The sequence below is a fragment of the Benincasa hispida genome, chromosome 6 (genome assembly GCF_027475165.1).
Source record: "Benincasa hispida cultivar pf3 chromosome 6, pf3_genome.v1.1, whole genome shotgun sequence".
Lineage (NCBI taxonomy): Eukaryota > Viridiplantae > Streptophyta > Magnoliopsida > Cucurbitales > Cucurbitaceae > Benincasa > Benincasa hispida.
The window spans coordinates 51095720-51167808 of record NC_143483.1 but is presented as its reverse complement, the minus strand read 5'-3'; the positions used below and the strand labels follow the sequence as shown (position 1 = coordinate 51167808).

At 35.2% G+C, this 72089-nt stretch overlaps 2 protein-coding genes across 3 annotated transcripts; both read left to right on the top strand.

Moving 5' to 3' along the window:
• The first annotated feature begins 16423 nt into the window (after window positions 1-16423).
• Window positions 16424-43650, top strand: PDR2 (phosphate deficiency response 2). Of its 2 annotated transcripts, XM_039033902.2 has the most exons (22): window positions 16424-16564; window positions 16685-16983; window positions 24351-24443; window positions 25858-26060; window positions 31661-31733; window positions 31883-32055; window positions 32141-32312; window positions 32779-32883; window positions 32965-33075; window positions 33183-33269; window positions 33346-33528; window positions 35074-35124; window positions 35220-35345; window positions 35468-35547; window positions 37705-37813; window positions 39215-39343; window positions 40091-40156; window positions 40358-40429; window positions 41475-41626; window positions 41773-41884; window positions 41970-42086; window positions 42235-43650. In XM_039033902.2, the coding sequence occupies exons 2-22, from the start codon at window positions 16735-16737 to the stop codon at window positions 43348-43350; spliced, it is 3579 nt and encodes a 1192-aa protein (XP_038889830.1). In that variant the 5' UTR covers window positions 16424-16564; window positions 16685-16734; the 3' UTR covers window positions 43351-43650. The 2 variants fall into 2 exon arrangements, with proteins under 2 accessions (XP_038889830.1, XP_038889831.1); XM_039033903.2 differs by lacking the exon at window positions 16424-16564 and having other exon boundaries at window positions 16608-16983.
• A 2188-nt stretch (window positions 43651-45838) lies between these two features.
• LOC120079922 (Ribosomal L18p/L5e family protein) lies at window positions 45839-55233 on the top strand. The gene is made up of 3 exons (XM_039034378.2): window positions 45839-46159; window positions 46503-46682; window positions 54732-55233. The coding sequence occupies exons 2-3, from the start codon at window positions 46572-46574 to the stop codon at window positions 55182-55184; spliced, it is 564 nt and encodes a 187-aa protein (XP_038890306.1). The 5' UTR covers window positions 45839-46159; window positions 46503-46571; the 3' UTR covers window positions 55185-55233.
• Window positions 55234-72089: the final 16856 nt, after the last annotated feature.

Here is a 72089-nt window from a genome sequence, read left to right as displayed (position 1 = left end):
TCGTAAAACAAAAAAGGAAGAATTGATTAATCTCAAACATATTCTATTCATTTATGAGTCAGTTTCGGGGGGAAAAGATAAATTTTAATAAATCAACAATCCTTTTCTTGGAAAATGTTAACAAAGACAGAGCTACCTTCTTACATGACATCCTTGGAATTTCTTTTGTGAGTGATTTGGGTCATTATCTTGGCATTCCTTCAACCCTCTCTAGAAATAGAACTAATAACTTCAAATACATCCAAAAGAGAATTTGAAAAGTTGTTCAAGGTTGAAAAAGATCTTTTTTGTCTAAGGCTAGGAAAGAAAATTTGATAAAGAGTATTGGGCAGGCCTTACCTACCTATGCTATGAGTTTATTCAGGCTTCCAAAGGAATTTTGTTACAATATTACAAGATCATTCTCAAGATTTTGGTGGAGCTCTGATTCTAATAAAAAGAAGATCCACTGGATGAGTTGGAATAGAATGTGCCTTCTCAAAGCTCTTAATGGTCTTAATTACTAAGATTTGGAGGGTTTTAATCAAGCTCTAGTTGCCAAACAAGTTTGGAAGATCATGGAGAATCTGAATACTCTTGTTTTAGTGGTTTTAAAGAATCTTTGTGTCCCAAATACATCGATTTTAGAAGCTTATTCTTCTATGGACTTATCAACAATTTAGAAAAGTTTTTATTGGGGGAAAATCTGTTGATTGAGGGTCTACGCTATAGGATTGGTAATGGTTCTTCCATACATATTTTTAATGATCTATGGCTTCCTTGTCCCAACACTTTTAAACCCATTTGTTTTAACCCCCTTCTAACAAACTGTCAAGTCTCCGATTTTATTCAACCAGATGAAGCTTGGAATGCTAATCTTTTAAATGAATTTTTTAGTGAAGATAATGTGGCAATAAACTTCAATACTCCAAACAAGATCATATGACATTTTGAGAAAACTAAAATTTACTCGGTCAAAAATGGCTATAAAATCTCTATGAAAAAAATCATTGAAGAAGACTCGTCCAATGAAAATAAAATGGTTCAGATTTAGAACAGTTTATGGAAACTTAAAATCCCTACTAAAATCAAACATTTCTTATGGAGAGTCATTCATAACATTCTACCTACAAAGATGGAACTCAAAAGAAAAGGTTTAGAAATTATACCTCTATGTCCCTTGTGCAATGAGTAAGATGAATTTTTTTATCATATCCTTTTTAGTTGTCCCGGAGCAACTGCAATATGGATGATCTCTGATTGCCCGATTATTTTTGAAGACTTAAACCACAACTTTGTTGATAGATGGAATTAAATCTTGTTGATTTCTTCTCATGATGAATTAGCTCTTATTACTATCTTTTGTTGGGCAATCTGGTATGAGTGCAATAGTGTTGTTTATTGATGCTCCATTGCACATATTGAAAGTCGAGTACTGCGGATTCAAAATTATTTAGAAGAAATCTTACAAAGCACGGCTCCCTCCAATCTCAACTTATTTACATCTACACACATTTCTTCCAATACTAACCTGAAATGGTTGAAGCCTCCACTCAGTACAATCAAGGTAAATATGGATGCAACATAGGTACATAAATCTTCGTTGATGGGTATCGAAATTGTTTGTAGAGATTTCAATGGTTCTCTTAAAGTTGTTGCTAAGGAATTTATAAATTTTGTCTTTGAGCCTCTTACGTCTGAGATGAAAGCCATTCTAGAGGGGATTTGCCTTGCATAGGAACCGGGTTTTCAAACGAAAATTGTTGAGTCAGATTATTCATCAGTCATAGGTCTTCTGAATAGGCATATTGTTTCCTTCATCAAAGTCCTTTGTATTTCTAAAGAAATTTAGGCGTTAGCAAAGATTTCCAGGAGATTTCTTTCTTTCATGTAAATCGTAAATCAAATACCATTGCAAATGAATCTATTGTATGACCAAATATATATATATATATGGTGTATCAGGTGTGATGTATTTTCAAATTGGGCCTATTCTCTTGCACTAACTGATGCCCAAAAGACTTAATAAAATACGTTTCTTTTAAAAAAATAATAATAATAAATAAACTTTCATTATATATATATATATATAACTTACTAATTTGACCACTTTTGTGACTAATAAATTACTATTTAATATAGATATCATAATAACATAAATTCCAAATAATTTACATCACACCATTTGCAAAATATTATTAGAAAATTTAAGGAAAAACTTCATATACTCTAATTAGCGCATTTTAAATTACAAATATATAACAAATTTTATTCATCATAATATTCATAATGTATAAAACAAAAATAAAATTTATTTCCTAAAACATAATGTAACCTAATTATGCAAAATAAAAAAAAACATTAAAATTATTGTAAATTGAAATTAATAATAGTAAGAAAATAACACAGAAACTACAATTGATGAACATTAAAATTGACAAACATCAAAATCTTATCAGTATTGAAAATTGCATTAAAATTTATCAATATTTTCAAGTTAACGAACCTGCGGCGGCGAAAACAACTTAAGCCAATTGATTATTGAAACCTTCGCCGGCCATTAAGAAGTTTTATTAATTTAATTCAAAATTTCCAATTATGGGTGAAAACTCACCCGATTACAAGAATTTGGTGCGACCTATATGTTTTATGTTCTCTACTTTTCTACCACAAAAAATATATATAGAAAAAAATTTATTTTTTTACAAAATGAAATTGCTATGTGACAACATTTAGTTAGACCATACTTGAGATGCACCAAGATAGGTGTATTCAAGGAGCACCCAAATTTTTATTTTTATGAAAACACACAATTATTTGCAACAAACACATAAAAGATCGGAGAATCACAAATTCTCAATCTAAGCTCTGATAGCACATGTAAACTTTAGCTTCATGATTATACAAATATCATATAAAACAATAAATGTCATGATCTTATGATCTTAGATCTAGATGATTTACACAATAACATTACTTAGAATAACATACTTTGATCCATGATAATGGTCTTATTGTCTTTATTTAGAACTTAATTAGATTTGTCAATGAGGAGAAAAGAACTACATTACGATGTAGGGAGAGGACCAATCTTTGGGGTTGTATTTTTATTATGACACCTCCTATCAAGATGTCTATTTAGGAAATTATCTTGTACTTAATAAAATTATCTTTTTTTAACCAATTGACCTAATAAAATAATAGGTCTAAAAAATAAAATATCAAATATTACACATGAGTCTCGTTAATGATAATATTAAATCTAAAATAAATCTTAGAATTTTTTTTTGCACTTTTTAGAACTTTTGATTATAGTGTAAATATTTTTAAAAATTCTTTTATATTTAAAAAGATTTACATAGGCCACAATCTGGATATTAGGCGTATACAGGCAAAAATCGGTGACATGCTTAGCTTGTCTTTTCAACAAGTGTTGAAGGAAGAGGAGCCTTATTACTTATAGTGTTGGATGATATGCGGGAGGGACTTGATTTAGAAACTGTCGGAATTCTTTATGGGGAAGATCACGAAGGATATGTAAGATACTTGTCACTTCAAGACATCACAATGTATATCCCTAATAATTTTGAGGTGAAGTTTCTTAATGAAGAAGGATCGTGGTCTTTCTTCAAAAGCTTGGTAGGTGAATCACTTGAACCAATCTTGAAGTCTGCAGCATATGAGGTAGCAAAGGAATGTCTAGGGTTGCCAATTGCGCTTAGTACGATTGTGAAGGCATTGAGCGAAAAATCTTTGTCAATATTGAGATATTGGGAATGCGACCAAAATCTCACAATGGTTGGATGTATAAAGGAGATCAACTATCTCTATTGGTATGTGACCTTTTGGATGAAACCAAAAGAAAAGTCATAAAATTTTATGCCAAAGAAAATAATATCATATCATTGTGGAAATAGTAGAGGGTCGTTATCCCCATCGAGTGGTATTTGAGTCATGTCCCTAACTTGGTTATCCCAGTAAGAATTCTCAAGTGCTGAAAAAAGATGTGTAGTGGAACCTCGAAAGTAGTCATTGTGTGATCCATGGTTGAGCTCTAACAAAATCTCATATTGGTTAGAGGAGGGGAGGATCTTGGATATACAAAGGACAACTATCTCCATTGGTATGAGGCTTTTTGGTTTGAAACCAAAAGCAAAGCCACGAGGGTATCTCCCACATTGATTAGATAAGGGGAGGATCATGATTGGTATGACTCTTTTGGGTAAAACCAAAAGTATAGCCATGAGGATTTATGTCCAAAGTGGACAATATCATACATGCCTCAATTAGACTAAGCTATAAATGTGTAGAGAGTGAAGAAGCAAGGTTAATATCGGAGTAGTTTCTCGAAGATTATAACATTAACATGGAAAAATTGTTCATGTATGCTATTGGTCTGAGATTGCTACAGGGTATCCATTCTTTATAAGATGAATTCAATTGCATCCAGAGATGATAAGATGTGTATAATGAGTTATGGGTAAGGATCTACTGAATTGATAGAAGATGATGCATTCAGGAAATACAATGCAGTCTTAATAAATACTGAAAACTTTCACAATCTTCCTCAGAAGATGATGTTTCCAAAACTTGAGGTGTTGGTACTAGTTCAAGGTACTTTTTTGGAACCAAATATTCAGATGCCAGAAGATTTCTTAATGGAATTGGTGAAACTCAAAGTTTTGGAGTTGCACAATTTGCAGATTTCGCTGTCATCATACCACTCCTTGGCGAACCTTCGAGCTTTATGTCTACGGTTTTGTGAGTTGGGGAACATGGACATGATTAAGGAGCTGAAGAAACTTGAAATTCTTAGCTTTAGAGGATGTAAAATCAAACAAGTACCTCCAGCTATTGGCCAACTGACACAACATGAACATGGGAATCTTTTCATATTTGTCATCATAACAAGATTAAATTATTAAAAATACCCTGCCATTTGTTTAAAAAATATCCCTACTCTTTCAGAAGTTGCAATATTATCTTTGACCATTCATAAATGTTTCAAAATTGTCCTTAGAGTAGAAGAATTATTAGAATGTTGAACGAAAAATTGACATGTCTGAATGTCGTTCTTTTACACTTAAATGCAAACAAGTGTCCTAATCATTGTCATGTCATTCCATGCCACCACCATATCAATTTTCTGTTTAACATTCTAAAGGAATTCTACTCCAAAGATAATATGAGTAGTTAGACACTAGGGACAATTTTGGTTTGTTTGAATGTTGAACGAAAAGTCGACATGTCTAAATGTCATTTCATACCACCACCATGAGGGTATCTCTCACATTGGTGTCTAAATTGAGTATTTATGAAAGGTCAAAGGTAATATTGCAACTTTTAGAAAATATGAGTATTTAAACCCAAGAGACAATTTTCAGGGATATTTTGGCTATTTAGTCTCATAACAAGAACAATGGAAAATCAGAGTTGGCAGTGAAAAGCTAAGAAAATATGGACTGTGCTGTACTACTTTTGCAAGGAAAAGTACAAAGGTTGATGTCTTTCTAGAGTGCCATATCCCTCTCTATTTCTTGCAAAGTTCTACTATATAAGTGAGAAATCTTAGACTTGTATTCCCTTCAAATACAATAAGGATGCTTAAGAGTCTCGAGAAGTTGGAGATACAGGACTGAATTCGTTGAAGAGAGATTTGAAATTCAATGGTCAAATTCCAAGGAAGAAGGTGATATATTTGCCAGCCAGTTGAGATACTTGGATTTAAAAGATCTACTAAGATGGAAGAATGTTTGGAACAAAGATACACAAGAACGGGTTACCTTTCAAAACATAGCTGGTGTCTCTGTTGAAGGTTGTTCTGAACTGAAGTCTTTTCCAAGCGTCCTTTACTACCAATCTTCAACTATTAAAAAGCGTAGAGTTGGGAATTGGGGAGACAAATTTCCAATGGAAAGGTAACAATCGATTTTTTAACATTTACTATCAGGACGTTATTGCATGCATGCAATAGACTTTATTTTAGATAAAAAAAAAATTAACTCTTTACTCAAATAAAAATAAAATAATTTCATATGTCAAATAAAGTTGATAAAAACTTCACTAAAACAACTTAAAACATTTGTTCAGGTCCACTTGAAAACATAAAACAAAATTACAAAAAAAAAAAAATCATAAAAAGTTTTAAAAAATAAATAAATACAAATACCAGAACTCTAAATTCAAACATCAAGATTAGAAATTTTAAAACATAAAATCATGAAAACATGAGCGGAAGCTTCTGTCTAGTCCCAATGGCACAGTTACGGATTCTTCTTGTGTATGTCCTTACTTTTACCTGAATAACACAACTTAAGAAATGATGGGTATAAAACACTCCCCACTATTGGGGTCAAGCTTATGCATATATGTCTAATAAATACAATATTCTAGTGGAACATGAAAAACCTCAACTAACTATGGATGGTCATCTATTGAATAATTAAACCCACCCTACTATAGATAAGATGTACCCACAAACCTCTGATGAAATCTGGAAGGAGATCACTAACCTCTGGCGAATCCCGAAGGAGACACAACCTCTAGTGATTCCCGAAGGAAACACAAACCTCTGGTGAATCCTGAAGGAGACACAAATCTCTAGTGAATCCAAAAGAAAACACAAACTTCTGGTGAATTTCGGAGGAAACACAAACTTCTAGTGAATCCCGTAGGAGACACAACATCTGATGAGTACATGACTACAAGTATGGGGAAATTATCGTGATCATATTTAACATGCAACATAAATAAGAGTCCAACAACAAGGTCATATTAAACCAAATTGTTTAAATTGAAAAATGCTCCAAGAAAGAATTTCTTTATGAAAAATATTGTGAAAAATCAATTAGTTAAAACGAAAGTCTGACCAAATGGTGTATGTTATGCTTGTGCCAAAATTGGTCATAAATATCATACTTGTTATTTTCCAAAAATGAATGTTAGTAATTTTAGAACTAATTTAAAATGGGTTCCAAAATCTGTACTCATTAACAATAAAGGACCCAAAAATGGGTACCAAAATCTTTTGATTGAACTTTGTAGGTGTGGTTCAAAAAGCATTTGGTGCTTAGACTTCAAATGAAAAATTAATTCAAATTGGAACAACATAACTAGTATGACTTTGCTTGAATGTAAAAAAAGGAAATTTTGCATATTTGGGTAACTTTTATTTTTTGAATTATTTAGATAAGTATTTTTGTTAGTATTTTTTTATGGAAGTTATATCTCTGGAATGATTTTGAAAAGTTAGAATTTGAGGTTTTGTGAATTACATTGATTATTGGATTTAATGCCATGAGTAATCTTTGTATATCAATATATTTGACATTTGTCTTTATTGCTAATTATTTGGCTTTTTGCTTAATTAGATGTCGTGATCTATCTTTGTGTTTTCTTGAAAAGTATTGAGAAAAAAGATACTTTATGGCACGAGTTATGCATATTCTATGGCTTACATTGTTGAATGAGAATTACTTCGTTATGTTGTTTGTCCTATGTTGAAAAGGTATGTGATGTTGCAATGTTGTTTGGAAGGGTTGTTAAATTCCTTTTCGTAAGGGGAGTATTTGAAGTGATTTACTTTCTTGATCCTCGTTAGCATTTTGTTCAAAATTAGTATAAATATATTTGTTATGCTATACCATGCTTATATTTGATTGGCAATGCTCTCTTTGTGGCATAATAGGTGATAATGTTGATTTACTATCATTTGGTATCATTTGTTTTCAACAATCGATGTTTTTCAACAATTGGTGTTTATTTTATAATATTTGATATTGTGATATCTTAATTACTTGAATTTACTTGGATGATTCTATCTCATTGGTTTTTATTGGCATATTTCTTATTGGAAGGAGATGCTTGATTTTAGGGGGAGTTATACACTTTTATATATGAATTTCATGTTTGATGATATTGATTTCACATCCCTTTATTGTAGTGTGATCTTCTTATGCATATTGCTTATCCTTTTAGGGGGAGTAATTGTCTTTGAAATAAAAATTTTTATTTGACAATTTGTTTGATATTTCTACCATCAAGTTGAATTATATGTTAAATGTCTTTTTGTCCCTTATTAAGGAGGAGTATTTAATTGATTTCAAAAGGGGGAGAATTTTATGAAATTTGGTCTTAGAAAAAAATAGCTTGGGCTCGGTAATTTCTTATGATGCCTTTTGAATTTACAATGTTGCTTATTTTTAAAAGGTGTATTGATAGGAAAAAAATACAAAGTATGTGCTTGTGATTTTAGGAGAAACATTTATGTCTTTATATTATTTTTATTGTCCATTTTTATTGGTTCCAAAAGGTGGAGAGGTATTAAGAAAAATGAAAGCATGTTGTTATTGAATATATTCTTCGTGTTCAAGTGAATTGAAATTATACATATGTTAATTATGATTCTTGTTCATATTTTATATCACGCGCCTCTTTGGATTTCATTTTTCTTGAGTTGTTTGCCATCATAAAAAAAGAGAGATTGTCGGCTTTTTTGGTCCTTGATTTTAAATTAATTAATTAGTATTTTGGTGATAACAAACCCGCTCCTATTCACTAACAATTTAGTATTTTGAAGTAGGGATGGCAAAATTTCCCACAGGTTCGAGTCCCCAACCCGATCGAGGTGGGGAATTCCCGGTTTGACTGGGGACGGGGTCAAATCAAGGATTTAAGTCAGGTCTCGGTCTGGGACGGGGAGGGGATCCCCGCCTGTCTCCGACCCCGAACTCGATCCCCGTCCCCGTCTCGATTTTTTTAATTGTTAATATATATATATATATATATATATATATAATAATAATAATAATAATAATATATTACTGAAACATATTGTTTCCATTTGTTTTTTTTTTTAATTTTAAAAATCTAATATAATAAATTTAATTTTTATTAATTTATAATAAAAAAAACATGTGAGGTTTAATTTAAACAACTATATGTAACAATAATATTAATTTCCTAAATAAAATTTACCGTTTCAATATAAATATTAAATTTTATTAATTTTAAATAATAAAATAATAAAATAAAAAGAAAATATTTTTTCCTGCGGGGACCTGAATCCTTGAATGGTGATTCCCCGACCCCGACTCCCCAAAATGGGGAATGGGACGGGGGCGGGGATAGGGACAGGGAGTGCATCCCCACCCTACCCCGACCCCATTGTCATCCCTATTTTAAAATGTCAATTGCCTAGAGCTTTGAATAATGGTTCCAACGCAATTTGAATCACTCAAATCGGAGCTCAAACGAAGAAGATCCAAGCTCAAATAAAAAAATCTCGAGTTGATAACATGACAGAATTGTTCTTATCAAAGTACACTAATTGAAATGTGTCATTTGGAGTAATAGTGGACTTACACATGATATATTTTTTTTTATTAATGGATTGGTTTTTTTAAAAGAAAAATGAATTTAAAAAAAATAAATAAATTTAATATTATTTTATACTTGTGTCTAGCAACTAGTTTTGGATACAGGGTGAGCATTTGCCTTTTGTTGGATTTTAAAAGAAATGATTTTAAAATATATATATATATATATATATATATATATATATATTATTATATTATTATATTATTTTTTGTTTATGGCTAATGACTAGTTGAATTTAAAATCTCCACCATCGATTTTTCTTTTCCAAAATCCAATGGCCAAAATAAAAGATGGTTTCCAACATTTTTTTCCTCTCTATTTAAACCTATCTTCTTCCCCAAATTTCAATAATAATTTTATACTATTTTTTCAATCCTTCCTAACTCAAAGCCACCATTGTTATTATCTCTCAAAACTTCAATTCTCTTCTTTTTCATCTTCCTGTTTAGAGAGATATTTTATATTGTGAGGATTGATTCATTGAATGCTAAATTTGTAAATCCACTCTTTTAGAAAGATTGTCGAGTGTGCTATTTATTTTTTAAAATTATTGTAAGGATTGCTCTTACCCGAAAAAAAAGTCATTGTAACGGTTTGATCCTCAATCGTGGAAAGGATTGAGTTTATTCTTGCGCCCGGAAAGAGTTAAGTTCGTAGTGACATACTAAAGAAGAGCTTGGGAAGTGGATGTAATCTATGTCGAACCACTATAAAATTTTTAGTATTAAGTTCTCTATCATTCTCCTATTTTAATTTTGTAACTAATTTATTGTTATATTATATTGCATAGAATTAATTGCAATATTTGTTCCTTAAATTAATTGTTTAGTGTATATTTAAGTTGGTTGAATTGATCTTTACATATCTCATACAAATCTTTTTATTAAAATAAAATAAAATAAAGTATTTAAAGTGTTAATTTTACTTTCATAGTTTCTTTAGATTGAATTATTTTGCATGAAAATATTGTTTAAATTATTTGATAGCCAAAAGTATATTGATTTGTTTAATTAAGCCCACATTAGAGAAAAAGTTTTAATTAGTTTTATTAAACCTTATTCACTATTCTACGTTTGTCATACGATCTACGCAGCATGTGATCATTCTAAAAACAACTATATTTTTTTAAAAATAATTTGAAGAATGTTATATTTTTTTAAGAAAAACTTTAACAAAATGTAACGTAAAAAAAAATCCCCAAATCAATGGTTTTTGTGTTTCATTACGACCATAGACTTTAATTTCGTAAAATTAGACCATAAAATTAATTAAGTGGTGTAACTTTTACAATTGGTCTACTTTTCACTAATTCACTAATTAATTTTATCATAATACAATGTAGAAAATCAATTAATTTCAATAACATAAGATTGTGCACAAAAAACATGCTCGACAAATGCACAAATAAATCATATAATTACTTTACAAATATTTAGAAGTTTGACCAAATTTATAATTTCATGGTGGAGAGTATATGCATTATACCACTTAAGCCAAGTTCATGTTGGCATGTTTTTAATTCATAAAATGCATGAGTCTTTTTTTTAAATTTTAATTTAATTTTATTTTTTATCAATACTTTGTTAGAACAGATGTCACGATAGATTATTGCATCGTGGAGAAACCACTGTCCTGAATGCAATTATGACGTGACCTCGATGCTAATCGCTATGTCGGTTGTTCCCCAAGGTTAACGCAACCTCCAAATTCAAACGTGCACACATCGAAAAATGGATTAGAATCAATGAGAAGGTTGCTCAGAACAGAAAAAGATAGAAGAAAGAAATTCACAGTTGTTGTGTCTCCTCTCTCAGGTATGATCTGTGTTAAATAATAGAGGAGAGGAGGTCATAGATGGTCATATGAACGTTGGTACAACATTCGTAAATGGGCAAAACTGAACGATTATATGAACATTGTAAAACGAAAAGAAACGAATAGTCATTAAATGGTAACAAAAATGAATGGCCACGAGAAAAATATTAATAAAATGATTTTATTTAAAATAAATTTAATAGTAAGTAATAAAAAATTAGTTCTTTTTTCGCACAATGACCTAAGCCCACTCATGGGGTCGGACAGACGGCGACAGGCGCACGCATGTGATCAAAATGTTATATTTCCACCACCAACACACTTTAGATTCTCATCTAGAATGTCTTGGTACTTATACTCTTTAGGCAATTCTAAATCTATCCATGTGGGACAAAACTTCCCACTCCCATTAACTTTTCCTATAGGTCTAAGCCCAAAAGTCATTTCCAACAATCTCCACAAATTATTGTTACAGAAAAGTTAACAAGTAAAAACTGTTATGAGCAAATAAAGGAGATCAAACTCAAATATCAATATCTAACAATTTGAATTGATGCATAGTGAAGTAGAGCAACAACCTTGTTAGAGAGAGTAAGTTACCTCTCAAACTTTCAATAACACTGGTTGAGACCCCCACAACAAGTTTTACTCCTAATCCTTTTATTGATTATGCAATATATAGTGTGCTTATTATGGCCATACACATAAACCTTGGGTCACTGCAAAAGCTCTAGAAAGAGACCTTTAAACTCTTTCATAGAAGGCGATCACACTTTTGCTATCACGTTAGATGCTTCATCGAGTTTGTTAGAGATAAACCACTCAAACTGAGCTATGAAGACTTAATCATCTAGTCCGTGTCAGGACCATCTTTATCAAGTCTGTCAAAGAAAAACCACTCAAATACTGAGCTATGAAGATATCACACCCCCTCCCAAACTATCTGCTAGCTTAGTTAGGGAGATGGCGAGAAGCCAATATACATCGTCCTCCACTAATGATACTTGTTGACCCTGCTGAATCATTGAACCTGATAAACATACTAACCTTAGATATAAAATACTTTACATATAACACAACACAACGGAACCCCTGAAAACCTCTAGACACATATGAAATGCTGTAGAGATATGGTTCATTTGACAGGGTTTCACATATATGAGGAATGCCTTTTCTCAAATTGAGATACGATTTATTTACGGAAATGGGCTTGCAAGGTTTGACAGCTATATGGAATGAGAATGGGACCCAAAGGAAGACATCTCTGACCCACGTATGGAGCTTGATCTGGAAGCTTTTAGCAGAAAACAAACTTTGGTAGTTATCAGGCACCGAGAGCTCGATCTCTACCTGAAAAGTGGGAAAACATTTTGAAAGAGTGAGCTATAAATCCCAGTGAGTGACTAAATTTAAATCCGCAAATCAGAACACGTGATAAACCTTTAAATGTATGAATATGTTCAATCAAAGCGTTAAACATAAACGTGTAACGCTAAAAGCTTTCTCAAATATTCCGCAAGTACGTCATTAAAATCTAGCAAGGCATATCAAGTATATAACACATTTTAACTAACATGACAAATCAACATTGAGTACAACCAACGTTTACTAACTCTACGATGTAATGGGGCCCGCCCACCACTCACGACAGCATCGTTGTCAAGGAGTACACTCAACGTCAACAACGGAATATAACCTATATGCACACGGTACCATATAGCCTCAGGCTCAATATCTCAGTCATGTAGTCAATAAAAGTCTCAGAAAACCACATGAAAATACCTAAACATGCCTGCTTATCTTTATCTTTCGTAAAACTCAAGCTTACTCAGCTTGCTCGTGAAAAACTGAAAATCTTTTAACAGTACTCGCTAATACATACTTTACTTTAAATGATATCGTTTCAACTACTTTTCAGGAATTCAATAATCACGTGCTCGTATATAAACCTTATTAGAAAATTTAAGCTCAAAACTTATGCCTGAAACCATTCATAGAAATCATATATCATTCATAAGTTCATATTCAAGCATGTAAACCATTTAAGCATAAATTACAATTTAGAAATCATTTTCGAAATTCGTTTTGTCACTCACAGTCTTGGCTAGTTCCTTGGTCTGTAGACTCAGTCTATTTACTCTTAGCCTGTCAAACAAACTAAAACCGAGCATCAGAACTATAAATCATCTTGTCTTTTCATGCTCATGAATTCTAAATTCTAGAAATAAAATCATACTTCACACTTTTTTTTCCAGATTTTCTAGATTTAATACCCTAAATTCCAATACTCATAACTTCCTCAATACTTAACCAAAATTAATGTACTATATATCAAACTCTTTATTTTGGAACCCTCTACAACTTACCTGAAGGAATAAAAACGATATTCCCAACGAATTTGTCCAAAAATCCCCCAAATGTAGCAAATACAGATTCGTACTTCTTTGCTACCCTCTACCTTTCTCCTGAAATTAAACCTACTTGTATTCGTTTTTGGCTCATAAATTCTTCATGTAAGTTATAGAAAATTTAATAAGCTTTCCAACCATATCTAATTGAGCTTCTAATTCAACCTGTACACCCCAAAATATTTGAAAAACTAGAGAAAATCTTAGATCCTTCTGATTTGCACGAATTTTTTGTGCTTTGTATTCCTTTTCAAAAACCATTAACTTATCATCAGATTTAGCTCAAGCTTCCTTCATAAAATTTGTTAGAAAATGGATTAACTTTCAAGAAAGTCAGATCTCATCTCTTAGTCTTCTTGTGTAGCTCAAATCGACTTAAAAACCAGAGATAGGCAGGTTGAACCCAGATTCTTCCATGATTGCAGAAGATTTCATCATCATCCATCAAGTCCACATCAGGACCACCCAAAAAAAGGGTTTTGGATCAAGGTTTTAGTATTATCCATCAAGTTGATCCTAGAACCACCCACATAACGGACTATGGACCATCAAGTCTATCGTAACAAACCACCCAAATAAAGGGCTATGGACCATCGAGTCTATCACAATAGACCACTCAAACAAAGGGTTATAGAATCCTATAAGGGTTTAAGCTCCATGTTTACTAATGATTCTAAAATATTTTTTTTGTTAGGCCTTTGGGCAAAGGATCACCAAATTTTTCTCAAACCTCACAAATTCCAAGGAAATAATTCCTCTCTTTAGCAATTGTTTCACAACGTCATGTCTAAGACATATATGTCTCCTTTTGCCATTATATACACTATTCTTGGCAATACCTATGGTAGCATATGAATCACAGTGTACAGAGACTGGTATTGATGCTTCCCCCAATGGTACACTCCCAAATAGGTTTCTAAGCCATTCAACCTCATGTCCTGCTAATTCTAGAGCAATAAATTCAGATTCCACAGTGGATCTAACTATACAAGTATGTTTTGCAGACTTCTATGATATTGCCCCTCCTCCGAGTAAGAGTACATATTCACTTGTAAAACTAACCTCATCATTATCAGATACCTAGTTTGCATCATAATAACCTTATAATACAACAGGAAATTTGTTAAAATGTAAACAATATTTCATAGTGCCCTTAAAATATCTTAATAGATGACGAAGAGCACTCAAATGATCCTAATCAGGATTATGTATATATCTACTCAATCTACCCATAACATATGCAATATCAGGTCTAGTATAGTTCATTAAAAACATAACACTACCTACGATTTTTGCATATTCAGATTGAGATGCTCCATCTTCTTTATTTTTCTGAAGACTTATACTAGTACCATATGAAGTTCTTGCAGAAGGATCATCAAAATAGTCAGATTTCTTTAGTAATTTTTTAATGTAGCGTGATTGACACAAAGAAAAACCATTTTCAGTTTTTCTTATCTTAACACCAAATATTACGTCATCTTCCCCTAAATCTTTCATTTCGAAATATGACGATAATAACAATTTGGTATTACGTATCGTCTCTATGTTTGTTCCAAAGATGAGCATATCATCTACATACAAACATATAATCACACACTCAGCTCCAAATAACTTTGAATAAACATACGTATCTGAGGAGTTTATCTTAAATCCATTGTTTATCAAAGTATAAGTTGAATCTTTCATACCGTTGGTTGGGAGCTTGTTTAAGACCATAAAGAGATTTTTTTTTTTTCAGTTTACATACTTTATTTTCCTAACCGACAACTGTAAAGCCTTCAAGTTGTACCATATAGATTTCTTCTTCTAGATCACCATTGAGGAATGCTATTTTTACATTCATCTGGTGAATTAGAAGTTCGTGGATAACAACTAGTGCAATCAAGACTCTAATAGTAGCTATTTTTGTTATAGGGGAATATGTGTCAAAGAATTAATACCTTATTGATGTCACAATAGGTTATTGCGTCGTGGAGAAACCACTACCCTAAAAGCAATTACAACGTGACCTTGGCACTAATCGCTATGCTGGTTGCTCCCTAAGGTTAACGCAGCCTCTAAATTCAAAAATGCACTCGCCGAAAAAATGGACTAGAATTGATGAGAAAGTTGCTTAGAACAAAAAACAGTAGAAGAAAGTACAAGAAAGTACAAGAAAGAAATTCACAGTTGTCGTGTTTCCTCTCTCAAGTCTGATATGTGTTAAATAGCAGAGGAGAGAAGGACATGATCGATTAGAAGACTCGAACGGTCATGTGAATGTTGGTACAATGTTCAGAAACAGACAAAACAAAACGATCATATGAACATTGTAAAACGGACAGAAACAAATGGTCAACAAAAATATTAATAAAATGATTTTATTTAAAAAAAATAATTAAATAAATAAGTAATAAAAATTAATTCTTTCTACACAAGCATGATTTCCCAAACCTAAACCCACCAACACACTTTAAATTCTTATCTAAAATGCCTTGGTATTTATACCCTCTAGGCAATTGTAAATCTATCCATGTGGGTCAAAACTTCCTGCTCTCCTTAACTTTTCCTATGGACCTAAGCCTAAAAAGTCATTTCCAACATACTTAAAGTACTAATTTATTAGACTTGTAAGACTAATCTAAGTTTGAAGTGTAATTTGATCCACTTGAAAAGTTAGAGTTACAATTGATTTATATTTATACACTTAAACTCTCCCTCTTACGTTTGGTATTTAACTCAAGGATCTTAACAAAGATAAAAAGCGAACCAAAAAAAAAAGAAAAAAAAGAAGAAGAAAAAAGAAAAAGTAAAGGAAAAAGGAAAAAGAAAAAAAAAAAGAAAGAAGGAAAGAAAAGGAAGCAAGGCCCGTTTTAATGAAAACGGGTGGGTTAAAAACGGGTTCCGTAAAGAAAATCCAAAACCATCTCTTCATCTCTCTCAAACAAAAACCCAGCCGTTCTGCTGATTCAATCGCTTCCCCGCCGGCGCCGATCTCTCTGGTATATGCCGATTCATTACTTTTTCGTCTCAATTCAAATCACCTCAATTCGTCCCTTCACTTTCTTCCTTATTTCATGCTCACAACCTGATCGATTTACACTCATTTCTTGATTACCCAGATGGTCCACGTTTGCGAATCTTCGAATTGAGTGCAGCAGCGTTGGAAAAAATGTTGAGGTTCCATGTGGGCGGGAAGGTGGTCGAGAGAGTTGATTTGTTGAGGAAGAAACACTGGGCATGGCGGTTCGATCTGTGGCCATTCGCCATTCTTTATGCCACCTGGCTTGCCGTTGTTGTTCCCAGTATAGACTTTGGGGATGCTTTCATTGTTTTAGGTGGACTTGCGGCTTTTCATGTTCTGGTCTTGCTTTTCACTGCTTGGTCTGTTGATTTCAAATGTTTTGTCCAGTACAGTCAGGTTCTATTCTTATCCCTCGTTAGTTTCGTACTTGCGTTTGATGATACTTATGCATTGCTATTACATTTGAGAGGTAATCTTGTCATATGGTTACCTGCAGTATGTCTAACTGTATATGTGTAGCATAGCTGTAAAATATCACTCTTTATACATTTCTGCTGGTTTTGAGGGTGCATATTCAAAAGTTTGACCCTCAGTAGTGTGCAAAATACCCATTTTCTCGATTGAAATCTTGAATTAGCATATTTATCCATAGACCCCAATTGATTACAGTTTCTGCATTAGTGCGCAGAATCTTTACATTTTCCTTTGCCTATGTCTGGTTACCAATTGAGAGATATCACCCTTGATTGGCTGGTCTCCGTGAAGGGTTGAAACACTGGAAGAGAGAGTCTGAATCTTATTGCTTAATCAACAAAGAAAATCTTTTGAGCTTGATCCTTACTAATTATCAAGCAGATAACACACACCTTGGATCTAAAGCCATGTTTTCATGTAGTTAATAATATAGCCTATCATTCTATATGGTAAAGTGAGGGCTTTGAGAGGTCTGAAGCAAGGGGATCCTATTTCCCCTTTTCTCTTTCTCCTTCTTGTGGATGTCTTAAGTAGGTTGGTGAGTAAATGTGTCGAAGGTGGTATCGTTGAGCCCTTTGAAGTGGGCAAGGATAGGGTGGTCTTTCCCATCTTTAGATTGTGGATGATACCCTCTTCTTTTGCGTTGGAAGTGATAGCTCGTTTTTCATGTTAAATCATGTTCTCGCCTTTTTTAGGAGATGTCGGGTCTGAAGATTATCAAGGGCAAGTGTTGTGTCTTGGGTATCAATTGTGAGGAGGACAAGATTAAAAGGTGGGTGGAGTGGATTGGGTGCGAGGTGAGGAGCCGTCCCTCTTCTTACCAGGGCCTTCCTCTTGGGAATAATTTGAAGAATGTCTCCTTATGGGATCTCATGATGGATAAAATTCGCAGTAAGCTGGCTTCTTGGGGAAAATGGTTTCTTTTTTAAAGCGGGTCGTCTTACTTTGATTAAGTCTGTCTTGAGTGGTATTCCAATTTATTATTTTTCTCTCTTTAGAGCCCCGGGTGAGGTGTGCTTGCATTTGGAAAGATTGATGCATGACTTCCTTTGGGAAGCGATTGATGAAGGTAAAGGAAAAGACTCGCACCTTATTAGATGGGAGGTTATTGAAAAACTGGTTTCTTTGGGCGGATTAGAAATTGGGAATCTTAGGGATCGTAACAAAGCCCTTTTAGCCAAGTGGTTGTGTTGCTTTTCCGTTGAGCCCAATTCTCTTTGGCGTTGGATTATTGCTAGTAAGCATGGTTCTCATACTTATGAGTGGTTGGATAAAGAGATTAAAGACACCTACCAGAATCTTTGAAAAGATATCTCGAAAGAACTCCCTATCTTTACTCGTTGAGTTCAGTGTATGGTGGGCGAAGGGAGAGAGATGTACTTTTGGGAAGATCACTGGGTGGGTGAGAGACCTCTCTGTGGGTTATTTATTTGGTTATATCATCCGTCTTCTTTTAAAAACCATTTTGTGACAAATTTTCTTGTTTGGAATGGGAGCTCTTGTACATTTTCCTTTGAGTTCCATCGGACTCTTTCCAATAGAGAAACGATGGACGTGGTAACTCTCCTTTCTCTTCTTAAGAGTCATCCCTTTGGTCGTGGGAGGAGAGATGCGAGAGTTTGGAGCCTTAATCTTTTGAAGAGTTTTCGTGTAAGTCCTTTTTTCAGTGTTTGATTAACTCTTTTCCTCTTGGTGAATCTGTCTTTTCATCGTTGTGGAGGATTAAGGTTCCTAAAAAGGTGAGGTTATTTACTTTACAGGTTCTTCATGGTCGTCTTAGTACATTGGATAGGCTTGTGAGGAAGACGCCGCTGGTGGTTAGGCCTTTTTGCTGTATTCTTTGTCCAAAGGTAGAGGTAGGCGTGGACCATATTCTTTGGCATTGTGATTTTGCGAGCTATGTTTGGGATTCTTTTTTCCAAATGTCTGGCATGTTGAGTGCTCGACACAGAAGTGTTAGAGATATGATCGAGGAGTTCCTCCTATCCGCCGTTTAGGGAGAGAGGCCGGTTTCTTTGGTGTGCTTGTGTTTGTGCTATTATTTGGGTCTTGTGGGGTGAGAGGAACAATAGGGTGTATAGAGGGGTTGAAAGGGATGCTAGTGAAATTTGGTCTCTTGTTCAGTTTCATGTTTCTCATTGGGCTTCGATTTCTAAGGCCTTTTGTAACTATCATTTAGACTTGATTTTTGTATATGATGTAGGGCTACTTCAGGAATTTACATGGTTGTATCTTATTTGTTTGTTTTAATCATTTTTCATTTTAACATTTTAGCTTAGGTGTGACGACCCTTCTCCGTTGGGTTTATTTAAAGGAGGATAAGATTAGTTAGTTGTTAGGTAGTTTAGGTGTGAAACCACCCTTTCCCTTTGGGTCTATTTAAAGAGAAGTTGTTATCATTTCATTCATTATTCAGATCGATAAAATTCCTTCTTCAAGAAGCCTCTAAGAAACTCTGTTCTCTCTTGCAAACAATTGCATCAATTGGTATCAGAGCACCATCGATTTAGGGCCTGATGGTGACCAAGAACACCAAGAATCCCGAACCCCTTACTGCTGATGCGGAAGCATCTTCATCTTCTCCACAATCCCTCAACTGGCGTTTGACCAATGTGGAAGCTGCACTTGAAGAACTTGGCTTTTGGCTGCTAGATGTACAATCCAAGATGGTTGGTCTAATGGCGGTGATGGCTGGAATTCAGCAAGCTGTAGAATTCCTCACTCAAGAAAAGGGCAAGAACACTACTGCCATTGTCCAAGAACAAAATTTTAGACCTTTGCGTATTCAAGAAAAGGACAATCCGCTTCATCCCGCTGCTGCCACTGTCCAAGAACAACATTCCAACTCTCAACATATTCAAGAACAAGTTAATCCATTGTATCGTGAATCTGAACGTGAATTCTTACCTCATGCTTGACAAGAAAGAGTCATCCTGAGAGGACCAAGATTTCAAGAAAGCAGCCTCAATTCGATCAAAGAAACCAAGATTGGGGTAGAGTTCTTCTAGGACCTCCATTTGGGATTGGTCAGAAGGGACAATTGGGAAGGAATGGGCAGGACCCTGTTCAAAACCAAAATTTTTTTCAGCAAAGACACCTGCCCGACAATAATATAGGTTTGGATTATGACTCTTCTGATGAGGAAAATCTTGGAAATCCAATGCACGATTATTACCAAAGAAACCCTCAATTCCAAGACCACCTTCCATACTAAGAAAATTTCCAAGATAAGCCATGCCATAGGCGAAATGATCAAGAAAATTTTCAAGATTGGCACCATCCTCAACGAAATTATGTTAGACAACCTTGGAGACAAGATGCTGAATACAAGATGAAAATTGACCTTCCATGTTACAATGGGTGCATGAACATCGAAGTTTTTCTTGATTGGGTAAAAAATGTTGAATGCTTCTTTGATTACATGGGAACTCCCAAAGATCGGAAAGTTAAGCTTGTGTCTTTCAAACTTAAGAGTGGCGCTTCCGCTTGGTGGGACCAAGTCCAACACAACCGAAAGATGTTTGGAAAACGTCCAACTGAGAGCTGGCCGAAGATGTTGAAACTCATGAAGAAGTGATTCTTGTCAGCCAATTATGAAAGACTTCTCTACAACCAATTCCAATGTTGCAAGCAAGGTACACGAAATGTTGAAGAATAGATAGAAGAATTCCATTGGCTTAGTGCTTGCAACAACCTAGTCAAAAGTGAGGACCAATAGATTGCTCGCTATATAGATGGGCTGCGGTATGATATCAAAGAAAAGCTACATCTTCAACCATTGGCTAGTGTAGCATAGACTATTTCTTATGCCACAACAATTAAAAAAGAAGAAACTCTCAGGCAAAAGCGTGGCCTGGAAAGAAACCTACTTGGGATAAGTTCTCATCATCACAACCAAGGAAGGCTCAACAAGATGCAATCAAGGCTTCGAACCAAAATGTCTCGGTTAAAGGAAAATAACCTTTAACGACTAGGGCAGAAACTGAACAAAAAGGGAGTAATCCTAGAGGGGCTGATTCCCACTGTCGAACAACAAGCTTCAAACTGGGAGATTTGGTCATGATCTACCTCAATAAAGGAAGACATCCTAGAGGGTCTGCAAATAAACTTTCACAAAAGAAATTTGAACCTTTCACCATCCTTGAACGCGTTGGAGAAAATGCTTGACCTTCCCCATACATGAATATCAGTTCAACATCCAATGTGGCAGATTTATCATTATATCAGGCTCCAGAAGACTTCAAACTCTCAACTTAACTTGAGGATGAGTTTCTTTTTAAGGGGGGAAGAACTGATGTAGGGCTATTTGGGAATGTTCATGGCTGTATCTTATTTGTTTGTTTTAATCTTTTTTCATTTTAACATTTTATCTTAGGCGTGACAAACCCTTCTCCTTTGGGTCTATTTGAAGGAGGATGGGATTAGTTAGTTGTTAGGTAGTTTAGGTGTGAAACCACCATTTTCCTTTGGGTCTATTTAAAGGGAACTTGTTATCATTTCATTCATTATTCACATCAATAAAATTCCTTCTTCAAGAACCCTCCAAGAAACTCTCTTCTTTCTTGCAAACAATTGCATCAATATACTTGGGGTCCCTTCTTGATTTTGTATACTTGATTGATGTAACTAGTTAGTTAGAATCAGTTTGTTGGCCTTTCTTTAAGTTTGGTTTAGAACTCTACAGTTCTTTAAGTTCTTTTGAGTTTAGTTACCGTGTGGTAACTTTTGTTTGTTTAGGATGTTATGATGGTTTAGTATTTAAGCTAATACCATCTAACTCTTTAATGAAACATTGAAGTATTATACAGAATTTGAAAACTCTCCCAACTCAATACACCAAGTTTGATATCAGAGCCCTGAGCTTTTGGGGACTCCATGGCTGGTAATAATGCAGCTAATATCAGTAGGGGGAGGGATGCTGAGACCCAGAACCCACCAGAAGTTCTATCTCCAAAGACGACAATCGATCGTTTATTGTCAGTCAAAGGAAATTTGAGAGTAATGCGAGCAAGTATTGAAGATTTGCAAATAATGATGAGGAATGTGTCACAATGACAGGAGCAACTTATTGTCACAACTGGAGCAGGAAAATAATGAACAATGTAAGAAATAAGGATTTTTGTAATGGTATTCAACAAAATCAGGAAAGAAGGAATTATAGATGATGCTTCCCATCTATGGAAAGAATTCAAGCTATTGCCAAAACATAAAAATTGTGAAAGATTTTTTTGATTATATGGACACCAAAACATAAAAAAGTCAAATTAGTAACCTTTAAATTGAGGTCTGCGGCTTCGACATGGCGGTAACAGTTGCAAGGAAATTGAAGATTACTTGGAAAAAGACCTATTAAGAGTTGGCAAAGGATGCTTCAGATGATGAAGGCTCGTTTCCTACCCACAAACTACAGTCAAATAATGTACTAACAATATAAAAATGCAAACAGGGGAATCACAATATTGCAGATGTTACCTAAAAGAACTACTTGGTGTATCAAGCTGGGAGAGTTTTTGAATTCTGAATAAATACCTCAATGCTTCATTAAATAGCTGATGGTTTGAGCTTAAATACCAAACCATTATAACATCCTTATCCTAAACAAACAAAAGAGCTAAACTAGTAATGAAGAAAAAAAAGATGGAAAAAATAGTAAAAAATGACCTGGATAAGAGTTGAACACAGGCGCTCAAGTAAACTACAAACTCTAATAACCAATCTGCCAAGTTGGTGTTTTGTATGTTTATGTGAACTCAAATAATATTTACCTAAACAAAAAAATGATTTTTTTTTAAAACAAAAATATCGTCAAAATATCAGCGATATTGTCAAACTATCGATAATATCGGTAATATCGCCGATTTATGGTTAAAATGATGTTACCTTCAATTTTTCTATTGTATTTTAGAAAAATATCGACTTTACTTCGCCGATATTTCGTGATTTTTTCATCCTTGCAAATATGGCACTTAAGTGGCTTGGCTCTCCCACTTCAATGGTTGGCTTTTGTAGTATGGTTTTCTTGGCAATGGTATCATAGCTAGGTTGTCGACGTTCTAGAGAGAAGCATTGGTGGAGGGTTTTGATTGCGTGTTTTCAAGTAAGTACCGTCGGTTTAACCGTCGAGATGTTGGCTTTTTGAGGATAGGGTATTGTTAAGAACCAAGGTAGTATGGGCTACTTTTGTCCCACATCGACGAGGATGGGATGACCAATATGGTATTTGAGTGGCTTGCCTCTCCCACCTTAATAGTTGACTTTTGGGGTGTGGTTCTCTCTCCTTTGAATTCCATTTGTGTTGTGACGAAGGCCACTTTCGCTCCTCTACCATATTCATAGATTCATTCTTTGGAAGTTAGGAATGTGACTCGATAGCGCAGGCACAAGACCTCTTTTTCGCTAGTGCTGACGTAGTGCGCACATAGGGGAGATGGTGGTTTGGTCAGGTGAGGGTGTCGGCTAGGTCTAAGCAGCCTAGATTGTGTAGGGAGCTCCAGAGTCTAGTGTGTAACTTAAACGAAGGAGAGGTTCGAAGATGCTCGACCGAGTTTACGAGGGAGAGGGACGAGACTTTCTATTGTTTGCACTTGCTTTTCACTCGAAAGACAATGATCTCTCTCTTCTATAAATATAAAGCGAAGCAAAGTCGCATGGCTCTTCGGTGAAGAAAGCTCAATAAACACAGATGAACACGATGCAGGGCATAGCATAACCGAGACCACTAATCATTTCATGACGCTTGGGTCCTTTGGATGCGTGCAGTGAGAGCTACCCACTGATTAAAGTGGAAGAAGTGGAACCTTAGAATTTTTGAGGTTTAAGGTGAATAATGAGGAATGGGGACTCTTTTGTCTATAGTATACATCATTTGGCTCCTTGGGGTGAAGTTAAAACGACAGAGTTCTTTGTAATCATATTTATAGTCTTAATATGATTCAAGTCTTTTTATGTTAGTATGCTTTAGGAGGAGGTTTAGTCATTCCCTTTTGTGGTATTAATATAATTGTTGATCATTTCTCATCAAAAGGAGAGAATAGGAAAAACTATTACCTCCATGGTTGACGTGCTTTCTACTGCATTCACTAATTCACATAGAAATTTTATATTTTTAAAGCTTAAAACGATCTCCTTTCTCATACTTTTTTTTTTGATAATTTGGATTCGTTAAAAATTTAATCATACTTCTAATATTGTAGTCGTGATAATGGCTTAAAATTTAATTACAATGAAATCTTTGCTAGATGAGTCTGTAAATATCTCATGTCTTCGTATGGTGCTCTTTTGACATGCAGGTTAATGATATTCACCGTGCTGATACATGCAAGATAGTTCCAGCAAAATTTTCGGGCTCAAAAGAAATTGTTTCGCTTCATTTTCGTAGGCTTGTAAGTGATTTAACATTTAAGTTCGCCTTCTAAGATGATTTAAATTTTAAATTAAGCATTTTAAATATTTACTGCTAACAAAGTGTGGTGTATAATGCATATAACTGTGGATTTGGTTACATGGATGCATTTTACAGTTTGCATTATATATTAGAGTTCAATGATTGCTTTTCTAAAGTGTTGATAAGGAAAGCTGCAGGGATTTCTGTAATCTCTTTGAGCAAACTTTTTATATGGTGATACTACCAAAATTGAGCAAACTTATTATTTATTTTTCTTTAAAGTTTTATTTTATTTTTATTAAACGTCAGGATAGTTTGTTACAAATGTCTATAACCAAGCATTTATATGTGTGGACCACTGTTGGTGTTAGATGAATGATTATAATTAACGTCATAAAAACAAGCTAATGTATGGTACATCTTGATAATAACCTTCTACTAAACTAGCTAAATAACTAGAACAAATACGAATACAAATTATTTTTCGATCTAATGAGCAAGCGTTATCAGATTGTTTATTATGGTGACTATTTTTCTCTTCATTAGTACAAATGTAGTTTCTGGCTGTTGCAAATTTTTTCCATTATTATATTCTTCTGTGTAGTTTAGTTTGGCTGAAGGTGGAATAAGTTATACTTCCACATGAGTACAGAAATTTAATAATAAATTTTAGATAGAATAGGTTTTAGTCCAGGATACTTGTCCCATGGGTAATTCTTGCAGTTTGTTAAGTTACCATTTAGAAGGAAGTTTTACAAGCTGTGCAAACTTTTAAGTTGTTAACCTGTTTGGTTTTTGTTTTTATTTTTCGCGTATTGTTTCAAATTGGTTAAGGGTCAGGTGTGAGGTGTGAGTTTTCTATACTCATTTTGTTTGTAAGGATCTCAAGTATTGTTCTGAAACTTTAGAATTATGTCCCATTAATAGTTCTCGGAGATGATGAGGGTGTTGGGGGAGTTAACCTAGTTGAGATGATCTGGAGCACCTGCTAATCCTAATGTTCTACCTTGAAGTATCAGTGTATTTTGAGCATTAGTCCCATTTCATTTTCTTAATAAATAAAGAGATTTGTTTCCTTTTTTAAAAAAAAATTCTTGCAATTTGTTAGCTTCTTTTTCTTTTTGGTTCCTTTATTTGGAATTTCCTTATTTATTTATTTTTTATTTTCATTTTATATTTGAATTATTTATTGGTTTGTGCATGGTATTCTTGCACAAGGGCCTTCTCGATATCGTTCTTATTCCAATTTTATTAGATTGTGTATTCTTTCACTGAGAAATGAAAATTGGATTTTCATAGAAAGTGAACAATTATTTCTTTTGGCATACAGTTTTCCATGCATTCTGATTCTGACATTGTTTTTTCAGCAGTCTAGTGTCTGTTCTGTTCACTAAATTCTCTCTGCTTTGCAGCTAGCGGGTTCTGCGTCTGGCGTTGATCTTGAGGAGATCTACTTTGATTTCAGAAAACAACGATTTATTTATTCAAAGGAGAAGGAGACGTTCTGCAAGCTTCCTTACCCAACAAAAGAAACTTTTGGTTATTATCTAAAGAATACTGGCTATGGCTCCGAGCCTAAAGTTGTAGCTGCTGTTGAAAAATGGGGGCGCAATATGTGAGTTTTCTTTTGCGGTTCACTTTTATTATTATTACTCTGTGCATGTGTTTGAACGTGGATGTTTTACAATTGACTGCTGCATGCTTGAATGGCGTGATATGGGATAACAAAGATAATGTTTCCACAATACATTATTACATTTAATGTGCACCATTCCACTCATTTGATTGAGTGACTTAGTTCCCCAGATAATGTTTGCTGGATATCTATTATTTAAAAGGATTATGTTGCACAGAGATAATCCTGAGTTACTCAATTGACAGTTGGATTTCATTGGACTTTTAACGTCAGGGAGGATGGAGAGATCATGATTCTTACATCCTTCGGGGCATTTTCCATGGAAACCATCTGTTAACCGCTTTTTGCTAAACACTTTTTGATGTAGTAGGATTAGGGTAAATTAGGGGGTTATGGTCAAATCCTTAATTGATTAGGATTGGGATTAGCTTCCTTGGTTTATTAGGATTAGGATTAGTTTCTTTGATTAATTAGGATTAGGATTAGTTTGCTTTCCAATTCTAATATAATAGAGAGATTGTCCTCTTGTATTGGCAACTTTTGATTCATAATAAAGAGTTCTTTGGATTCTTGGAGAGAATTTTTCTTTTATCTCTATAGGCTACATCAATTTGGTATCAGAGTGACCGCCTGGGCCAACGTTCACTGCGGTCAGTGGAAGACAAAAAACTCTTGGTGACGCTGATCACAAGAGGGAGCTTTGTGAGTTGTGCTTGTTGCCGAACAGCACACATCTAATTAGGGGAAACCCTTAAAATTCCAAGAAAGAAAGAAGAAACCAAAGATTTTTCAAGAATTTGCAAGAATGGACTATTACCAATCAAAGATGTCCAAGAAAAAATAAAGCAGTTTGTATAGGCAAGAAAATCAATTTTACTTCCAAGAATAGTGCTGAATTTCTGACTCAAGTGATTCCGAAGATGAATTCCAACTTACTAATTTTTCCAACGCCTAATTTTCTCAAAGAACCTATCATTATCCACATTGGAAATTTGATTCTAGTGTTTCTAGTGACTCCGATGATGTTTCTAAGGCAGTTTGGGACGAAATAAGAAGGCAGAAATATCGACAAAGGGTCCAACCATCCAATCAAATCTGTCTTTCAAGAAACCAACCGACAAGACTTCAAGAACCACAAGCAATTCATGATCTTCAAGCAAGAAACCAACATTTTAATCAGCAATACCAGCCAAGAATTGGTGCTCTTGGAAATCAATTGGCAAGACTTCAAGAACCTCAAGGAATTCAATATCCTCTAGCAAGAAACCAACATTTTAATCAACACATCAGAACTAATGAAAACCAGCACCTTGGACAATATTTTGGAGGTCAATTACTGGGAGATATGATGGAAGATTCGAAATCTTCGGATGAAGGCTTTGTTGAGCATCGTGAAAACTTGAGTATGGCTCGAAGAAGAAAATATATGATGAAAGAACACCTGTGAATCATCTCACCACAAATTTGGAGATCGAAATATTTTCAAGAAAACAGAAATATTCAAATAAAAACATCTATCAGGAGAACTTTCGACAGGAAATGGATGGAATTTGGGTTCTTTTGGGAAAATTCAAGAAAGACAGAATTATAATCTTCAAGATTTTTCAAGAAACCATCAAGAATTACATTTAATCACGTAAGAAGATCAAGAATACAAACAAACAAACTATGAAACTTTGCAAGAAACGAACATAACAGAGAACCAGTGCAAAGATGTAGAAGGGTCAGACAAAATAAAAAGTGAAAAAACATCAGTTGAGGAAGACAAGTCGAATAAAGAAAGTAGAACGTGTGAGGAAGAGTTTGCATTGGAAGAAGAAAAAATCGATAAAATCCAGGAAGACTACACGAAAGATACACTTTAGGATCCCAAACCCAAGTTTCATAAACCTGTAAAAGGTGTTCTTAGGTTGGAAATTGAGAAGCACCATATTTGCCATGTTGATGATGAAAACATGTCCAAGAGTGGTAGTGTGATCAGTGTCTCTATTGATATGATGGATAGTTTGGTTGATTCCACATTTAAAAAGCTCCCTAGGAATGGTTTTGATAGCCATCATCTTAATGGCAGCTTGAAGATAAAATTTTCTATCCGGAAAGATATTTCTGGAAATGGATCGATTTCACATGAAAATGGTGATACAAACACAGATGATTTCCAATTTGGAACCCTCTCCTTTTTAATGAAATCTACGATCCAGTCCATACCCAAATTTATTGAAATACCTAAAACCCATCTCCAATTGGCTTTTCTTCATTACTTATGGAATATGCTCATGTTTCACCGGCAATAGATTTTCCTTCACTGACATGGGATGAAATTTGGTTGTTATTGGCATTGGATGATTAGAAAAAAATTGGTTTGAATGACTTACTTTTTTATTTCTATCTTCGTTTTCGTTTTAAAACTCGAGGACGAGATTTTTTTTTGTTTTTTGTTTTTTTGGGAGGGATAGAATGATGTAGTAGGATTAGGGTAAATAGGGTATTATGGTCAAATCCTTAATTGATTAGGATTGGGATTAGTTTCCATGAATGATTAGAATCAAGATTAGTTCATTGGTTTATTAGGATTAAGATTAATTTCTTTGATTAATTAGGATTAGGATTAGGATTAGGATTAGTTTGCTTTCTAATTCTATACAAGTAGAGAGATTGTCTTCTTTTATTGGCAACTTTTGATTCATAATAAAGACTTTTTTGGATTCTTGGAGAGAATTTGATGTAATAGGATAGGGATATTTGGTAAAATCAAGTTAATCTTGGTTAATCCTTGATTAATTACTTCTTAATTTCCAATTTAGTTTTAATCTCTTTTGGTTATCCTTTTGGGACTCTTATAATTCTCTATAAATAGAGAGAGCCTCCTTGTATTAGGTCATATTCACATTAATAAAAAAACTCTTGATTTGATTCTTGACGATTTCTCTCCTTTTAGTACTAGGCTACATCAAATTGGTATCAGAGCATCTAATCTGGGCCAAGCTAACTGTCGTCGATGGAAGCTTGGGAAACTCTTGGCTACAAAAATCGCAAGAGGGAGCTTCGTGAATTGTGTTTGTTGTCAAACAACACACACCTAACTAGGGAGAATCCTTTAAATTCAAAAAAATTGAGAAGAAGCTTGAAGAATCATCCAAGAATGGAATTTTATAGAAGATCTAATGCATTTTGGTATATAAATTACTATTCGTGCTATGAAGAACGACCAAGAAGGTTGAAAACATGTTCGAGAAAATTCAAGAATCGGTCCTACAACAATTTTGATGAAGAAACCTATTCAAGAACACCCAATTTGTACATCAATCCTGAAATATTGGAGGAAATGAAGAAGGGAGCCAAGAAAATCCAATGTTTGTTGGGAGAGATAACTCAAAACGTGGAGTAACTTTTTGAACATTTGCAAGAACTTAAAAAAGTATTAATGCAAGAAAATCAAGAATCCATCCAACGAGGTTGTGAAATCGGGCAAGAAACGAATGGAAAAGAAATCCATTGCAAAGATGAAGACCAACTGCACAAAAAGAAAATTGAAGAAATTGTCAACAACAAGGTTAAAAAAATCAATGAGATTAACTCTAAGATTGCACAACATGAACCAGACGAGGAGGAATAATCGATTAATGAAAATGATGATGGGGACGTGGAAAGCAAAGCCACGATAGAAGTAGAAGAAAACAATACCCATGGGTGTTTTACTTCGAAAAGGTTCGAAACCCTAATTGCAGGTGACCACGAAACGTGGAAGATGATATGTTCGAAATTGAAAAAAATTGGGTTTCCGAGTGGAATAGACGGCAACATACAAGAGGTGGAATTGAAAGTTGACGAAGGTGACTCATATGAGGAAGATTGACCTATCATTTGCACGATACAGTTCAAAAGATTTGACCCATTACTCTGTTGACCTGACCTGCATGTGTCGCCAAAGCATACCAAAAGAATTACATAAAGAATTTGCATCTTCCATTTTCTGCCCATCCCTAAAGATAAATAATTTTCAAATTTTCGATGAGGTTTTCACATTGTCAAAGGATTTATTTTCACCAATGAGGATCATATCACCGGAAGATTATTGTTGGAGTTCTTACAAAGGATTTACAACATAAAGGAAAATATACCACCTATTAATTTGTTTTTGCTGGGAAAAGATAAATATTCCACCTATTAATCGGGCTCAAGAAATTTGGATGTTATTGATATCGGTTGTGCAAAGGTGTTTTCTTTTGAATGGCTTACTTTTTTTTTTTTTTTTTTTTTTTTTTTTTTTTTTTTTACTTTCATTTCCGTTTTAAAACTTGAGGACGAGTTTCTTTTGGGAGGGATAGAATAAGATGTAATAGGATGGGGATATTTTGGTAAAATCAAGTTAATCTTGGTTAGTCATTGATTAATTACATTTTAATTACCAATTTAGTTTTAATCTCTTTTAGTTATCCTTTTGGAATTCTTGTAATTCTCTATAAATAGAGTGAGTCTCCTTGTATTAGGTCATATTCTCATTAATAAAAAGACTCTTGATTCGATTCTTGGAGATTTCTCTCCTTTTAGTACTAGGCTACATCAGAATTCTTCTTTAATCTCTTTAGCCATATCACTTTTGGATTAAAAATACCCTAAGAAGGCCATTTGTTGGACCGATACTGAAAAAGAAGTTTCAGAGAAGAGGATTGCATTCGAATTATTGAAAGGGCTTTTGGTAATTTTATGAGACCAGGACACTCTTACTTATCAAAATTTCGTTTTTGGGTATCTGGTATCTTATACGTTCATTAAGGGAGTCTGTCATTATTCCCAGCTTCAAATTGATATTATACTATGTGCCTCTTTTTTATTTTTTATTTTTGATAAGAAACAATGTAGTAAGAACAAAAGAGAAGGAAAAAATTTTGGAGGCTGGTGTTGAGGAAATTTTCTTCCAAAAGAACTGCAAAAGAAAGAGCCTTATAGAAGGATTAATAATCATAAGTTATTAATGAATTTATTGTGATTTGAGCACCAACCATGAAGTAGTATGCTATAGACTACGACAAAATGCTCCTAAACTACTCTTTGTACTTATATCCTGAAATACAAAATTTTAAGAATAATAATAATCCACAAAAATGCAATATAAACTAACTGCATCCGACTTCTAATTGAAGTTTGGTTTGCTATGGGATGTGAAGAATCGGATTGGTGGAACCTGATCCTTGTTACAGAATTGGTATGTTTAAAGATCCGTCAGGTTCAGGATTGATCCTAGAATATTAGGTTACTAATTGATGGAATACTAGGCTCGGTGTTTGCACCGATAACTTGGTATATCCACTATAGAACCATTTTATGAAATTTAAATAAAATAAGGTAAAAACGTTAATTTCTTAAATGCGTTATTTTCTTGGTGTACTTTTCTTTAGTTCTCCATCCACCATCAAAATCAAAATCTAAGACAGTGCCATATGTGAAAAAAGATAATATAAAATATATATATATATGATCTTTTAATTTGAATTAACCTCGACTTTTTAGTTCTTATCAATGATTGAAGTAGTTTGTTTAATGCTCCTTTTCTTTTTTAAATGTTTTTGGCTTTACAGATTCGAGTATCCACAACCTACGTTTCAGAAATTAATGAAGGAGCAGTGTATGGAACCATTTTTTGTGTTTCAGGTTGACTCTATTTTATCCAAGGGATTTTGTGTTTACTTTATAGTTTCACTCCCTTCTTTTCCCCTCTCCCCTAACCCCCTCCATTTGATATATTTTGAGAGGCATTTGTAGTTTCTCACACGGTTGTAACTTTGCTGCCTTCCCCCCAGGTTTTTTGTGTGGGACTATGGTGTTTGGATGAGTATTGGTATTACAGCCTGTTTACTCTGTTTATGCTGTTCATGTTTGAGTCAACAATGGCAAAAAGTCGGTTAAAGACCTTAAGTGAGTTAAGACGTGTCAGAGTGGATACTCAGACCCTAATGGTGCATCGTTGTGGAAAGTATGTCATTTCTACTACTTGGGCTACTTTTCCTTTTCTTTGGCCACTCTGGTTCTTGACATGTAAGTGTGATGGTGTAACGTAGGTGGGTGAAGCTACCTGGAACTGAGCTTTTGCCTGGAGATGTTGTCTCCATAGGGCGTGATTCTGGTCAGAGTGGTGATGATAAATCTGTACCTGCTGATATGCTTATCTTGGCTGGAAGTGCTATTGTTAATGAAGCCATTCTTACTGGGGAGTCTACACCACAATGGAAGGTGCTTCACCTTATTTATTACCAAATAGCAAAAGAAAAAAAAAAGAAAAAAGAAAAAGAAAAAGAAGAGAAAAGAAGAACTACATACTTATAGCCTCCAAAATGTACCAAATAGCAAACTTTCTACCACAAACATAACTGCATAGCCCCTTGAAGCTGAAACAATGTAATGTATGATTACAAGTTACGACCTAAAATTACAATAAGAATTAACTTCAAGTACTGAATAATTGTGAAAATTTCCAACCCAAAATTACAAGAAAGCATTTCAGCAAGGTGTTCTTTCTTAATACCTAACCTATGGTATTTATACAATAGTTTCTAACTTTTCTTTGAATACTATTGATGTGAAATGAGTTATTTAAATAAGTTCCTGCAGTTGGGGTACTTTATAAGTGTTGAGAATGATATTGAAAAATTTTATATCCATGTTCCATGACCACATTAACTAGAACTTATCTTCCCAGGTTTCAATAACTGGGAGAGGAATCGAGGAGAAGTTATCAGCTAAGAGAGACAAAAGTCATGTGTTATTTGGTGGGACCAAAATACTCCAGCATACTCCGGATAAGGTAGATTTGTTGAAAGGAATCTGGTGGCTATAGTTTGGATCTTGTGAATATTCTCATTTTTTATTATTTGGGTGGAGACAGACCTTTCCTCTTAGAACCCCTGATGGTGGCTGCCTAGCAGTTGTTTTGCGAACTGGATTTGAAACAAGTCAAGGGAAACTAATGCGCACAATTTTGTTTTCTACAGAGAGGGTAACTAATTTGACATTTTTTGGTTTGCAACCATAATGAAATTTATACTATGCTTCTCGTCCAAGATCTGATAATATGTATCTATATATCTTTTGCTCCAATTGTAGGTTACAGCTAACAGTTGGGAAAGTGGCCTATTTATTATGTTCTTAGTTGTATTTGCAGTTATAGCTGCTGGTTATGTACTTGTAAAGGTAAGGTGACATACTTTTCTGTGCTCTGAGTTGTAGATCTCAATGATATAGGGTGAAGATAGTTTCTTTGATGCAGGGGTTGGAAGATCCCACGAGAAGCAAGTACAAGCTTTTCCTTAGTTGCTCACTTATAATCACTTCTGTTATTCCTCCTGAACTACCAATGGAACTGTCGATAGCAGTTAATACATCATTAATTGCTCTAGCACGCCGTGGAATATTTTGTACAGAGCCTTTCCGAATACCATTTGCTGGGAAGGTAGTTTACCTATGCCTGTCTGGTGAATTTTCACCGCTTCTTTTGCAATCGAGTACACTTAAAACTCCTTTCTTCATTATAAAATGGGAGATTGTTAATTGATTTTCAAATCATATGTATGATATTTCTATTCATTGTTTTGTAATCCACCTTGGATGCATTAACTTGCAAGACAACTTTCTTTCAGTTTTCATGGCATCACAAAATTATAAAGCTTTAGTTGGGAGATATCCTAATTTGATAAGAAACCAAAACTTTCATTAATGAAAGAAGAATTACAAAATTGGGTGGTAAATATCATAAATACAAAAGAGAGTGGAAGCCATACACCAAGAAGAGTCATTGAAGTGCATGCATGATGTCCAAAATTTTGTATGGTTGCTACTCATGTTTCTTGTTTCCTTCATATTTCTTGTAAAACAATATTTACTACACATCCCCAAAGAAGTTGGTCAATGGCGTTGGCATGGATTAGTGGTGGGACCAGCTGATATTAAATTGTTGGAAGAGAGGAGAGACTGTAGACTGTTGGAGGAGGAGCTATGGTGACCACTTCTTTCCACAAAACCACAATCTAGGTTGACAAAGAAAGTGGTGTGGTAAAAAAAAAGTTTGAGTTGGTTACTTCAATTAGAAACTTTAAACTGTACAAGATCATGAAAGTATTCAAAAGAATTAAACTTATATGTGAGTTGCCTTACCAACAAATTTTAGTAAAGTTAGATATTTATTTCATGAGATTGTTGAGGTCAAGCTTGTGCTGGTGTGACACTCATGGATATAAATGCTTTGTAAAATTGATTAAGAAGCTCTTATTTGCGAGGAAGGATATGTTGGAGCCACAATGGTAGGTAACTCATAGCTGAGTTGCAAACATTCTCTCTCTGCTATCTATTAGGAATATTAGTTGAGAAATGTTAGGAGAGCGTCTATCCGTTAGGACTATTAGTTAGGAAATGTTAGGAGACTTATTAAGATATTAACTGCACATGTTTGTCATTAGACATCAGTTAAGAGAGTTGGTTAGGGAAGAGTTATCATAAATGGGGAGTGGGTAAGAGAGATGAAAGAAGACAGAAATTTGGAGTTTAATTTTGGGGAAGTTGTGGTCTCTTGAAGCACTTGGATATTGTAATATTTTCTTTCTTTATATTGTAATACGATTTCAATGTTACTATTTTCTTCCATTTTCAAGATGGGGGTCCTATCAAGGACTTGGAGTTTGATGCAGTTTAAGGCGTCACTTTGGTGTTTAGCACTAATTGGACGGTTATATGTCTTAGACTTGTTTGTGTTTTTTTAATTGTATTCCAACAATTTGGGATGCTTGTAATTTTCATTGTTTTTTAAATATTATTTTTGTTGTTCTCTTATATCTGTTGAGTTTGGTTTTGCTTTGTGTTGATGTATTGCCTTTTTAGAGCTGTCATACATAAATCTGTGTTGTGTAAACTCGTTCTTATCCTGTTTTTGTTGGAACGGCATGTTAGTACCTCTCTCTTTGTGTGTTTGTAATCAAATTTTGTATTGTTTCTTCTTCTGCAGGTTGATATTTGTTGTTTCGATAAAACTGGAACATTGACATCAGATGACATGGTTTGCTCATATTGAACTCAAAATATGAAAATAGTTATCCATTATGCAATATTATTCAAGATGTTCATTCTTCTTCACTTTCTGGGCATCTGTAGGAGTTTCGAGGAGTAGTTGGGTTGAGTGATAAGGAGGATTTGGAAACTGACATGACTAGTGTGTATTTGCGCACAGTTGAAATTCTGGCTTCTTGCCATGCATTGGTTTTTGTGGACAACAAGTTGGTAAGCTAGCTTCATTCTTGAATCCTTGATATATCTATCTATGAGAAGAAAAAGTCTGCGAATATGCTCCTTACAAAATATTGTACACTGGAACACTATATTTGGTCTTCACTTGTCTGTAGGTGGGGGATCCTCTTGAAAAGGCTGCTCTCAAGGGAGTTGATTGGATTTACAAATCTGATGAGAAAGCCATTCCCAGAAAGTAATGCTCCCCCCTTTCTTTTAAGGACCTGCAAAAATATGAATTTATGTATGTGGGTATACTTATACATCAGTACATGTAAATTGTAATGTAGAAAGATACCTTAAATTGTGTCAACCTAGTTGAGATAGTTAGGTGCACCTGCTGATCCTAGAATTCTATAGTTAGTTGTATCTTTACTCTTTTGTTTCTTGTACTTTGAACATCAGACTCTTTTCATTATATCAATGAAAAATTATGTTTCTGTTTCAGAAAAAAGAAAGATACCTTACATTGATTGAAGTTTTAGTTTAAATATGATCTCCTACGTACTATGATTAAAGTTATAATTAAAAAATTTTATGTTTACAACTGTGATTAAAGTTACAATTAAAAAGTTTTATGTTTACATGTCCTCAGCATGTAACTAGTTGTGCCTTGGGCCATGGTCAATCGGTCAAGAGATAAAATACAAATTTAAATTGGTTTGAGGTTATAAATTGAATTTTGGGATCACCTACCTCAAATATTAATACCCAAGCTTACTAATACTAAAGGAGGTCGCTCGTCCAGTCCATTTTGACTGGTATCTCAACTTATTTTTTTCTCTTTGTTTAGGTCCCTATATATATATATATATATTATAGGAACTTTGTTTAGGTCCCTATGACCATTAATAAGTCTTAGGAGAAGCTCATGAGAAGCTTCTTAGGGAGGAAGGGGTGGATGGGGCCATGGGGGGAAGAATTTTCTCTTAATGAGGTGGGAGATGGTGTCCAAGCGGTTGGACCATGGGGGTTTGGCTTAGGTAACCTTAGGGCATGATACTTGGCTCTATTGGCTAAATGGTTCTAGCATTTTCCTTGTGATGCGAAACATGGCTTTCTTGGCTAACCTTAGTAACCTTAGGGCAGGATACTTGGCTCTATTGACTAAATGGTTTAAACATAGCATTTATTTTAAGGCTATGTTTTATCAGTTGTGGGTTTTGCTGTCAAAGTATCTCCTGCCAGCTTTTTGGTTCGGAAGCTTGCGTGGTGTTATCTTTCTAAATTTTCCTTGTGACACCAATTCCATTTGACGTAAGGTAATTTGTGAGCACGTATGGGGCCACATTCTTTTGAGTGGATTTCGGATGGGGTTTAGAAAGGCACTTCCAGAAACCTGTGAAGGATATTTTGGGCAGTTTCTCTATTTCTCTCTTTTTGTTTAGTGTTTAGTGGGGAATGAGATTAATACTTATTTTTGGGAGGATATGTGGATGGGGGATAGACCTATTTGCTCTTTGTTTCCTTGATTATGTTATCATACATCCAAGAGGGACCATATATATTATAATGGCTTCCATTCTCTTCTTTCTAGAAGAGTGTCCTCTTTTTCTCTGGCTTTTTGCCCTCATTGTTCGATAGGTAAACAAAGAATATTGTGACCTCTTATCTTTCATTGGAGAGCTTGTGGTTAGCCTTGGGAGTGGGAATCATCGTCCTTTGGGTCCCAATATTGTCAGTGGGTTTTCTTGCAGTTGCTTATTCTCTTGCCTTGTGAAGCCTCTCCTCTGCCTAGCTTCTGAATCTTTTCGTTGCTACAGAAGGTCAAAATTTCGAAGAAGGTTTAATTCTTTGTATAGTAGGTCCTTCATGGAAGAGTTAATACCAGGGATTGTGTTTTGAGAAAGTTGTTGGGTTTGTTAGGATAGGACCACAGTGTTGTCTTCTCTGCAAGAGGCTGGTTGAGGATCTTGACCACATTTTCAGGAGTTGTGACTTCACTGTTTTTGGTACAAAGTGGCTTCTTTCTGGTTTTCATTTTCCACCTAGCTTGACCTAAAGGGTGTAGCTTTATATGCCCGTGCAAGAGCCTCTTAGGAAGATAAAATGTTTCTTTGTACTTCGTGCAATCTTTATTCACGTGCGTCTATTTTTCAGAACAGTCATCTATACACATTGAGTTTACGTTCAATGTTACTTGAGCAATTTACGTTATCCTCTTCATTCTTCAATATATATTTTGGGTTATAAATTTTTTTTTTTGCTTCTGCTTTAAGTTTTGTCATCAGCTAATGCTCTTTTCATTTCTCACTGGGTGAAACATTCAGTTATTATAGTCATTATTTAACTCTTCATTGGCTATGCATTTTTCTTTATTTTCATTATATAATTTACTTTTAATTAATTGCAGGGGTAGTGGCCACGCTGTCCAGATTGTTCAGAGGCACCACTTTGCTTCACATTTGAAGAGAATGGCAGTTGTTGTGCGCCTTCAAGAGGAATTTTTTGCATTTGTGAAGGTCTAATGGTTTTTTCTGCATGACCAGTATACGTCATAGACATGTTTATTTCTAGTTAGTATTTACCTTGTTTCATGATTATTATTATTATTATTTCTCTTTTTCCTTTTTGGGATGAAGAACCATACATTCATAGAGAATATGAAAGGATACACAATGGGTAACTAAAAGGGAAAAAAAAAAAAGAACGAAAAAACCAGCTAAAACATTGAAAGCAACAATCTTTTAAAAGAGAGGCTAGATTTATGTGTTTATTTTAGGTTCAATCCATGGTGACCACCCACCTAGGATTTAATATCCTATGAGTTTTCTTTGTACCAAAATGTTGTAGGGTTAAGCGGGTTATCCAGTGAGATTAGTTGAAATGCGTGTAAGCTAGTTTGGAAACTCAGTTACATAAAAAAATTCTATGTATTTATTGTATTTATTTATTTTTCTTTAAAGAAACCAACATTCACAAAATTGAATGAAAGTATAAATAAAGGGCTTTGAAAAAGAATTGCTCAAGCAAAAGGACAACAGAAGACAAAACAAAACAAAAGGCACATCAATATAACTAGACTAGCAAGTTAGCAACCTTCACTTCCTGCGTTTGCATCATCCATTCCGACTTCTTAAGGAACACATGGCTTGAAAGAGGAACAATAGAACCTGTTGGGCACAGAGAGAAACCCCACTTATCCATATTCTTCAATTTTTTATACTTCAACACTTGAAGGACTTCCTCCCTTTTGATACATTTGTATTAATGAAATTATGGATTTCAAAAAAAAGATAAAATAAAAGGCAAAATTACAAGAAAACTGCTATAGCTTATAAGAATGCATTATTTAAAAAATTAACTACTAAACTCTTAGAATGCCCATAGAGAGGAAGGGAAATGCTCACTCCCTAAACCTCCTTTCCACACTTCTTAAACCCGTTAAAACTCTCCTATTTTTATCGAGCCATAAAATTTAAAAAGTCCAATGAGAGGCTAGAATGAACGTGTGTGCCGTAGTAATTTATTTATCTTGAAATTGGGTTTGGTGGAATATCATACAAATTCTTTGTTTCATAGTTTTATAAACTTTCATGAAATATGAACACTATTTTTAGGGTGTTTATAAAAAAAACTCTATTTTGGAGTGTTGGAGTTCTACACGTATCTTGCAAGATATGCTCATATTTTCATCAATAACGTAATTTGGTGAACACAATGGCGAAAATAAAGTCATTGATACTATTGTTATTTAATTTCAGACCTGCTAGGACATGGTAGGAAGATATGTAGCATACATTTGGGTTGCATATAAGTATTTAGATTCTGGAGCCAGAGTTACATGTCTAGTTTGTGTATTTACGATACAAATAATTATTTGAACCTCTCCAGTCTAAATAAACTTGGTCTCTTCATTTCAGGGTGCCCCGGAAACCATCCAGGAGAGGCTCACTGATATACCTTCATTTTATGTTGAGACGTATAAAAAATATACACGACAAGGTTCCCGTGTCCTTGCTCTTGGTTACAAATCACTTCCGGACATGACAGTGAGATATTCTATCCCAACCCCCCACCACATCTGTGTATAAACATAAAAGGACCGTGCATTATATTGTAATGGCTTGTTTTCACTGTTATCAATGTTGTCAGTCTAATAGCCCCTGTTTTTGTCACAGTTGACAATTTCATTTTTTTTTGTTATGGTTATTTTTCCAACTGGGATTTCCATAATCATCATTGTCATGGACGTTATCACCATCTTTGTCTCAAAACATGGACACTATATTTAGCACTGCTGTTTTCCCACACGGGGATATGCACCGGAGACATGCTGGACGTGTGATTTGAAATCTCTGATCTTAATTACTTTTAAAATCTCGAACACGTTAAGGCCATATGAACATGAAGGGGAACACATTGGGTGGATGACACATGTATGGGAGAAAATGATCAAAACTATTTTTCAAAAGATATATTAGAATAGGTAACTTAGGTGCAATGAAAAGAAGGGTAAAAATCTATTGGAACTGAACAATAAATAAACCAATTAATAAAAAATGAAGAAAACAATGATATTTCTTTTATAAATGACCTAATTTCTTAGAACATGGTATGCCTCCTTGTCTGTACTATCTCATGTTTGTGTCCATGTTCCTTAGATCATTGTCATTGTTTTCTTCATTGTTGTCAATGTCATATTAAGTAATATTTGAAATGAAATGTACATAAATCCATAAATTCATTATGAATACTTCATTTACCTGGCTGGTTTCTATTTCTTTCCAATATTGAAGGTTAGTGAAGCTCGAGGCCTGGATAGGGACTTGGTGGAGAGTGACCTGACATTTGCTGGTTTTGCGGTAATCAGGGACTTGCTCTCTCTCTTGTTTCAGTTTTAGTTTCTGATTATATTTTCTCTTGTCAATCATTCTGAAACCAAGTGTTCAATGATTCTCCCAATTTTTACCCTTACGATATATTCAGCTTGAAATTAAAGCTACTTTTCTGTTCCTTTTTTGTCCCTATTTTCATTTGTTTAATGTTTATCAATTACATTCCAGGTGTTCAATTGTCCAATTAGAGCAGATTCAGCTACAATATTATCTGAGCTTAAAGGATCATCCCATGACTTGGTACAGTTTATCCAGCCTAATTATTTCCACTTAATTGCGACTTATAGAATATACTTATTGGTTTACTATATCAACGAGATTTAAGACCGTTGTTAATTTCGTAAGAAAGTAATCTTCTTTCCATTTTGCATTTTGTGTGTCTATGATGGTAAGCTATAATATGAATTAATCAGTACCAGGGGATTATGAAGTGAATTTGTTCTGTGTGAAACTGAGTTATATTCTTTAGTTTCTCTACTCAGAAGTGAAATATCTGACTATGGTACTCTTTGGAATTCAGAATTGAATTGTGGATCTTTGAAATAAGATTTTCTGGATTAAGCATCTAACTGGATGAACAAGACATTCTGGGCATCCGAAAACTATAAACTTTTGAAAATGTACTCGATTAGTTCTTAATTCTTATATAGTTTTATTCTTGATAGAATCAGAATGTCAACCCACGGTAATTTATGACAATTATTCCAAGTACGATTGTTGTAATTTATCTGATGGTACATAGATTCAACTCCAATTTGCAAGTCAACGTCCATTGAATTTTTAACATCCATCTGGATTCTAACCATGACCGTAAGGAGTTCTCTTTGATCCCTGAAATTGTCCTTTGATCTCCTGTCCTATGTTTGTCACGTATGACGTAACTGTAAACTCGGTCGATTTATCAAGACATTCTTGTAGGTCTTGTTATGTCTTATAGGCAATCTAATTGGTAATTTTTTTCCCACATTTGCTACTACCTCTCATTTTGTGGGTGTCGGTCACTACGCCTTTATGTAATTATGATAATCTTGTTCTTTTGTACTGAAGTCATTTGTTAGTAGGGGTAGACTCCCATGTTCTGGGACTTGTTTCTTTTTTGTATTTCCTTGTATTCCTTCATTTTTTTTCATTCTTTTTTCCTTTCATATGTCCACTTTTCTTAATTGAAAATAAATGATGTTAAATGTTCCCATCTTCAATCTCTTTCAGTGCCGCTCATATTTTATTCTCATTTATTTGAAGCAAGTGGAAGAGTGAAATACATTTTTTTTTTTGGTTGTATTAGGTAATGATTACTGGTGACCAAGCTTTAACAGCGTGCCACGTAGCTAGTCAAGTTCATATTACCTCAAAGCAAATTTTAATTCTCAATTCAATGAAGGGAACTGAGGAACATGAATGGCTTTCCCCAGATGAGTCGCAGACAGTTCCCTACAGGTGAATTTTATTAGCATTTAAAATCCTTATTTTGATTCTACTTTTTTCCCCTTGCCTCTCAACCGCACCGATTTACATTTTTTGTCCTTACATATGTTAATGTTTACATTTACTTGATTTCTTTGTCCTCATATGTATTTCCTCAGAGAGAAAGAGGTGGGAACTTTATCAGAGACGTATGATCTTTGTATTGGAGGTGACTGCATCGCAATGCTACAACGCACCTCCACTGTGCTGGATGTTATTCCATATGTTAAGGTTCTCGATCTTTCTCTCTTGTAAGAATATTGTTTCTCGCAGTGATGCCAACTTGATGCCCCATACATGTGAACTGTTTTATTAGGTTTTTGCAAGAGTTGCTCCTGAGCAGAAAGAACTGATTTTGACCACTTTCAAAACAGTTGGAAGAATGACGTTAATGTGTGGGGATGGAACAAACGATGTTGGAGCTTTGAAGCAGGTCTTGACTTAAGATGTCTATTGACTTATATTTTAATGCATTAACAAATGTTATGTGGAGCAAGAGAGATTTTATGCTCGAACATTTAGTTTGGATGTTTGAGATGAATGTCTTCCCTTTATAACAATCTTATATCCTTGTGTTTCAGGCCCATGTAGGAATTGCTCTCCTAAACGCAGTCCCTCCTCCTCAAAGTGGTACCTCTTCTTCAGAAGCATCTAAAGATGAGGCTGTACGGTCTGCAAAGTCAAAGAAATCTAAGCCTTCATCCGAAACATCAGGAAAAGCACTTTTAAGCGGGGAAGGTTCTTCAAAAAGCAAAGGTGGTGCAAAAATGGATTCTGCTGCTGAGCAAGCTAGTAATCGTCCACGGACACCTGCAGAGATGCAAAGACAGAAGCTAAAGAAACTTATGGATGAGTTAAACGAAGAGGGCGATGGGCGCTCTGCTCCTATTGTCAAGCTTGGAGATGCATCCATGGCATCACCATTCACCGCAAAGCATGCTTCTGTTGCCCCTACTACTGACATTATTCGCCAAGGTCGAAGTACTCTAGTGACAACTCTACAGATGTTTAAAATACTTGGTCTCAATTGCCTCGCTACTGCCTACGTACTGAGCGTTATGTATTTGGATGGTGTAAAGCTTGGCGATATTCAAGCCACTATCAGTGGAGTTTTCACAGCAGCCTTTTTTCTCTTCATCTCACATGCACGGCCCCTTCCGACACTCTCAGCAGAACGCCCCCATCCACATGTCTTTTGCTCTTATGTTCTCCTTTCTTTGTTGGGCCAATTTGCAATCCACTTATGTTTCTTGATTTCTTCAGTGAAAGAAGCTGAAAAGCATATGCCTGATGAATGTATAGAGCCTGACTCAGATTTTCATCCCAACTTGGTTAACACGGTTTCATACATGGTAAGCATGATGCTTCAGGTGGCAACCTTTGCTGTAAACTACATGGGTCATCCCTTCAACCAGAGTGTATCCGAAAACAAGCCGTTCTTATACGCTCTCTTGGCTGCGGTCGTTTTTTTCACTGTTATTACCTCTGATTTGTTTAGAGATCTCAATGACTGGCTGAAACTGGTTCCGTTGCCTGTGGGACTGAGGGACAAGCTTCTGGCTTGGGCACTTCTTATGTTCTTGTGCTGTTACTCTTGGGAAAGACTGTTGAGATTTATGTTCCCGGGTAAAATCCCGGCATGGCGGAAGCGACAACGACTAGTGGCTGCTAATCTGGAGAAGAAGAAACAGGTCTGAGTGGAATTTTTGGTGGCAAGTGTGGAGGAATCAACAGTTGATAAGCAATGGGTTCGAGCCCATGTATTGTAGCAATAGAAGAAACTGATGATTTATATTTGCCACTGAGGCTTACTTAGTGGTGGAATTTTGTCAAAATTACTTATAAAATTTAGGATTAGACATGCTATTTATGGGTAATCTTAGACTGACAACTATTGATTGGGCTCAGTTTTTCAAATTCAAAAGATGTAAATGACACATTTAGTCATCGTTGCTTTATCCTAATTTAATGAAATGCTGTTCCACAGTTCGGTACTACATGTATTTATTTATTTTATTATTTTGAGTAGAACTAAGGATGAGGATTTGAAGCACTCCCTCTACGGTGCTTTTTCTATCAATTAGATCCTTTTCCATGGAATAAAGTATCCAAGCATACCTATTTCTTCATATTTCTATTTTCGTGAAATTTCTTTCTTCTTTTAAGCGGAATAAGATTTTAAGTTATGCTATATTAAGCGGAATTGTTTAAGAAGAAAGAAAAGACGTTACTTCGCCATCAATTGACCTCAAAGAGAGTAAGGGATTTCCTTTGTTTGAATCCATAGAACTTTTGTTCTTCCATTTTTTTTTATTTAATTCTTCATTCTTTTACCCAAAAGACCTACTGGTCGGCGGTTGCTGCCTACGACTCAGTGTGTGTGGTGCTCGCTGATTGGAAACAAAAACATCCGGATGTTGATCTTGTCTAATGGTTGGAGATTCCACGATAACAAGAAATCGAAATGAATTGTTTGATGTTTGTTCGTTCTCCCCTCTTCAATTCCCAATGAATAATTTGAAAAAGCAAGAGCAGCAAGTCCAAGTAAATAAAATACGAAAACAAATATGCAATTTTTTTAAGATTAAACAAAAGGATTTGTAAATAAAAGTGCTAATGCTAGGAAGGAGTAATCGTTTAGTTAAGCTCATTTGGGTAAAGTATCATATTTTGTTATGTGCATCTTTTTTTCTCTCTCTCTTTTTAATCTAAATATATTTATCACATTTAAATATATAACTGGTCATATTATATCGGTTAGTTGTGTAATCTAGTGTCGAAAAGTCAAGTCATGTAAACTTAATGTATAAATTGATTGAAAATTGTTACGTTTTTCAAATTATGGTTTTAAGATAAGTATGTCAGATGGATTTAAACTACAAGTTGAACATACATTTTTAAATTTATGTTTAAGAGATCAAATCTTCCACTTTATATTAGGAACACATATTAACTGGTTAAGACATTTTTTTTTGCCTTACTTGCTATAGTTTTATTTGAGAAAATGGAATCAAGGAAGATTGATCTTTCATCTCCTACAACTATTGAAATTGGATGGTTTCTTTCTTTTCAAATTTTTTAAGTCTTGAATTTGTTTGGTGTTTTAAAAGTTCAATTTCAGCTGTGCCATCATAGAAATAACCTAGCTATATAAATAACACAACTTAATAGTAAATAGTATCACACTAACTTGAATTTAATTCAGCTAGTTAAGAATTATAAGTTTGACCAAAAGGTTAGTTCGATATTTTACTCATTATTGAAGTTAAAACATAGCAAATATTACAACTTAATAATAAGTAGAAGTAACTATACAACTTAATAGTAGATAATACAACTATGAATGAAAATGTCAGCTTAGGAGTAGCTTAATTCACTTTATAAGGTCAGAAAATTTTAAGAAACATTGATTAAAAAAATATAAAAAGAACTTAATTTACCAATAAAATATAAGTCTTTGCTAAAATAATGTTTGAATACTACTTTGTTTTCTACATTTTAAAAATTTTCAATTTAATAGGATACTTTTAAGATATGAGATTGTTTATAAGATAATAAAAAACCTAATTTATGAGTTGAGAGTCTTGAGACTCGAGAGATCTATAAAGCTAAAAGTTCCAAATCGAACAGAAATGAAATTATAGTGAAAAAGACAAGAGCATGGGCGACATCAATCTTTATTCTTTTATATATTTGTCTCTCTTTTGATCCAAATTTAATGGTATTAAATTTCATTCTCTTTCCTAATTTCAATTTGATTTATAATGACTTGACAACTCAATCATTAATGTTTTGTTTGACGTAAAAGATTTCAAATAAGAAAAATGACTTCAATTCTCTATTTGGATTTAAAGCAAAATTGATTAGAAATAACTTAAACTAAAATTTCATATTTCTACTACGAAAAATAGAAAGGAAGTAATACGCTTTTTATCTCTTTTTAAGTTTTACCCTTTGCAAGAAGACATCAACTATTAAGTAGTATAAATATTTTTTTGGGAAGTTTTATTATAAATATGAACAATTACCTATAATTATAAAAGCATATCATAAAATCAACCTATTGCGTAAAAACTAAAATATTATCATCAAAGCATAGCTCAACAAACTTGTAAAATTCACTTTGTGGGTTTAATTAATTTCTAAATGGTTCAAATAGAACAATTAATTTACAATTAAACCCTTATAATTATATAAATCAAATATTAAAAAACCTTTCGTTCTTTCTCACTTCTGTTGTCGTGTCGCAGGCTCGCAGCCGCACATCACCACCAACACACAGCTCTCTTTCTTCTCCCTCACTCCCTCCGGCAGTCCCACAAACAAGTTTCGTTCCAATCATTTTGTATTCTTAGTCCTATTTCGTTTTATCCATTTCGAACACAAGAAATGATTTCAAATCCATTTTGATTCGAAATCCTTACAAGTCCATTGGTTCCAACATAGAGGGTTTTATCGCAGAAATTTGTTTCGCCTTTTGAGTTCCCTTCGTTTGTGTCCTATTGGGTAATTTCTCTCTCAGCTTTCACATTATTTCTTTGTTTACTTGATGGAGTTTTGGTTTTCGGCTGCCCTTAATGCATATAATTTGTTCTATTTTGCAGCTTCTTCCATTTCTTTACTCGTTTTTAATATTTGAAATGCTCGCTAGTATGAATTGTGTATTGCTGGATAACTGTTCGGTACAATGTCAATGTTGAATCTGGATGCGTCCTTCTGTAACAAATTTAAGCCATCTCTAGTGTACGAATGCTCAATTAGTAGTTTAATCCGTTTATTAAACCTCTGAGTCCTGAAATATTTTCATGTGGCTGGGAGATATAATATTTCGCCTCTTTTTTTCTTTTAGGTGTTCATACGAGTTGGAATCAGGTTCTTTCAATACAAAAGGGGGGTTAGCTAGTAAAAGGAGGAAAAGATGTTGAGACACTTCCTTGGAAATATGCGGAAACATGTGGTTTGTGCATGTGAAGTGAACAGGGTCAGACCTTATTTGCTTGTGCCAACAAGTGACTTTCATAAGGGGGAGGTAAGATTTCATCCCATAGTTATCAATATTCTTGTTTTTAAATATTTCAGTTTTTTAGTAAGCGAAACCTCCAAAAGAAAAGACCATACACTATACATCTTCAAAATCACAAGATTTCACTCTTTGCATAAATTTACATAATAAGGTAACACCTCATACCAGAAAACAACGTTGACTCGTACCAAAAAGGCATTTGATTACAGCTCGTATTCGTCGTCGGATTGGTGTTGGTGCTACTACTTCTTTTTGGCATGATTCTTGGCTTAGTTGTGGTATTCTTTCTAACTTGTATCCAAGGCTTTATTGTATTACTCACTCTATTTTCGTTTTGTGGAGATCCTTGAATGGCTTGCTTCATCCTTCAATTCCCTTTACAAAGACCCTTTTGACCGTAAGTTTCGGAAGTTGAATGAGGAAGGAGACACCCTTTGGCTTGAAAAACACAACAAAAAAAAAAAATGGCATTTTTGCTGAGCTCACTCTTTGGGAACACTCTGGATGCCATACCAACATTCTCATTCCGTCTATGGAAAACAAGTTAGGATGGTTCTCTTTCTTCTCACTGGTTTTTGAGTATTCAGGCAAGCCCCACCCACCCACCAATCCCCTATAAAGCATCGATACTCCTAAAATGACCAAGTGTCCGTGTTGGATACGTGTCTGACACTGACACGCCCCGACATGCCTCCGACACGTGTCCAACACACCAACTGCCATGTCAATTATTTTATTATTAAGTTTTTATTTCTGACACGCCCCCGACACGACAAGACACTTCTCGACACGGCTGAAGACACGACAACCTGCAAATTAAAAAAAAAACAATTAAAACAGGGCATTTGAAGCCCAAAGCCCAACCGAACATATTTTAAGTTTATTTTAGGGTTCTATTGGCTAACCTCTACTGAAAAGAGTTGAAGACCCCCACAACTTTTGCTTCCTCTTCAAACCCAGCGACTACCAGTTCTCGTTTCCATGCTGGCGACTTGAAGATCTTCACGTTGGCTACTGGAAGACCCACCAACCCTCGTGTCGACGACTGGTTTCTCTCTCCCATTTATTTTTTTTCCTTCTATTTTCATTTTTTCCTCTCTCCATGTGGGTTCCTTCTATTTTTATTTTTTTTCCCTCTCTTCCCTTTGATTTTTCCATCCCATTTCTGCTATTTCATCTTCTTAAATATCTCTTTTTTCTCTCTACATTTTTTATTTAAAATTATGGTTGTTAACTTGTTATTTTAGTGTTTTTAAATGGAATATTTCACAATATGTTTATTGCACACATATATTTAATTTTTTAATAAAAAATAACGCGTCCTTCACGTGTCGTGTCCTACTTTTTTTTAAAATTGGCGTGTCACCGTGTCGTTGTCGTCGTGTCGACGCATCGCGTGTCAGTGTCCGTGCTTCCTAGCCAATCCCTCATCCAATACCAACACGCAGACATACGTGGATGATGTTCAACCCACCCAGGCTCCATTACTAAAAAAGGCCATAGCCTCATCAATTTGTGACAACCCAATTTCAGAACTCATTCACCCTCAATTTGATTGGGATGCAATGGTGATAGCCACTCTCAATTTCATCCTTCTCGACCTGCTGCACCATTAACTCTATTTTGGATGATAAAGCTTTGCTACAAGTTTATAACCTAGAAATCTCACAGACCCTCTGCAAAACAGTTGATTAGGAAACAATTGATAAGCAAAAAATTAAGTTCCTCCCCCCTTCCTCTCTTTTATCTTTCAAATAGCAAATGGTTGTCTCATAGGGGGTGGATCGATCATCGATGTCTATAATCTCCCTCCAACACTTTGGACAGAAGACATCTTCAAACACATAGGTGATTCATATGGTGGCTTTCTTCAATCGTCAAACCAGACTGACACAGGACTACAACTATCCTTTGTGCACCTGGAAATCAAAGTAAACAAAAGGGTCTTCATCCCACATGAGTTGATTATTCCAAAGGAATTGGTTGCTGTTGATCTCCTTATCCGGATTCAAGCCATGGACCTTGACACAAGAGGTCACTGGAAAGAGCAAAAACTGTCGATCAAGGATTGCATTGATGATGGTGTTGTGACTGGGGATCTCCTTGATTCTTGAGATGCTGAAAAAGGTAAATCTCTTGCCATTGACTCATTGCTTCCGATTTCCCCCATCTCTTTCCATATATGGAATCTCTAGCCGCATCTCCTAAATTTAAGGAGTTTACAAACCAACAACTTGCCTTATCTCACATGACCACTAATACGTTGACCCCACCAAATTTTCCCAATTCACCCAATCTGCCACCTTACCCTAATTCAATAATTGAGCCAAAAAAACTCTTCCATTTTAATCGACTCACCTAATCCTCAATTAACCGGACCAATTGCCCTAACTCCACCGACCCATCTTCCTCTTTTAGCTTTCAGCCACAAAACCCTCGCCCTACCCACTTGGACTCCCCATCGTTTTCACAACCATCTCTTTCTACTGTTATTTTTTCGAGAGGGCCCCCCTTCCATGTTGACAATACTTTTTCCACCTCAACAAATAATTCCAAAATCCCCTTTGTTGGTTCTAATACTGAAGGATACCTTTCTAGCCCTACTAACGAAACGAAATTTACCTCCCAGCCTCTCAATTTGACCATTTTTGGAAACCAGCCGGATTTATCTCAATGCCCGTATCCACCCTCCCTCCCCTCCCATCTGATTTAAGCCCGGATATATGATTTCACAACACCAAATGTTGCAACATGTTAACCCCTTCTGCATAGACTATTGACCCACCTATATCCACTTCGTTTCCTATTATACAACAACACCCACCATCCTCACCACTCTTTCCAATCAGTCTACATGATTTGGTTTCATTATTATCCAAATATGGATTATGTGTTATGGCAATTCCAACCAATCCCTCTCCAACTAAAAGTAAGAAACCATCGACCACTATTGGAAAGAAGCCCAAATTACAGAGAGAGTTACATGGCCTCTATTCATTAATCCATTAGGACAAATTTGCTACCTTGGAAATTAGGGAGGGAAACACAGACAATCAATAAAGTTCCTAACTTGTAACGTTCGGGGCCTTAATTCTTGGAGGAAGAGAACCTTGGTTAAAAAGCTTATACAATAACACAACCCAGGTCTTGTTCTCCTTCAAGAAACAAAATTATCTTCTACAAATACCTTATTGATTAAATCTATTTGGAGCTCCTCTTACATTGGATGGATTGCTTTGGATGTCATTGGATCATCAGGGGTATTCTTATTCTTTGGAGTGAACCATATTTTTCTATTCATGACGTCATCAAGGGCCTTTTTACCGTCTCTATTAATGTTTCTTTGGCAAATGGTCACACTTTTTGGCTCACAACTGTCTGTGGCCCCTTAGATAATGTTTTCAAAGCTAACTTTTGGCAAGAACTTGATGGTGTGGTTGGTTTGGGTGGTGAGTGGTGATTTTGATGTCACTAGGTGGTCTTGGGAGAAATCACACGATTGCACCATCTCTGCTAGTATGCGAGCCTTTAATCAATGATATCCAATTATCATTTGCGTGATATTCCGCTGACGAATAGATGCTTCACATGGTCTAACTCTGGTCCTATTCAGTATTTGTCACTCTTGGATCTTTTCTTTCTAACGGAAAATTGTCTTCAGAAATTTGGGCCAATTACTCTTAAATGACTAGACCAAACCACTTCTGATCACTTTCCTTTGGCCTTATCCATAGGAATTATTACATGGGGACCTTGTTCCTTCAGATTTGGAAACTCATGGCTCAAAATTCCTTGTTTTTGTTCATTGGAGAAGGATTGGCGAAAACTTCATCCTATTACTGATTGGCCAGGTCATGGATTTATGATGAAATTACAAGGGTTGAAATCTATAATTCGTGATTGGAGCAATGCACAACACAGTAAAGCATCCAACCTTTCCTCTCTAATGAATCAGTTAACACAATTGGATGATTTGGAAGACAGAGTCGAACTAAACACGTATCAGATAATCAGGCGCTGCTCACTACGAGCACAGATTGAGAATTTGACTTGTTCAAGAACATATCCGTTGGCAACAACAATGTTAGCTCAAACGGCTCATTGAGAGAGATGAAAATACTTTTTTCTCACATAATTGTTGTTGCTCAATGTCGTAAAAGCTTGATTAATGAAATTCTTTTCGGCAGTGGCACCAGTTTATTGACGGATTAGGACATTGAGGCAGAATTTTTGGCTTTTTATTCAACTCTTTTTACTAAAGATGGCTTTTTATTCGTTCGGAGTTGATCTCATCATGCGGAAGCCCCACTTTTGAGTTTGAAGGATACCAATTTAACCTTCTTATGTTCGGGGGTGCCCATATACTCAAAGAAACTCTCGACTTCCTTCACCCAATCCAAGAAAACCTCCCGATGTCATGATGTGTCCATTCCTATGGCCATTCCTTCAATACTTCTGGCTCTCGGGATGTAGCATCTACATCGAGAATTCTAGTATTGTATACGTCATTAGTCCGATCCTTTGTAGGAACTACTCGTAATAACAAACTTGCAGGAGGATTTTTGAGCTTTGACGGACGTTAGGTGTGTGGTAAGTAAGACGAGATCCTACGGTTCACTTTGAGATGTTCATTCTTCCATTGTAGGTAGGGAGATCTACCTTCATTTTGTAGCCAGAATCTGCCCTCCAAGGTGGTCTACGCAAGTTATGGAAGTAATCTTGCCAATCTTGATAGGTGTTTTGCCTATAATACCCCATGTAAGGACCTTCTTGAACCCATTCTTGATTTTCTTGGTTAAATTCTTGAGTGTGCGGCCAACTTTGATTGTCTTCTTCCGAGGATTCAGAGTCATGACCCAGCAGATTTGGAGGAAAAAGTCTGGTCTGTTGCTGATGGAATCTTGCTATGACCCATGGGCGAGCTGCTGCACCACCAGACCCATGCCTGGCCACTAGAGCTTGCTGAAAAAACATTCGGGGCTGGTTTCTTGGAGGGGAACGCACCTGATCTTGAATTCTGATGCCCAAATGTCTCTGCTAACCAGTCTTTCTTGCTTTAGCCATCGGCTATCCTCCACTATCTTGATTTTCTTGATGGTTGTCGTGGGACTCAACTTCCTTGCCTTTGTTGCCCGACATTTTCTTGAACTCATTAGTTATTTGCTCCATTACTTGGTGCACAGCAGGCATGGAAGCCTGCATTGTTGTGAACTTCTCATTGAGCAGATTGATCGCCAACTCAATGGCAACAAATCTTTTGTTGATAGATCGTGGAGATATGGATGCTTCCACATTTGAGGAGGAAGGAGGGGTGACGCCCTTCACCATGATGCCCTATCACGTAGGGTGCTCTGATACCAATCTTGAAGTAGACCCAAATCTTGGAGCAATCTTGAAGTAGGAGTATTGTTATTGATGATCGAAAATGAAGACAATGGTCTCTTTAAATAGACCCAAAGGGAAAGGGATGTTACACACCTAATTAACTAATTCTAAACCTAGGCTTCTTTAAATAGACCTAAAGAGGAAGGGCTTTGTCACCTAAATTAAAATAAAAATTAAACAATAGAACAATTATAAAAGATGACATAGTTTGACTAAGATACCCCTACATCAAATCTCCTAGCCCTGATGGTATGGTTTTACAGTTGAATATTTTAAGTTCTTCTGGTCTACCATTAAATCTGACTTGATGAGCCTTATATAGGGTTTTTATAACTGAGGAGTTATTAATGTTAAGTTGAATGAGACATCTGTTTGATTCCTAAGAAAATAGATTCTAAATCGGTCTTTGATTATCGGCCAATTAGTCTCATTCCTTGTGCTGGTAAGAGTGTTGCTTGTGTTCTTTCTAATTGGCTCAAGAAGCTTCTCCCATTTACTATTGCAGACAATCAGCTCGCTTTTGTGACCAATAGACAAATTCTTGATGCTTCTTTGAGGGCCAATGAGCTTCATGATGACTGGTTGTCTTTAAAGAAGCAGGGCATTGTTCTTAAACTTGACTTGGAGAAGGCTTTTGATATGGTTGATTGGGAATTTTTTCACTCTATTCTTATGATAAAAGGTTTTGGAAACATTTGGCGCACATGGATCAAAGATTGCATCACTAGTGCTAATTACTCCATTATTAATGGTTGTCCTCATAGGAAGATCATCCCAACCCGTCGTATCCAACAGGGAGATCCTCTTTCACCCTTCTTATTTATTTTAGTTGCCAAGTGTCTAAGTCGTCTTCTTGAGCATAGCTCTACTATGGGTCTTACTGTTGCTCATCCTATTGAGAATTCGACTTTTACTCTGAATCACTTGCAGTTTGTTGATGATACTTTGTTATTCTCCATTGTCGAGCGTCATGCTATACAGAACTTGTTTGATGTTGTACGTATCTTTGAATCTGCTTCTGGGCTTAAAATCAACTTTGCTAAGAGTGAGCTTCTTAGGATTCATGTTCCTGACTCAGATTTTAACGGGCTTCTGAGTTCTTCTACCTGCAAAAGGGGTTGTTAGTTTACTAAATATCTTGGGCTTCCTTTTGGTGACAACTCCAATTCTGTTCCTTTTTGGCAGTCGATGATGGTGGAGAGATTTCAGTATAAACTTTATAATTGGAAGTGTGCTTATATTTCGAAAGGTGGCAGACATATGCTTGTCTAGGCTACTCTTTCTAATCTCCCTACGTATTATTTGTCCTTGTTTAGGGCATCCTCTTCTATCATCAATTGTCTTGACAAGATGGTTCGAAATTTCTATTGGAAGGGTTCTCATGGTGATGGTGGTATGCATAATGTGAAGTAGAAGATATCTCAATGCCCCAAGCTTTTGGGTGGTCTTGGTATTGGAAACTTTAAACATCGGAATTCTCCCCTTCTTGCTAAATGGACTTGGTGATTCCTTACTGAGCGTGATGCTCGATGAAGATCTCTCATCGTGGCTAAGTATTACTCCACTGGTTGTACCTGGCCTACTCCTCATGCTTCAACAAAAGCCCCTTGGAGGTTTATTTGTCAGTTTATTGGTTTGATTACAGCTCGTATTCGTCGTTGGATTGGTGATGGTGCTACCATTTCTTTTTGGTATGATTCTTGGCTAAGCTGTAGTATTCTTTCTAACTTGTGTCCAAGGCTTTATCGTATTACTCAGAGATCAAAGGCCACCGTGGCTAATGTGGGTTTCAACTTCTGCTGCTTGGGATTTAAATCTTCGTCATAATCTTACTGAAATGGAGATTTCTGAATGGGTTGATTTATCGCTTCACTTGTCTTCTATTAGATTCTGTTTCTCTCCTGATTCTTTGTGTTGGCCTCTTAATCCATCTATGGTCTTTACGGTTAAATTTCTTATGGATGATTTGGTGGGTGCTAAGGATAACTATTTGTCTGATCTTTTATTCGGTGATTTAGAAAGATTGTTACCCAAAAAGATTAATTTTTTTTTTATGGGAGCTTAGTTTGGGTGCCATCAATACTGTGGATTGTTTGCAGCATCGTTTGCCTGATATGTGTCTTTCAACTTCTTGGTGTCACATGTGTCGCCAACATGGTGAATCTCCTATTCATTTGTTTTTGCATTGCTCTTTTGCTGCTAATTTTTGGAACATTGTTCTTCCTGCTTTTGGATGGTCCTTTATCTGCCCTAATTCTATCTATGATGCATTGGCTTCTTTATTGGTGGGTCATCCTGTGGTGGAACTAAGAAGATGGTTTGGTTGGCTATCCTACATGTTTTCTTTTGGAGTTTATGGGGTGAACGGAACAGCCAGATTTTTAGTGATTCTTTTTCCTCGTTTAATCGTTTTATGGAGTTAGTTTTGTCTACGGTGTTTTCTTGGTACAAAACAAAGCACCCTTTTACTCATTTCCACTTATCTTTTTAAGTCAGTAATTGGCTCTCTATGATGTAATCACCTTCTGGTGTTTAGGGTTCTCTCCTGATTTCATTGATCAATGAAATGCTTCTTTTACCAAAAAAGCATTAGAATAGTAACTTGCCCAAATTTAAACCAACTTTATCTAACCTTTGATTATCCAATGCTTGATTGGTGCTCTATCACAGGTTCATTATGCACCCAGAAGTTTCTTTGGTGTAGAGGACTTCTTAGATGATGATAATAGTCGGCCATATACATACCAGAAGGTGAAGAAATCCAAGAATCCAAAAAAGCATATATCATTTAAGCAACGGACGGTAGCCTACATGGAACCATTTACACTCGATGTGTTCATCTCAAAGCGGTTCGTTTCAGCATCACTTACGCACAGGGTGACTTGCAAACAAGTTGCAGTTGCAGGTACTAACTCAAAAGATATCAAAGCTGTTCTCAAGTCTCGTTCAGATATACCTGCTTGTTTGGCCGTTGGCCGTATTTTAGCTGAGAGGGCTAGAGAAGCTGATGTTTATACTGCTAGTTATACTCCTAGGGAGAGGGACAAATTTGAAGGCAAAATAAGAGCCGTGGTTCAATCTCTTATTGATAATGGGATTGATGTTAAAATTTATCTCGAGTAAAACACAGCTTATATCGTTTATGAAATGACACTTCTGGATCATGGATTAATCGTCTTCTGAATCTTTTATTTAGGTGTTATAATATCAAGGTTCAGACGGTTTGCTGTGTTTGTTTCTTGTTGTCTAGTGTTTTAAAAAGCACTCTTGAGGACACACGAGCAACGCCTTGCCTTGAAAAGGCAAGCCTCGTTATGAGGCACGTGCCTTTTGTGAAGCCTCAAGCTCTCAAAGTCCTGGGTCTTTGAGATTTTTCATTATTTTTAAAATAGTAATAAAGAGTTTTCCTTCTATGTTAACTAGAAAGAAATTCAAATTTACTAAGTCTAAATGTAATTTTTTTTGGTTTAGAGGTTTTTTTTTCTTCATATTTTCATTTCAACTATGAGTACGTTTTTTAATTCACAAATCCTAATCATAAAAAATTAGGCCTTATTTTATAGTAATTTGGTTTTAAAATTTTGAAAATTAAACTTATAAAAATTATTTCTCTATAGATGGACAAATAGAAGTTTAATTATTTTATTATTTTTTGAGTATTATTAAATTCATATAACTAATAGACATTAATGCAAAAAGATTATAATTGTAATTTTTTTTTGAAAAATGAAGTTAAAAGTATAAATCATGAAATTTAGAACCAAAATGAAATTAGATTTCAAGCTTTAGTATAAAAAGTACCTTTCCCCCATAAAAACCAACAAGAATTGGTCTCGTCCATATTGACAAGCCTCATAAGCCACAAGGGAAAATTTTGCTCACATGTGAGACCTAACCTCATTCACTGCCAACCGGCCATGCCATCGACAAACAATGTTTTGCATTCAACTGATTTTTTTTTTTATATCGTTCAGCATATGGCTAGTTTATATTCTAGATAGATGGTCACTATTGATTGAACTCATGACTTCTTAATCTTTCATCAAATGGATGTTTTCTTATTTTCCACAAAGCCAACCTCATAATAATTGATGTTTTCTTATTTTCCACGAAGCAACCCCATAATAATTGTTTTACATTCAACAGATATGCATAGAGGAGTGGACTGTAAGGCATTCAATTGGACCAATCATAATGCACAAAATAAGCATCAAGATCCGAGGAAAAATGTTCTCATAATTCCCTAGTCAATTTGATTTTCTCTTGTACATCAACATTTTCTCTTTAACTGATATGTGCAAAGGGACTGGAAGGGCATTCAATTGGACCATCACAATCCACAAAATAAGCATAAAAATTCTCTCTTCATCAAGAGGATGTTCTCTTATTCTTCTCTATTTTATGAAGATATATATTCGTGCAAGTTGGAAGAATGTCATTTAGAACCTTTCATATATAAAGTTTAACCTGGAAGCTAAAATTATTTTCCAAAAGTTCTCCCTAAAGCTAGGGTGTTAGACAATTAAAGAATATGAGTCCTCTTGATCAACCACCTTTTGCATATGTAACCTAGTGTGTTTTATAGAGAAAAAATGTTCTTGTTAGGAGGTGTTTTCGATGTGTTAAAGGGTCCGGACAAAATAGGGGTTGTCATTACTTGTCCTTAGAATCGCTTCAAAGAAGACTTTCTTACAAACCAACACGGACCATTCAATATGTTTTGCTTCCGTCACTCACATGCTTCCTATGAGGGCACTCAACGTAGAATAACTTCATGCTAAACACTCTTAATTTTGATGTTCTTATAATTATGCAACTGAATAGAAAAATATAATTTATTGGTATAGATAGTAACTTTCAATTCATCTTATATACAGGGATTGCTGTGGAATGATCTTGATCAAAACTTCCATCCCTATTTGAGAATAACTTGCCCTTTTACCTTTGAAGGATTTGCCTCACCCTCTCCCTAAGAGCATTTATTGCAAGCATTTAGAGAGGGGAGACCAAGACTTTATTCCTAAAGTACTAGTTTTAGAGACTATGGACCTACCGACATTAAAAATATTTGTGAAAATTTTTTTAATGTGAACAAAGAGAATATGATATTCTTGTGATATTAGCAATTTACTCTCATAAATGAAGTAGAGGAAGATATATAAAATGGTGTTAAGTTTTATGTCTATTACATGAGCCATTAGAGTTATGTCTTTTTAGTCTTTTGATTTAAACTTAGGTGTATAATATATCATTGAACTTTTAATTTTGAGTCAAATAGATTCTTTATTTCTAAAAGATTGTCCAATAAACTTTTAAACTTTTAATTTCATGTCTAAAAAATATCAAATTTTTCAATATTGTGTCAAATAAATTTTTACTTTAATTGATATTTTTTCAAATTCATGAAAATTTTATTTTTTTGAAAAGAAAATTCATGAAAATTTTAAAAAGAAAGTTATAACTTTCATTTTTCTTTTTTTGGAGACGAATACATGCAAACCCAAAGATTAAAAGGCCAAATCAACCTCCACAAGACAACATAACCAAACTTGAAAATGATCCTGTTAACAATGAGATTGAGACCCACCTATTGGCCAATGTGTTAATCCATCAACAACCGAGTTCTGAGGACTTAATTTTTAAATTATTTAGAACTTTAAGTCTTAATAAACCTAAATTTTGATTCATATTAGATAAATTAATTAATTTTAAAAAAATTGAATATGTGAAAACAACTAACTATATAAAAGGTATTAATAGATGCCCATTAGATGATTATGTTTAATATCTATTTACCATGTGTCATATCTCCATTACCCCAAAGTCCAATGTGTCTGGGCGTAAAGGGCACGTATGCGGTGAATTGGGTTGAAAGTGAAAGTTGCCAAAAACGGGTGGAATGCTCTCGAACCGGGGGAGATCCCTACGAAATTCATAATAAATTCATATGTACCGTAATCGTCCTCTTTGAAGAACTTATTGAATCCATCGTTTGGGCTCATAAGAAATTCAAAGTTTCTCCGGCTAGAAATGCTCTTCGCTGTGGGAAGAACTTGAGAATCACTTTCATTTTTTTGCCCGAGGGGCACTACTCCTTCAGACTGTTGGGTATGCCTTGTCATCACATCAATAACTTATCTCTTGCTTGCTATGAGACGAGGGATATTCAAAGCATCTAGGAAGAAAGGACGAGCGGTACCGAGCGCCGCTATACAGTTCAAGAGAAGGAGATGGCCGCGGTGGCGTTCCCTCGCGTAAAGGGCGACTTTGCCCCTTGGAGCTGGCCACGGGGCAACAACCTTTGACACCCCACACCATTGCAGCTGGAGAGGTCTTGCCCATCAGCCTACTTTGCCTGCCGTTGCTAAAGGTCAGATTTTCACTCAAGCTATTTCTTTAAAACTGGAATTGAAATTGCCGAAACCCCATGCCAACATTTCATTCAATCTTTGGCCGTCCAGCGAATGCTATGCATTCTTTTCAATCTTATACTGACGTTGAGACCCAATCTCGATGAAAAAAGCAAAAACGTGCACAAGCGGGTTGCTTCTCTGGAGAAAGATAGGCTGGTTAGGTGGTATCACAACCTCTTTAGCTTATTGGTTCATTCATTTAGTTAGTGACTTATCTCTCATTCCAGGCATTGGATTCTTATGAGAGCTCCTTGGCTTCCGTTTCCGTTCCTAGCTCCTAACCTCATCAAAATCTGAGTATGGCATATCCGACGAGATGGCAACATGTTTGAAAAGTCCAAAGAGCGCAGACTAGCCACGGAGCTTGGATACGGGACTCAAGATTACACACTATCAGTATCCAAGGGTGTTTGTGAGTTGGTTTGAATTGCATTGAAGGTTTTTTTAAATCCAATCCAATTGCTCGGTTTGTTAATTTCTTCAATCCAAATAACCCTTATTAAAAAATGAACCCAACCTAACCCAACCATGAAATATTCCGGTTGGGATGGTTCAGGTTAATCAGATTATTTATTTAAATTTATGTTATAAAAAGAAGTAAGATGTTAATATGAAAAAAATTGATTTAATTATTTTCATATATTGAATTAATATTTAAATATAATTGCAATTTATACAATGCATTTTTTTTTAAAGTGCTAAAAAGCTATTTTTAGGTGTTATTGGAGAATAAATTATCGTTTAAAGTTAAAAAGAAAAAATATTTTTCTACATGGTGCAGCATAATGACGAGCATTCATGGTCTTGTTTCCCTTCTTTGGCTCTCATACGGATAATTCGATTTGAATTCACAAAGCTAGTGGATGAGTATTTCTAAGTTTTGGAGTCAACTTGTGCCACTTCGGTTTCTAAACTTCAGATTGGGAGGAGAGTATTCAACGTTTCTCTCAAAGCAGGACACTTTCTTATTCATATCACCCTAGGATTGCTCGAGTCAAAGTCTTATCGAGTGATTCTATAGCTAAGCATTTTGATTATATTCACCTTGATATTTCTATTTAGCTAAATTGTTTTTACTTCTTCTTCAAAGCTTTAGTCTATGTTTAGTATTATGATTCTTGCATTGTATTGGCAAGTTAGAAGATTTTTATTATTGTTTCCTCTTATGTACTTCGAGCATTAGACTAATTTATTTATTTCAATGAAAAGTCTTGTTTCCGTTTAAAAAAAATATCCAAAATAAAAATAAAACTTAAATAAATATATGTACATAATTATAAGTTAATATATATATATATATATATAAGTTAATAATAAAGTTCGGGTTAGTTTGGGTTGGTTTGAGTTATTTTAGGTGAACCTATGAACCAACCCAACCCACAAAATTTTCATTTATTTGAACCCAACTCAACCCAAACCGCACGGATTGGATTCGGTTGATCGATTTTTTCAGGTCATTGGGTTTTTTGAACACCCCTATTAGTGTCCACATAATCCATCTCCTACTTGCCAAATTGTCTATGAATAGTGGCATTTGGTAGATTTTGGATGACATACATGCATTGGTGAAGAATCCAAAAGATTGGGAAATTAGTGGAGAATTTTGGAGAATTTTTTCAATTACCATTTTAGTCATTTTATATTTTAGCTATTTATTTATTATATATATTATTATTATATTGTATTTGTCTCATATCCGTGTTTTCGTTGTGCGCTATTGTGGTTCTCAATTTTACAACATGTTATCAGCACGAGCTTCTTTCATTTCCCTCGTTGAAGGTAGGTCCTAAAGGTATGTCGTTTTTCCCCGTTATAATTAATAAATTAAATGTTATTTTGCATATTTAGTACATATTAAATTTCTAATATAAATACAATGTTTTGTGATAATGTTGCAAACCTTACGATATTAGAATTCACAACCCTTGACATTAATGATAATAATTATTTGTCATGGGTACTTGATGCCAAAATCCACCTGTATGATATGAACTTGGGAAAACAATTAAAGAAGGAAATGCGACATCCAGTCAGGATAAAGCAAAAGCTATGGTTTTCCTTTGTCATCATCTCCACGAGGGATTGAAAATGAAGTATCTTACAATAAAAGATCCCCATATCTTGTGGAAAATCTTGAAAGAGAGATATGATCATCAGAAAATAGTTATTCTTTATAAAGCTCATTATGAGTGGATGCATTTGAGGCTACAAGATTTTAAATAAGTAAGTTATTATAATTCCACATTATTTAAAATCAATTCAAAATTATTGTTATGCGGAAAGAAAATTAATGATGTTGATATGTTAGAGAAGTCATTTGATCAGGGCCTAAAGAGTGAGTGTCATAAACCTCTCTCCGCCAATCAAATACTATTTATAAATCATCAAACTACTACTTATACTAACTAGTAGTACAAGCGGCAAATCCAGGATCGAACCATAGGTAAATGTAGAAGATTAGTTTATCAAAAGCTCATTTTTAGTTAAAATGTTAAAATGTGGAGTTTGGTGTGGATTTGATGTCGAAATGCCTAGAAAATAAAGTGCAAGTAAAGTAAAAGATAGAAATACAATTAACAGAGAAATTCTAGCTTAGAAGATGATATTGAAATGACTCAATGCGATCTTATTCATCGAATTATTTGAATGCAATCTTATGGTTCTTAATTATGCCTAGCCCAATTGATTGGACATCCAATCAATGGTCTTAATTACCTAACTAGTTAAACATACTAGATAAATCCATACTAATTAAACACATTTACCTAACCGCATTACGCTCTAGAGCTTATGCTAGGATAAATATTTAGTTTTCATCGTCTAACCAAACATTCAATACAGTTTCCCCTAGATCAATAGTCATTATAGACAAAATATCGCAAGCCTATTTAACCTTTTGCTTTCGAGATTAACCCATAATTTTATGTCACATATTACAAGCCAATCTCTTAAGCATTTAATCATAAAATCCCAAGTAGTTTATCAGACAATCAAGAGGAAATATGATTACAAAGCGATTCAATCAGAAAGGAAACTCATAATCAAGATGTAAATATTACATTTAAATAAAACTCCAAAGATTACATAGAGTTCAATCCAAAATCCTCTAAACTAGAGAAAAACTTATAACTTACCTTTCCATGGGATAAAGAAGAAAAAATCTTGGCTCCATCTCGACTAATTACATGAGAAGAAGGAAGAAATTAAAGAAAAATGCAAGTGAGAGAGGTGAGGAGATGAAGAAATCGGCTGGAGGCCGACTGGGGGTCAATTCCCTGCCCTAAAAACAAAGAAATCATTGTATAGCAATCACGATAACATTCCCTGAAGTGAATGTTATGAATTTTAATAATAATAATCATGATCGAAGTTGTAGTCATGGTCGAGGTGTGACCGTGACAGAGGAAGAAATATTTTTCTTTTCGTGGTGGACATTATAATCATCCAACTTTCAAGAGAACCACATGAAATGATGATCATAAAGGAAAAGCTCCACAAGATAAGAATTCAAAAGGTGATGAAAAAAATGCTTTTGATAACTTGCAGAAATGCTAGTTATTATAAGCCTTTTATTTAGAATTATGAGGGCTAATAAATAGAAAATGCGGTGATAATACTTAGAATTTGCAAAAAATTGAGTTTTACGTCAATTAACAACTAAATCCTCAATGACCCTAATATTATGCATTATTTCGTGCCAAAGTGTCTATTTTTTTAGCTATCGCAGGGATCAAACGAATGCGTTGGAAATAAGCAATCGCAGACAAACGCATGCGCTAAAGCCAGGCGACCGCAAAGACAAACGCATGCATTGAAAACCGAGCTATTGCATAGACGAATGCATGCGGTGATTGCATGTGCCCATCGCATGGAAGTTGCGATGATCAAATGCACCCATCACATGGAAGTTGCGGTGATCGAATGCGCCCATCGCATAGAAGTTGCAGTGATCAATTGGAAATTGCAGCCACGGAGTGACAATCATAATAGAAGGATGATCGCAGGATGGGTAGAACACGTTGATACTTTAGCTGACTCAAGCTCGGACGCATACCTTGGAAGTATCAACAAGATAAGACGATGTGACATTGCCCATACCGCGACAAAGGCAGCAGTGAGACGTAACACAATCATGATATCTGTCGGCGTTTAAACCCTATAAATAGCCCCTTCTACCTTCATTTCAAAGCATTCGAACTTCTGCCTCAAGGCAGAGGTTTGCGATCACAGATGAGAGCTTGAGCAAGATTTTCAGTGAGAATTCTTCACCTCCACAAACCAGATCGAGTGACGACCGGAGCTTTCGCCAGAGATAGAGCTCGAGAGAGACATCTCCACCATTCATCCATGGTACCACCGGCAGCCTTGACGCAGAGTCCTTCATTTCTCTTCTAACCTCTGTATTGTATTACATTTTAGCTTAAGATATTAAGACATTTTGTAATCAATGCATCTCTTGATTTCTTCAATGCTATCTTCTTCATCATCTTTATCTTTATCATCATTTACCTTCATCGTTTATTTATCAAAGGTGATCACATACTTAATCGTGTAGCCTAGAGATAGGACACATGTAGCAACCCACCGAGAGGTGTGCGTTGTGCAAGTATAGTGAGTTAATCCTCTTTGCTTGGTGTAAGGCTGTAGCAACGCTTGTCTATGGGTTGTTGCATTGCTTGTCTATAAGTTAAATAGTCGCGTCTAACTGCTTGAGAAGGTAAGAGATGGAATGCACTAAAGCAAAGTATGCATTGTTCCTAGAGATAGGCACAATCTTATGTTCGACGCAACCATGCACTATAGAGATATAGTCATGCGGCTGACCACCGAGAGGTGTGCGATGCGTTAGTGTGACGAGCTGGGATTACTCGAGCGAATTAAGATAATAAACATTACTATGCATTAATGGTTTTTGTGTATCTACCTATTCTCATCGCAAGTCTTCTATTGCTCAATCTGTTTAGATAGGAGTAGGAGTAGTGTATAAATCTATTAAACTTATTTTTATTTTTATTCATCGTCTCAAACGCATTACTTCACAAGCATTATTGAGTGACAAGTCTCTGTGTTCGACCTCGGATTACCCGAGAAACTTGCGTTCGTGTTATACTTGGCTCGAGCATAAGAAAACTTATGATAGGAACGCGTGGTAATTGCATACTAGATTAACACATTTTCATTCCAACGCATGACCTCTGACACATGGGCGTAAACGCATAGCTTAAGCCATGTCTAACGCATGATTGCGTGTGCAACCCCATCCCTAATTTTCCTCCAATAAGTTTTTGGCGCTGTTGCCGGGGACTTGGCAGCTAATGTTTTGTGTTTTCACAGGCACCCTTTCAATCTTAGGCGTATTGTAAATTGTACGACCAAGCTGCAAACAATATTTGAAGTATAGGTGATGCGTTGAAAGTCAAATATTGACCCCAAGATAGAAAGGCTATCTGTCGCATGAGCTGGAAGCAGTCTTAGGTGCATGTCAACCATCATACGTCCAACAATTGCTGGAAGCTCCAATGGTCAGGGCGAACTCCTTGACCCAAGCAGTTGAGAACCATCTCCTACATGGGAGACTCCTTGTGGTGACAACACTCTAATTTCTCCAAGGACGTCTTCTACTCTATCTTTACCTTGCTTTCTTAGTTTAGTTTATTTTTATTGTCATTTTGGATACGTTGCTGCTTCATTGGTTGTGGTGTGTTTGCTTCTTATAGGTGCGATAATAACTCTTCTCAGTGCGCAATTACAACGGAAGAATCCTCCACATCCTTCAACGCATGGCTTCAATCGCATGAATTCCAACACATTGTCGCATGCGTTATTCTACTTAAGGTTTTGTTCTTATTATCTTTTATGCATTATCCTTTTGAAATTCTGCTTGTCTGATTGTGATTCTTTGCGATGCACCTATGATGGCACAAATAATTCACCGCATCCTCTAACTAGTATCGCATGGGTCTCCATACTTTTAATAGCTTCTTCAAATTATGAAAGTCTATAGTTTTATTGTGCGCAAACCCTTGCTCAAACATTTCTTACCACATTCCTGTTGAGGTTGTTTTTAGCTTGCGGTGAGAACGCTGCCACCCTCTAAGTTTGGGGGTGGCAGCGATCTCGGAGAGCTACGTTCACTACATTGCGGTGATTCCTTAAAAAAAATGGGAATAATAACTCCGCTGTCAACGCAATAGGGAAACCCATGTTGATAAGAGTTAAGTTGTGAAAGGTACTTCCTTGAAGTTGGATGTCTGCATGACACATGTAGAAGTAAGCCAAAACAAAGGCAAGTTGCCCAAATCAGCGCATTAGCGCAACTTCTCTATTTGGCGCAAGCCAAATTAAGCAAGACATGAGTTGAGTTGAATATGGAACGCAATCGAGGTTGGATGACCGCGTGACACACGTAGGGGTAAGCCAAAATGAAGAGCGTAAGTAGGTTCAATGCCGCATTCGAATAAGTAATCGCATAATCTTGAATTTTTTTGAACGAATGCATTCTTAAGAGCTGAATGCAAAGTTGCGGAGAATGAATAAAAAGTTTTTGAGCAAAGGCTTGTCGAATTTAACTTAGAAAAGATTTCTTTGAAGAAGCAGCCGAAGTGGAGGAGAGCATTTCTTCCATGGTTAGAGGTACGAGTAAATTATATTCTGAGAGGCTGGTCATCGAAAAGAAATGCCGGAAGGTGAGTTAAGAATTTCTTGAGTAAAACGCATGCTTGAGGACAGACATGATTCTAAGTTTGGGGGTGTAATAACTGGCAGAAATGCCAGTTATTATAAGCCTTTTATTTAGAATTATGAGGACTAATAAGTAGAAAATGCGGTGATAATACTTAGAATTTGCGAAAAATTGAGTTTTGTGTCAATTAACACCTAAATCCTCACTGACCCCAATATTATGCATTACTCTGTGCCAAAGTGTCTATTTTTGGAGCTATTGTAGGGATCAAACGCATGCGTTGGAAATAAGAAATCGTAGACAAACGTATGCATTGAAGCCAGATGACTGCAAAGACAAACGCATGCACTGAAAACTGAGCTATCGCATAGACGAATGCATGCGGTGATCGCATGTGCCCATCGCATGGAAGTTGCGGTGATCGAATGCGGCCATCGCATGGAAGTTGCGGTGATCAATTGGAAATTGCGACCACGAAATGACAACCATAATAGAAGAACGATCGCAAGATGGGTAGAACGCGTTTATACTTCATCTGACTCAAGCTCGGACGCATACCTTGGGAGTATAAACAAGATAAGATGATGTGACATTGCCCATACCGCGACAAAGGCAACAGTGAGACATAAAACAATCATAATAGCTGTCGGCATTTAAACCCTATAAATAGCCCTTTCGACCTTCATTTCAAAGCATCCGAACTTTTGCCTCAAGGCAGAGGTTTGCGATCACAGATGAGAGCTTGAGCAAGATTTTCAGTGAAAATTCTTCACCTCCATAAACCAGACCGAGTGACGACTAGAGCTTTCGCTGGAAATAGAGCTCGAGAAAGACATCTCCACCATTCATCCATGGCACCACCGACAGCCTTGACGCAGAGTCCTTCATTTATCTTCTAACCTCTGTATTGTATTACATTTTAGCTTAAGATATTAAGACATTTTTTAATCAATGCATCTCTTGATTCCTTCAATGCTATCTTCTTCATCATCATAAATACACTGTAAGATAAAGGAAGGGATTAGAATCAAGTTGTGGTGTGCAATGTCTTGCTCCCTCCGACTTTTATGCTGACTGTTTCACTCAACTATCGAACAATGGAGCTTCTCTTCTTCCACAAGAAACCCAAGCTCTCACCAGGGTGTTCTTATGGTTGAACGAGAAGGATTCTTGCTAGAGTTTTCTTCTAAGAAGTTTTATGACCCTCGTATCTTTTGCACGACGATTGCATGGGTATTTTTAGGCGTCTGATGGTGACTTATCTTCTCTCATTCATGATTGTGCTGATAAGGTGCATTAAATTCTAGACCTTGATGCGCCACCTGCAACGCGTCAGAAGTTCATTGAATCTTCAACGAAGTTCTCTTATCAGCTACCAACTCAATTTGAGATTTGACTTACACTGCCTATGTCATATCATGCTTCATCGCCTAAGGTTGTCACATTAACTGGTTATGTGATCGTGCTTTTGTTTATGATATTTCTTGTTTGATCGCATCAGTGGGTATTCTGCATTAAAATAGTGACATTAGCTCAAAATTTAGATAGATCAGGCATTGGAGATGTATGATCGCATGTTGTGATTACTTTATAAATTATTTAGAAAAAATGTCGCACTTTCAGAGCTTTTTTTTCTAATTCTTTTAGATGAGAGAGATAAAATAATTTGTATTTCTACAAGTTATCAGTGGTATGACCGGACATTGGTCACGTATTTGTCGTATATTGAAACACTTAGTTGATCTGTATAAAAAATGTGGAAGCAAATTCTGCATACCAAAATAATGGTATATTTGACCCATCTCATATAAAAAATTTGGATGTGGCAGACTTTCTGAATCTCCTGAAGAGAAGATCAACACAGTTGATGGAACATCAAGTATTTCTTTTGACTTTGAAAATAACTAGACCTAATGTTGTTTTTTTTTCCTTCTATCTTTTGTATATTCAAAATATTTTTTTCTTATTGTAATTATTTTCTTTTAGTGAAGAAACCTAGATCATTTTCATATGTCGGGTGATTAAAAAATGAGTAAAGAAGATTTATGTCTGGCAGACACTGTAACTACACATACAATACTTACAAGTAAACAATACTTTTTCAAATTGACAATGTTGGAAGCAAAAGTAAATACAATAATAGGTTCCGCAAACCTGATTGAAAATTTTGGAAAAGTAAATATTATTTTGCCTAGAGGAACAAAATTTACAATTGATAATGCATTGTTTTCTAGTCAATCAAAGATAGATCTACTAAGTTTTAAAAATATACGTTGCAATGATTATCATATTGAGACTGATAGTAAGAATAATGTGGAATATCTATATATTATCTCTACTGTCTCAAATGAAAAACGTATATTAGAAGGGTTGTCTGCTTTATCTTATGGATTATATTATACTCAAATACGAGTAATTGAAACATATGCAACAATGAACCTAAAGTTCATAAATCTAGATATATTTGCTATTTTTAGGTCATCCAAGGTCTATAATGATGAGAAGAATTATTAAGAATTCAAATGGACATCCATTAAAGAGCCATAGGATTCTTCAATTTAGTGAATTATCATGTAATGCTTGCTCTCAAGGAAAATTAATAATTAGACTATCACCAGCCAAAGTGGAAATTGAATCACCTGCATTTTTAGAACGAATTTTTGGTGATATATGTAGACCTAGCCCAACAAGTGGACCATTTAAGTATTTTATGGTATTAATAGATTCATCTAGTAGATGGTCACACATGTGCTTATTATCAAGTTGAGACCTTGCATTTGCAAGATTACTTGCTCAAATAATTAAGTTAAAAGCACAATTTCCTAATTATACAATTAAGATCATTCGTCTTGATAATGCTAGTGAATTTACATCCCAAACTTTTGATAATTATTGTATATCAATTGGGATAAGTATTGAACATCTTGTAGCTCATGTTCATACACAAAATAGTTTAGCATAATCATCTATAAAACATTTGCAGTTAATTGCTAGACCATTACTTATGAGAGTTAGGCTTTCTACATCTATATGGGGTCATGCTATTTTGCATATTGTGTCATTTGTACGCATTAGACCAGTAGCTTATCACAAGTACTCATCGTTATAATTAGCTACGACCATGAGCCAAATATTTCACACTTGAGAATTTTTTGATGTGCAGTATATGTTCCAATTGCTCAATCGCAATGTACTAAGATGGGTCCTCAAAGGAGGTTAGGAATATATGTTGGATATGATTTCCCATCAATTATTAAATATCTTGAACCCTTAAAGGGTAATGTATTTACTGCACGATTTTCTGATTATCATTTTAATAAGACAAAATTTCCAACATTAGAGGGCATAATTAAGAAGTTGGAAAAGAAATTACATGGAATACATTATTATTGTCTCATTTAGATTTCTGTACAGATCAATGTTAACTTGAGTTCATAAAATAATTCATTTGCTAAATATGAAAAATCAATTACCAGATGCATTTATAGATGCAAAGAAAGTAACTAAGCACATATACCAAGTGCAAATGTTCCATAAAAAATTGACATCCCAACACAGCAAGTTAACACTAATGAGTCTGGAATACGCCAGAAGTGTGGTAGACCAGTGGATTCTAAAGTTAAAAATCCTCGAAAAAAAAAAAATTAACAATCAAAAGGACTTGGTTGAGGATGTATATACTCATGAAGAAATCATTGACATGACTAGTGAGGAAGGTGAAATATCTAAAGATAATAATGAGATTTCAATAAACTATATCATAACAGGAAAAAGATGGAATTGAACTAATGTAGTAATTGCCAACATTTTTGCGTAAAATATTGCTCTTGATATTATATCTGAAAATGAAGACCCTGAACCAAAATCTGTTGAAGAATGTCGACATAGAAAAAATTGGCTTCAATGGAAAGAAGCAATCGAGGCAAATTTCAACTCACTTTCAAAAGGTCAAGTTTTTGGACCAATAATTTGAACACCAAAAGGTGTCAAACCTATAGGATACAAATGGGTATTTATGAGAAAAAGAAATGAAAATAGTGAGATCACAAGATATAAAGCAAAACTAGTTGCACAAGATTTTTCACAAAGACTTGACATCGATTATAAGGAGACATATTGACAGGCATGAAACTTACGTCGTTAATAAGCTTCAGACTTGATCAAAAGAAAATTTATAATACAAAACTACTTCTATAACTACAAAGATGTAGCAACAGTAGTAAGTCCGCGTCGATCAGCAGGGAAGTGCAATTTGTTTCATTAAGTTAGTTTTCTAACTAGAGCGATAAATTGGAGGTTTTGTGTGGAAGAGATATATGTGTGGAATTAAAATAAAAAAAAAAGGTAAATCTAGAATAGGAGTCTATCTAATTTCTAAAGCAAGAGAGAGTTTCCTATGCAATTTCTTTCATTAGGCATTAGTTAATTACACTAAATCTGTCAACCCTTCAACCTATTAAAAAAAATCTAATAGCCCAATTAGCCAAATTCGATATTAAACCAAATTAGCCCTAATTCAATTTACAACTCTTCCTTCTTAGCGACATGCAAGTTAAAATTGAATTGCATTACGAAAGGACTCAATTGTTGAGACACACTACAAGTCGGAAAGCCATATCTTATAGCATGATTTATTTGGGAAAGATTATACTAGGGCATATATGCATTTGGTCAAAAAAAAGTCTAGACTTTATACATGCGATCCTAATATGCACAAATAAATCAATCAATATATGCATAGGCTATGATGATTTTGCAAACCGAATTTCGATTAATTTATAAAAAAATTCATTAAGAATAAATCAAATCCACCTAAAGGATCAACAACAATTCAATTAAATTAATTAGAAAACCTTCAAGAAAATAAATATAGGGCTCTTGCTCAAAAGAAATTAGATAGGAGTTACGTCTTAATTCATAGAAAAATTTGAGATATACATCCAATCCATCGATTATAACACAAAATAAAAAGAAAAACTAACCTAAAGATACTGAAGGGAAAGGAAGAATAATGAAGTTTAACTTCGGCCTCCATCAGTTTGACCTCCAAAATTCAACATCATTTCGACCTAAAACGAAGAAGATTATTTATAGGAAAATTCAAGGCATCGTCGTAACGCTTGGAATAGCGTTGCAATGCTGATGCGGCTGAAGGGGAGTGTCAAGGCAACAGTGCAACGCTACGTCCAACGCTCATTTGCGTGTGCGCTCCGTTCCACGTCCGTCAATCTACATAGCTTCACAACGCTTGGAAATAGCATTGCAACACTAATTGTTTTGTCACAAAGCGTTAGATTGGAGCATCAGGTTGCCTTGCAATGATGGCGTTGTTAAATAATCAGAGCGTTGTGACGCTCGGGGCAGTGATAACTTATAGAAATACAAGTTATTTATGTCACCTTATATAGATATTACGACCAAAAGTTAGTAATTATGCGCCAATTGTATGAAAATTAACCTAGTATGACAATAATTTTAAATGTTTGTAATTACACCCACTAACACCAAAAAGATGGAGGACAAGCCAAACTTTACTCTGTTTTGCAGGAGACTAAGTCACCGCTTGCGCTCAAGGCTCATGAGAAACTAATCAACGCATCTCTGTCACATTGCGGCCGTCGATCAACCATGAAGAGACGATTAACGAAGTAATGGTGCAATGCGACAGTCGGTCCAGAGCTACACTTCGACCGCATGCGGTAATAAAAAACAAACACCGCATACGAACCCATGATCGAAAGATGCAACTGAGCAACGCGAGAGCGGAGGATTGAGACACGTGTACAATTAACGGTTATGCAGAATTGATGGTCTGATTGCATAACAGAAGGAATAATATCCCTCCATCTGCGGAATTACCATAACCATCACGTGGGGACCACAAGGCCGGAGTTAAAGGATCTACTCCTATAAATACCCCAGTGATTTAAGTATGCTATTGGATACTGGGCTAAGTGCTGTAAGATTTTAGAGAGAAAAGGCTGAACTGAATGCTGAAGAGAAGAAATCCGGGAAGAGAACGAGATAAGGCCGAGAGGTAAATCTCAGATCCAACCTGTCATATACCCGATCGAAGCTCTGTGCAGAAACCCCTGCTACCGATGGAGCAAGCCTGAGAGGGAAGCTCTTCCTGCCATCGAAACCATCTAATCCGGCAAGCAGATCTCCATCGAATATGTGCCAAGACATTGGCACCGGATTGTATCTGTTTTATCTCTCTTTCATTGTATTCCATATTTTCTTTATCTCTTCATTCACATATCATGTATCAAACACTTAGTAGAAATATTAAATATTTCGATAGATTTCGTTTACCATTTTTTGTCTATTTCTGTTCACCCATTAGTCACTTTCTTCATGATGTTTTCTTAATCCCTTGATGAGCAATATGAATCACCGAGAACTTAATATGTATTAAAGTTATAAAATACGTTTAGCTAAAGCATGCTAGACGACATCTTCACCTGTGAGAGCAGAAGTGAAGATGTCATTCTGATCTATCGAGAGAAGGTCAGGAGAGTGCGTTAACTAAAGCGAGTAGTACTTCCAGCATAGAAGCAACCTTGCATTCATTACGTTAGACTCTGTTTCACCACAGACATGTGGGAAACGCGGCCGATCACTGAAAGGTGTATGCCAAGAGAAGAGCAGAACAATATTTGTACTTTCAATTTAATTAAGAACTTGTGTTGTTTGTAATACTTATCTTTCTCTTTCTAATCTATTCATAAGACTCGTCATCGCATCCCATGTCTTTGCACAACCTTCACAGCCAGCCTTAACCCTAGTATCTTGCACATAAAGCCTATATCTTGTAACATCTAGCTTAGGTTTATTGTATTTTTATGTCTTATCACATCTTTAATGCTTTTCTTTATTTTACTGCAATTTACATATTGTACACATCTTTTATAAAGAATTAAAAACCTGGTC

Excerpts from the sequence above, each read along its gene's own strand:
- LOC120079922 (XM_039034378.2), top strand. The coding sequence starts at position 46,572 with ATGTTGAGACACTTCCTTGGAAATATGCGGAAACATGTGGTTTGTGCA. Across the intron at positions 46,683-54,731 it reads GTGACTTTCATAAGGGGGAG|GTTCATTATGCACCCAGAAG; the intron begins GTAAGATTTCAT and ends GCTCTATCACAG.
- PDR2 (XM_039033902.2), top strand. The coding sequence starts at position 16,735 with ATGTTGAGGTTCCATGTGGGCGGGAAGGTGGTCGAGAGAGTTGATTTG. Across the intron at positions 32,056-32,140 it reads ATGGTGCATCGTTGTGGAAA|GTGGGTGAAGCTACCTGGAA; the intron begins GTATGTCATTTC and ends GGTGTAACGTAG. Across the intron at positions 35,125-35,219 it reads CATTGACATCAGATGACATG|GAGTTTCGAGGAGTAGTTGG; the intron begins GTTTGCTCATAT and ends GGGCATCTGTAG.